The sequence below is a fragment of the Taudactylus pleione genome, unplaced genomic scaffold, assembly GCF_031769625.1.
Source record: "Taudactylus pleione unplaced genomic scaffold, aTauple2 ptg001661l, whole genome shotgun sequence".
Taxonomy (NCBI): Eukaryota; Metazoa; Chordata; class Amphibia; order Anura; family Myobatrachidae; genus Taudactylus; species Taudactylus pleione.
In genome coordinates this window covers 2,414,935-2,487,023 of record NW_028286058.1, presented here as the reverse complement: position 1 = coordinate 2,487,023, position 72,089 = coordinate 2,414,935, and the positions used below count along the sequence as shown (strand labels likewise).

Below are 72,089 nucleotides of genomic sequence, written 5' to 3'. Positions count from 1 at the left end.
CGATAAGAGAAAGTTAAGCGATAAGAAATAGATAAGCGGTAAGAGAAAGATAAGCGATAAGAGATAGATAAGCGATAAGAGATAGATAAGCTATAAGAGAAAGATAAGCGATAAGAGAAAGATAAGTGATAAGCGATAAGAGAAAGATAAGCGAAAAGAGAAAGATAAGTGATAAGCGATAAGAGATAGATAAGCGATAAGAGAAAGATAAGAGATAAGAGATAGTTAAGCGATAAGAGAAAGATAAGCGATAAGAGAAAGATAAGTGATAAGCGATAAGAGAAAGATAAGCGAAAAGAGAAAGATAAGTGATAAGAAATAGATAAGCGATAAGAGAAAGATAAGCGATAAGAGATAGATAAGTGATAAGAGATAGATAAGCGATAAGAGAAAGATAAGCGATAAGCGATAAGAGAAAGATAAGCGATGAGAGAAAGATAAGTGATAAGAAATAGATAAGCGATAAGAGAAAGATAAGCGATAAGAGATAGATAAGTGATAAGAGATAGATAAGCGATAAGAGAAAGATAAGCGATAAGAGATAGATAAGTGATAAGAGATATATAAGTGATAAGAGATAGATAAGCGATAAGAGAAAGATAAGTGATAAGAGATAGATAAGCGATAAGAGAAAGATAAGCGATAAGAGAAAGATAAGCGATAAGAGATAGATAAGCGTTAAGAGAAAGATAAGCGACAAGAGATAGATAAGCGATAAGAGAAAGATAAGCGATAAGCGAAAGATAAGCGTTAAGAGATAGATAAGCGATAAGAGAAAGATAAGCGATAAGAGATAGATAAGCGATAAGAGACAGATAAGCGATAAGAGATAGATAAGCGATAAGAGAAAGATAAGCGATAAGAGACAGATAAGCGATAAGAGAAAGATAAGCGATAAGAGAAAGATAAGCGATAAGAGAAAGATAAGCGATAAGAGATAGATAAGTGATAAGAGTTAGATAAGCGATAAGAGAAAGATAAGCGATAAGAGAAAGATAAGCGATAAGAGATAGATAAGCGATAAGAGAAAGATAAGCGATAAGAGAAATATAAGCAATAAGCTAGATAAGCGATAAGATAGAAAAGCGATGAGAGAAAGATAAGAGATGGAAAAGCGATAAGAGATAGATAAGCGATAAGAAATAGATAAGCGATAAGAGATAGATAAGCAATAAGAGACAGATAAGCAATAAGAAATAGATAAGCGATAAGAGAAAGATAAGCGATAAGAGAAAGATAAGCGATAAGAAATAGATAAGCGATAAGAGAAAGATAAGCGATAGGAAATAGAGAAGCGATAAGAGAAAGATAAGCGATAAGAGAAAGATAAGCGATAAGATAAAGATAAGCGATAAGAAATAGATAAGCGATAAGAGAAAGATAAGCGATAAGAGAAAGATAAGCGACAAGAGATAGATAAGCGATAAGAGAAAGATAAGCGATAAGAGATAGATAAGCGATAAGAGAAAGATAAGCTATAAGAGAAAGATAAGCAATAAGAAATAGATAAGCGGTAAGAGAAAGATAAGCAATAAGAGATGGATTAAAGAAAGATAAGCGATAAAAGATAGATAAGCGATAAGAGAAAGATAAGCGATAAGAGATAGATAAGCGATAAGAGAGAGATAAGCGATAAGAGATAGTTAAGCGATATGAGAAAGATGAACGATAAGAGTTAGATAAGCGATAAGAGAAAGATAAGCGATAAGCGATAAGAGAAAGATAAGCGATAAGCGATAAGAGAAAGATAAGCGATAAGAGAAAGATAAGCAATAAGCGATAAGAGAAAGATAAGCTATAAGAGAAAGATAAGCGATAAGAGGTAGATAAGCGATAAGAGAAAGATGAACGATAAGAGATAGATAAGCGTTAAGAGAAAGATAAGCGATAAGCGATAAGAGAAAGATAAGCGATAAGAGAAAGATAAGCGATAAGAGAAAGATAAGCGATAAGAGAGATAAGCGATAAGTGATAGATAAGCGATAAGAGAAAGATAAGCGATAAGAGAAAGATAAGCGATAAGAGATAGATAAGCGATAAGAGAAAGATAAGCGATAAGAGATAGATAAGCGATAAGAGAAAGATAAGCGATAAGAGAAATATAAGCAATAAGCTAGATAAGCGATAAGATAGAAAAGCGATGAGAGAAAGATAAGAGATGGAAAAGCGATAAGAGATAGATAAGCGATAAGAAATAGATAAGCGATAAGAGATAGATAAGCAATAAGAGACAGATAAGCAATAAGAAATAGATAAGCGATAAGAGAAACATAAGCGATAAGAAATAGATAAGCGATAAGAAATAGAGAAGCGATAAGAGAAAGATAAGTGATAAGAGGAAGATAAGCGATAAGAGAAAGATAAGCGATAAGAAATAGATAAGCGATAAGAGAAAGATACGCGATAAGAGAAAGATAAGCGATAAGAGATAGATAAGCGATAAGAGAAAGATAAGCGATAAGATATAGATAAGCGATAAGAGAAAGATAAGCAATATGAAATAGATAAGCGGTAAGAGAAAGATAAGCGATAAGAGAAAGATAAGCGATAAGAAATACATAAGTGATAAGAGAAAGATAAGCAATAAGAGATGGATTAGAGAAATATAAGCGATAAGAGATAGATAACCGATAAGAGAAAGATAAGCGATAAGAGATAGATAAGCGATAAGAGAAACATAAGCGATAAGAGATAGTTAAGCGATAAGAGAAAGTGAACGATAAGAGATAGATAAGCGATAAGAGAAAGATAAGCGATAAGCGATAAGAGAAAGATAAGCGATAAGCGATAAGAGAAAGATAAGCGATAAGAGAAAGATAAGCGATAAGCGATAAGAGAAAGATAAGCGATAAGAGAAAGATAAGCAATAAGAGATAGATAAGCGATAAGAGAAAGATAAGCGATAAGAGATAGATAAGCGATAAGAGAAAGATAAGCGATAAGAGATAGATAAATGATAAGAGATAGATAAGGGATTAGAGATAGATAAGCGATAAGAGAAAGATAAGCGATAAGAGATAGATCAGCGATAAGAGATAGATAAGCGATAAGAGAAAGATAAGCGATAAGAGATAGATCAGCGATAAGAGATAGATCAGCGATAAGAGAAAGATAAGAGATAAGAGAAAGAGAAGCGATAAGAGAAAGATAAGAGATAAGAGAAAGATAAGCGATAAGAGAAAGATAAGAGATAAGAGAAAGATAAGAGATAAGAAATAGATAAGCGATAAGAGAAAGATATGCGATAAGAGATAGATAAGAGATAAGAGAAAGATAAGCGATAAGAGAAAGATAAGCGATAAGAGAAAGATAAGAGATTAGAGAAAGATAAGAAATAAGAGAAAGATAAGCGATAAGAGATGGATAAGCGATAAGAGAAAGATAAGCGATAAGAGAAAGATAAGAGATAAGAGAAAGATAAGCGATAAGAGAAAGATAAGAGATAAGAGAAAGATAAGCGATAAGAGAAAGATAAGAGATAAGAGAAAGATAAGCGATAAGAGAAAGATAAGAGATAAGAGAAAGATAAGCGATAAGAGAAAGATAAAAGACAAGAGAAAGATAAGCGATAAGAGAAAGATAAGAGATAAGAGAAAGATAAGCGATAAGAGATAGATAAGCGATAAGAGAAAGATAAGCGATAAGAGAAAGATAAGCGATAAGAGAAAGATAAGAGATAGATAAGCGATAAGAGAAAGATAAGCGATAAGCGATAAGAGAAAGATAAGCGATAAGAGAAAGATAAGCGATAAGATAAAGATAAGCGATAAGAGAAAGATAAGAGAGATAAGCGATAAGTGATAGATAAGCGATAAGAGAAAGATAAGCGATAAGAGAAAGATAAGCGATAAGAGATAGATAAGCGATAAGAGAAAGATAAGCGATAAGAGATAGATAAGCGATAAGAGAAAGATAAGCGATAAGATATAGATAAGCGATAAGAGAAAGATAAGCAATAAGAAATAGATAAGCGGTAAGAGAAAGATAAGCGATAAGAGAAAGATAAGCGATAAGAAATACATAAGTGATAAGAGAAAGATAAGCAATAAGAGATGGATTAGAGAAATATAAGCGATAAGAGATAGATAACCGATAAGAGAAAGATAAGCGATAAGAGATAGATAAGCGATAAGAGAAACATAAGCGATAAGAGATAGTTAAGCGATAAGAGAAAGTGAACGATAAGAGATAGATAAGCGATAAGAGAAAGATAAGCGATAAGCGATAAGAGAAAGATAAGCGATAAGCGATAAGAGAAAGATAAGCGATAAGAGAAAGATAAGCGATAAGAGAAAGATAAGCGATAAGAGAAAGATAAGCAATAAGAGATAGATAAGCGATAAGAGAAAGATAAGCGATAAGAGATAGATAAGCGATAAGAGAAAGATAAGCGATAAGAGATAGATAAACGATAAGAGATAGATAAGCGATAAGAGATAGATAAGCGATAAGAGAAAGATAAGCGATAAGAGATAGATCAGCGATAAGAGATAGATAAGCGATAAGAGAAAGATAAGCGATAAGAGATAGATCAGCGATAAGAGATAGATCAGCGATAAGAGAAAGATAAGAGATAAGAGAAAGAGAAGCGATAAGAGAAAGATAAGAGATAAGAGAAAGATAAGCGATAAGAGAAAGATAAGAGATAAGAGAAAGATAAGAGATAAGAAATAGATAAGCGATAAGAGAAAGATATGCGATAAGAGATAGATAAGAGATAAGAGAAAGATAAGCGATAAGAGAAAGATAAGCGATAAGAGAAAGATAAGAGATTAGAGAAAGATAAGAAATAAGAGAAAGATAAGCGATAAGAGATGGATAAGCGATAAGAGAAAGATAAGCGATAAGAGAAAGATAAGAGATAAGAGAAAGATAAGCGATAAGAGAAAGATAAGAGATAAGAGAAAGATAAGCGATAAGAGAAAGATAAGAGATAAGAGAAAGATAAGCGATAAGAGAAAGATAAGAGATAAGAGAAAGATAAGCGATAAGAGAAAGATAAAAGATAAGAGAAAGATAAGCGATAAGAGAAAGATAAGAGATAAGAGAAAGATAAGCGATAAGAGATAGATAAGCGATAAGAGAAAGATAAGCGATAAGAGAAAGATAAGCGATAAGAGAAAGATAAGAGATAGATAAGCGATAAGAGAAAGATAAGCGATAAGCGATAAGAGAAAGATAAGCGATAAGAGAAAGATAAGCGATAAGAGAAAGATAAGCGATAAGAGAAAGATAAGCGATAAGAGAGATAAGCGATAAGTGATAGATAAGCGATAAGAGAAAGATAAGCGATAAGAGAAAGATAAGCGATAAGAGATAGATAAGCGATAAGAGAAAGATAAGCGATAAGAGATAGATAAGCGATAAGAGAAAGATAAGCGATAAGAGAAATATAAGCAATAAGCTAGATAAGCGATAAGATAGAAAAGCGATAAGAGAAAGATAAGCGATAAGAGAAAGATAAGAGATAAGAGAAAGATAAGCGATAAGAGAAAGATAAGCGATAAGAGAAAGATAAGAGATAAGAGAAAGATAAGAGATAAGAAATAGATAAGCGATAAGAGAAAGATAAGCGATAAGAGAAAGATAAGAGATATGAGAAAGATAAGCGATAAGAGAAAGATAAGCGATAAGAGAAAGATAAGAGATAAGAGAAAGATAAGTGATAAGAGATGGATAAGCGATAAGAGAAAGATAAGCGATAAGAGAAAGATAAGCGATAAGAGATAGATAAGCGATAAGAGAAAGATAAGCGATAAGATATAGATAAGCGATAAGAGAAAGATAAGCAATAAGAAATAGATAAGCGGTAAGAGAAAGATAAGCGATAAGAGAAAGATAAGCGATAAGAAATACATAAGTGATAAGAGAAAGATAAGCAATAAGAGATGGATTAGAGAAAGATAAGCGATAAGAGAAAGATAAGAGATAAGAGAAAGATAAGTGATAAGAGATGGATAAGCGATAAGAGAAAGATAAGCGATAAGAGAAAGATAAGAGATAAGAGAAAGATACGCGATAAGAGAAAGATAAGCGATAAGAGATAGATAAGCGATAAGAGAAAGATAAGCGATAAGATATAGATAAGCGATAAGAGAAAGATAAGCAATAAGAAATAGATAAGCGGTAAGAGAAAGATAAGCGATAAGAGAAAGATAAGCGATAAGAAATACATAAGTGATAAGAGAAAGATAAGCAATAAGAGATGGATTAGAGAAAGATAAGCGATAAGAGATAGATTACCGATAAGAGAAAGATAAGCGATAAGAGATAGATAAGCGATAAGAGAAACATAAGCGATAAGAGATAGTTAAGCGATAAGAGAAAGTGAACGATAAGAGATAGATAAGCGATAAGAGACAGATAAGCGATAAGCGATAAGAGAAAGATAAGCGATAAGCGATAAGAGAAAGATAAGCGATAAGAGAAAGATAAGCGATAAGCGATAAGAGAAAGATAAGCGATAAGAGAAAGGTAAGCAATAAGAGATAGATAAGCGATAAGAGAAAGATAAGCGATAAGAGAAAGATAAGCGATAAGAGAAAGATAAGAGATAAATAAGCGATAAGAGAAAGATAAGCGATAAGAGATAGATAAGCGATAAGAGAAAGATAAGCGATAAGAGATAGATAAGCGATAAGAAATAGATAAGCGATAAGAGAAAGATAAGCGATAAGAGAAAGATAAGAGATAAGAGAAAGATAAGCGATAAGAGAAAGATAAGCGATAAGAGAAAGATAAGAGATAAGAGAAAGATAAGAGATAAGAAATAGATAAGCGATAAGAGAAAGATAAGCGATAAGAGAAAGATAAGAGATATGAGAAAGATAAGCGATAAGAGAAAGATAAGCGATAAGAGAAAGATAAGAGATAAGAGAAAGATAAGTGATGGATAAGCGATAAGAGAAAGATAAGCGATAAGAGAAAGATAAGAGATAAGAGAAAGATAAGCGATAAGAGATAGATAAGCGATAAGAGATAGATAAGCGATAAGAGAAAGATAAGCGATAAGAGAAAGATAAGTGATAAGAGATAGATAAGCGATAAGAGAAAGATAAGCGATAAGAGATAGATAAGCGATAAGAGAAAGATAAGCGATAAGAGATAGATAAGCGATAAGAGAAAGATAAGCGATAAGAGATAGATAAGTGATAAGAGATAGATAAGCAATAAGAGAAAGATAAGCGATAAGAGATAGATCAGCGATAAGAGATAGATCAGCGATAAGAGAAAGATAAGAGATAAGAGAAAGATAAGAGATCAGAGAAAGATAAGCGATAAGAGAAAGATAAGCGATAAGAGAAAGATAAGCGATAAGAGAAAGATAAGAGATAAGAGAAAGATAAGCGATAAGAGATAGATAAGAGATAAGAGAAAGATAAGCGATAAGAGAAAGATAAGCGATAAGAGAAAGATAAGAGATTAGAGAAAGATAAGAGATAAGAGAAAGATAAGCGATAAGAGATGGATAAGCGATAAGAGAAAGATAAGCGATAAGAGAAAGATAAGAGATAAGAGAAAGATAAGCGATAAGAGATGGATAAGCGATAAGTGAAAGATAAGCGATAAGAGAAAGATAAGAGATAAGAGAAAGATAAGCGATAAGAGAAAGATAAGAGATAAGAGAAAGATAAGCGATAAGAGAAAGATAAGCGATAAGAGAAAGATAAGCGATAAGAGAAAGATAAGAGATAAGAGAAAGATAAGAGATAAGAGAAAGATAAGCGATAAGAGAAAGATAAGCGATAAGAGAAAGATAAGAGATAGGAAATAGATAAGCGATAAGAGAAAGATAAGCGATAAGAGAAAGATAAGAGATAAGAAATAGATAAGCGATGAGAGAAAGATAAGCGATAAGAGAAAGATAAGAGATAAGAGAAAGATAAGCGATAAGAGAAAGATAAGTGATAAGAATTAGATAAGCGATAAGAGAAAGATAAGAGATAAGAGAAAGATAAGAGATAAGAGAAAGATAAGCGATAAGAGATGGATAAGCGATAAGAGAAAGATAAGCGATAAGAGAAAGATAAGCGATAAGAGAAAGATAAGAGATAAGAGAAAGATAAGCGATAAGAGAAAGATAAGCGATAAGAGAAAGATAAGAGATAGATAAGCGATAAGAGATAGATAAGAGATAAGAGAAAGATAAGCGATAAGAGAAAGATAAGCGATAAGAGAAAGATAAGAGATAGATAAGCGATAAGAGAAAGATAAGCGATAAGAGATAGATAAGCGATAAGAGATAGATAAGAGATAAGAGATAGATAAGCGATAAGAGAAAGATAAGCGATAAGAGAAAGATAAGAGATAAGAGATAGATCAGCGATAAGAGAAAGATAAGAGATAAGAGAAAGATAAGCGATAAGAGAAAGATAAGAGATAGATAAGCAATAAGAGAAAGATAAGCGATAAGAGAAAGATAAGCAATAAGAGAAAGATAAGCGATAAGAGATAGATAAGCGATAAGAAATAGATAAGCGATAAGAGAAAGATAAGCGATAAGAGAAAGATAAGAGATAAGAGATAGATAAGCGATAAGAAATAGATAAGCGATAAGAGAAAGATAAGCGATAAGAGAAAGATAAGCGATAAGAGATAGATAAGCGATAAGAGAAAGATAAGCGATAAGAGATAGATAAGCGATAAGAAATAGATAAGCGATAAGAGAAAGATAAGCGATAAGAGAAAGGTAAGAGATAAGAGATAGATAAGCGATAAGAAATAGATAAGCGATAAGAGAAAGATAAGCAATAAGAGATAGATAAGCGATAAGAGAAAGATAAGAGATAAGAGAAAGATAAGCGATAAGAAATAGATAAGCGATAAGAGAAAGATAAGCGATAAGAGAAAGATAAGCGATAAGAGAAAGAATTATATTTTGCAGCAGATTATTAGCAAGTTTGGCCAATCCAAAAGTAGAGCTAATTTTGACCTTTTTTTGCATGTATAGATGTTTGTATGGTATGCATATGCCTCAATATATGCTGATCTGGTGGGGTATCACATATATATGTGCTAAGTATTACAAGGGTGATCAGAGGGCCTGATTCAGCATTGCACGCAAGTGCACTGCTGATCACAGATTCCCGGCTATCGGGAATCTGCGCGTATGCAGGACCCATTTTGGGAGTGTGCAGATTGGGTCCTGCATAGTCGCACGCAGACTCTTCAATGCCTCTGCCTGATGGACAGGCAGAGGCGTTTAATGGGTGGTGTGGGGTCGGCCGGCGTTCCCAGAAATGGGGGCGTGTCTGCCCCGTTTTTCTGGGAGTGGCCAGCCCAGGATCTGCGTTGAGTGTCCTGGGCTTGCATGCCGGCCAGTCTGAGTCGCCATGGTGATCCCAGCCTGCGACCTCCGTCGCAGTGCTGGGTTCACAAATGCTGCAGGGGGTGTCATACACCTCCTGCTGCTTTTGTATAATAGCAAGGATCGCAATTGCAAAGTTGCTTGCGTACTCCTTTGCAATAGTGATCCTTGCTGAATCAGGCCCAGAGTTAGAAAACTGGTTATTAGCAGAGTTGGGGCAGAGTACTCTGAGCCCTGGGAGTACTGATGGTGCGTGCTAGATGGGTGAAGTGGGCAGCAAAGGTGCCGGTGGCAGTTAGTCCACACATCAAACAGCTTAACCAGTTCTTAGGTTTATTAACAAGGAAGAAATACAGGTGACGTCAGACACAAGGATAAAGCAGGTACAATATAACTTGGTATTAGATGCAGCCTGATGATTGGGTATGCTGGGCGTTGTAGTGCGCCAGTTAGATTCGGACCATACACTCTAGTGGTGTGTGGCGCTGTGCTCCACTATAGAAGCAGTGGTGGTACAGGGTATTTGTTACTGTTACGCCTGTGGGGCCTTGTATGGCTGTAACGCTGGGGAGAGTCTCAGGGCACACCCGCCTAACATTGACGCTATGGAGAAAGACACACAGAGAAGTTGCGCATGTGCAATAGCAAGTGTCGGAGGTCCGGCCTCCTGACAGAGCCTCGGCAGGCCCTAGAGACTGCCGGCTCTTACTAGTATGGATGGAGGCAGCGCAGAGCGTCTCTCATCCATCACAATATTCATGATGAGAATTAAGGGCCTGATTCAGACCCGCTCGCTAAGATGTATACTCTCGCTGCTGCCGATGGTATGCAGTGTGCGCATGCATATGCATCACAGTGCGCATGTGCATACCCTAGCGAAAGTTCACAATGCATTCGCTCGCTGCACATAGACAGCCCAGCAGAGTGAGTGACAGGGGAAGCCGTTTGTACAGTGGCGTAACTACTGCCCCCGCAGCCCCCGCGGTGGCTTGGAGGCGCTGGGTAGTTTGGGGGCGACGGGGATAGTAGTAGTAACTACGGAGGGTGCAGGGGGTGTGGTCGCACCCCCTGCACCCTCCATCTGCCGGGCACCCGCTGAGTGTGTTACCAGTGGGCGCCCAGCTCCTATTCAAACCCCCGGCGGCAGCCGGAGGACGGAGCTCCCTCCGTCTTCCGGGTCCCACAGGGCACTATGGGAGTGACGTAATGACGTTACTCCCATAGTGCCGAGGAGCGGACGCCGGGGACGGAGCTCAGGAGTGAGCTCCGTCTTCCGGGTCCCACAGACCACTATGGGAGTGACGTAATGACGTCACTCCCATAGTGCCGAGGAACGGACGCAGGGTTATGGATGGCAGCAGCACTGGAGCGGGGATAAAGGTAAGTGTTTGTGTTTTTTTCTTTTGTGTGTGTGTGTTTGTTTGTGTGCGCGTGGAGGGGGGGAGCAACTACAGGCGGCTAACTACAGGCGGCTAACTACAGGGGGCTAACTACAGGGGGCTAACTACAGGCGGCTAACTACAGGGGGCTAAATACAGGCAGCTAACTACAGGGGGCTAACTACAGGGGGCTAACTACAGGCGGCTAACTACAGGGGGCTAACTACAGAGGGCTAACTACAGGGGGCTAACTACAGGCGGCTAACTACTAGAAGGGGCACTACAGGGGGCTAACTACTAGAAGGGGCACTACAAGGGGCCCTGCATAATGGGCACTACTACAGGGGGCACTACTTTAATGGACACTACTACAGGGGGCCCTGCATAATGGGCACTACTACAGGGGGCCCTGCATAATGGGCACTACTACAGGGGGCATTGCATAAGGGGCACTACTACAGGGGGCATTGCATAAGGGGCACTACTACCATGGGCATTGCATAATGGGCACTACTACAGGGGACATTGCATAATGGGCACTACTACAGGGGACTTTGCATAATGGGCACTACTACAGGGGACATTGCATAATGGGCACTACTACAGGGGACATTGCATAAGGGGCACTACTACAAGGGGCATTGCATAATGGGCACTACTACAGGGGACATTGCAAAAGGGGCACTACTACAGGGGGCATTGCATAAGGGGCACTAGTATAGGGGGCATTGCATTTTGGGGCACAACTACAGGGGGCACTGTATAAGGGGCACTAATTTGATACAAAGTTTACAGGTTATAAACTATGTTCCTAATAATCTGGTTCTACATGGACATAAAAACTGTGCAACCTGTCTTGAGCTGAGGTGACGGACTGGCAGGAGCAGAAAGGAGGGTTGGTGAAGTAGATCTGTCAGGGTGGGATGTAATGGGCATTACTGTTTGGCATAATGTGTATTTGGCATTACTGTGTGCACAATGTGCTATTAGGGGCATTACTGTGTGGCATCATGTGAAATAGGGGCATTACAGCATGGCATACATTTGTTATAAGCGCTTTACTGTATGTCATTATGTGTTATATGTGGCATTATTGTGTGGGATGTGTAAGGGGCATTACTGTGTGGCATAATGTGTTGTAAGGGGCACTCCGGTGTGGCATAACGTGTTGTAAGCATTCCGGTGTGGCACACTGTGTTATGAGTGGCATTACTTAGTGTGTCATAATGTGTAAGGCACGTTGCTGTATCATGTAACCACACACCTTAAACGTAGTCTTTGGGTGTGTTTGATCTTTGGGTGTGGGGGGGGAGCGCCTGAAACTTTTTTGGCATGGGGGAGCAAAATTTATAGTTACGCCACTGCGTTTGTAGGTGGTAACAGGGGCTTGCCATTAAAAACGGGGGAGTGGAGGTGCAAACGCAGGAGTGCCTGAGCATTTTAGAGGTGTATATAATTATAAGACAGCGTCATAGTACACGTCACCTGGCTGGTTCTTACACTGAAGTGCTCGCAGTGCTTATGGCAGGGTATGGTCAACCTTAAGCGTTGCGATAGCATCCGATGTACCGATGGTTGCATACACTTCCTGGACATGACGTGCACAAGTGGGCGTCTTAAAACAGGCTGGTGGGAGTCTGCATTCACTATGTGATCGCTCTCTAAGAAATACAGGGCGTTCTAATGTACTGGTGTGTGGTAGCGCTGCCTACGCAATTTGCACACACATCGTGCGAGCGATCGCATCTAGCGAGCGACTCTAAAAACAGGCCCTAAGTCTTCAATTCACTAGAAACAATTCCACTAGAAACCTGAGGATTTTCCTTTCCACCCCATAAAATATACACTGCTTCTGAATTTCCCACTTATTTTCCTATTATATTCATCATCTGACAACCAATCATGGCTTAACATCTTTGGCTGGATATTCTCCACTTCATCAGAGTTTGTGGTCTCTCAGATTCTGGGCCTGATTCAGAGCCACTCGTAAGCGGCCGCTCGTTCGCTCCGAGCGATGTTCGCACATCTGCGCATGCGTATGGGTCGTAATGCGCATGCGCCAACCAATCATTGCGGTCGGAAATCGAGCGCTCGCAAAATAGCGAGTGTCTGCTAATTTGAGTGACAGGATGAGGCGTTTGTGGGTGGTAACAGGGGAAGGTGCTTGAAAACGGGGAGTGGTGATCCGAACGCAGGCGTGCCAAACGGTCAAAACGAGCGTTTTAAGGGTGTGCATAATTAACAAAGCAGCGTCATCGACCACGTCACTTGGTTGTTTCTTAACCTGAACTGTTCGCATGATTGCGGTAGGAAAATCCAACCACAAGCACTGCGAGCAGTTCAGATGCCTTTCGATGTACTCAATTAATCAAATAAATAGCGGAGATGACGTAGGATGCGAGCGGCCAGGGGGCGTCTTTACAAAATAGCGAGCGCATGTTTCGTTCGCTCGTTCAGACAGAGAGGCGCAAACAGACCGCAAAGAGCGAGCGCTCAATTTAAAATAGCCGGCCCCTTTTTCTGAACGAGCGAGCGCAAATAGCGTCCGGCTCTGAATCAGGCCCTCTATCTCTGTAAGTTGTGTCCATTCCCTTTAATCAATAAAACGTAGGTTCATAAAAATATACTTATAAGTTATTATATGGGTCACATTATTTTTTTTTTGTGGGCAAAGGGCAACTAACAGACACACACAACACACGACACACACATACACACACACCCTCATTAGCCACAATGTTCTTCTTACTATTAAGATGTAATAATACACAGATGAATGCAGTGGGAGGTATGTACTGTACGAAAACCTTCTACACAGGACAAATGGAGGTGTTACCTATAGCAACTAATGAGCTTCTAGCTATAATTAATCAAGTACATTCTGTAAAATGATAGCTGGAAGCTGATTGGTTGCTATGGGTAACACCTCCATTTGTCCTGTGTAGAAGGTTTTATACCTCTCTCCCTGAATCTATATCATCTACCCACTCGTTATTCCACATCATCAGCTGAGTCTCCTTGCTGGTCCCTGGTGACAATCGGTCTCAACCTTTTCCTTCCCGCCTGAAGATTGTCCAGTCACAAGGCATTGCTATGACATATGTGGGCAGCACTACGGAGATGTATCAAACCTTGGAGAGAGATAAAGTGGAGAAAGATTATGGGGTCTATTCATGAAGCAGTGAAGTGTCCTGTTTAGCTGAAAATTCCCTGCTTCACGCTATTTATAGAGCAGGGTACCACTGAGGAAGCTTATTACTTCTCCAGCGGGGCACCTGCTCCTGTGTGTATCACATCACCATACATTTCTATGGTGAGTGCGATCCTCGGCTTAATACCGCATTCGCCACCTCAGGATGGCGTTATCGGTGCTGTTAGGGGAGAAAAGCAGCGTAGACGGCTGACTTCCTGCCTTCTCCCTGTTGTCTCCGCCCCTTCTCTGCCAGCAACCAATCAGAGGTGCCCAGGGATTATGCATATGCATATCCTGTGTCACCTCCTGCAGTGCTGACTGCTGGCTGGCGGCTCCCCCGCTGACCCAGTGCCCCCCATTCCTTCCCTTGCCGCCGCTACTGTAAAGTGACCCTGCATATGCATTTGCCGGGTCACTTCCACCCAGGATGCCTCGCGCCCCCGTTCCTTCCCCTGTTGTCGGTATTGTAAGGTGACCCAGCATATGCTCCGCGCCCCCCACCGCTGCTGCTGCTGAAGGGACCCTGCGCATGCGCAGGACCACAGAGGAAGAAAAACGGGCCGAAGACACAGAGAAGAATGGAGAAGACCGGACCGCCGACCGTGTATATACTGCTCCGCTTCGGAAGAAAGGTAAGTGTACATGAATTTAACAATTCTTTACCTCATATCTCAATGAATAGTCCTTAAAGTACCAACCAATCAGCTCCTAACTGTCATTTTTCAAATACAGCCTGTAAAACTAAAGTTAGGAGCTGATTGGTTGGCACTATTTATTCCCCTCCACTTTTTCTCTCTCCAAGGTATGATACATTGGTGCTGCTGACAAGGAAGGAGAGGTGGCAGCCTGAGTACTTGGTGACAGCTGATGGAGGTGAGGAAACCAGGAGCTGCAGCCAGGGCTGAGGTACGGCGCCATACACAATAGCGAAGGATTAGGGGTCCTTCCCATAATCCTTTCTTCCTATCTCCATATTGTTAACCTTGAGACAAAACCAGCTAATAGAAAGATAATGTGACCTATTAGGGCTTCCTATATCTGCCTGAGGGGGATATAGTCAGGAAGCTGGCGGTCGAAATGCAGACCGCCGAAATCCCAACAGTGAAAGCCCAGCATGGGTCTAATGATAAGCATCTAAATAGCGACGCCTATTATTAGCCCCACGCCGAAATCCCGATGCCCGGCATACCGAACGTAGGTAAGCCGAGCGTCGGGAGCTCCTAGCCGTGGGGGGGAGGGTTAGGTTTAGGGTGTGGCTAGGGGAAGGGGAAGTTAGGGTTAGGCACCACCGAGGGGGGGGGGGTTAGGACTAGGCACCCCCCCTTGAGGGTTAGGTTTAGGGTGCGTGGAGGGGGGGTTAGGTTTAGGCACTGGGGGGGCAGGTTAGGGTTAGACACCACTGAGGGTAGGGTTAGGGTACTTAGATACCCTAGTCGGGATCTTCATCTGCCGGCCTTCCGGCGTCAGGATTTCATCTGACGGGCTTAGTTCTGGGGGTGTTTCATACCGATTCCACCTGAGGCCTCTGTGTTCAGCGAGCCACACTTTATTAATTCTACTCCTTTTTCCACCAATTTGCTTTGTTGGTCACTGGCCTTTACCACTTATACCCCTTTCAGACATAAATTCCCGGCTTCAACCCGGCTTGGACCCAGGACATCAAGCACGGGTTAAAGGCGTGCTACCCCTTTCACACCTAGGGGGACAACCCGGGTTATTCCTGGGTCGACACCCTTCAAACCAGGCCCAGGTTTTGCAGTGACCCAGGTGTGTCTCTTCGGGCATTTAGTGGGAGCTTGGAAATGATCTCATCTCCAAGCTCCACTGTCCTCGGCCAATCAATTTGATTTAGGCATGACCCCGGGTCATCAAGATCCGGGTCGCACCGTTCACATTTGAGCCGGGCCATCGATCCGAGTTTCAAGTCCCGGAAAAAACTTGAAACTTGAGCAGAGTCGCGGACTCTGGACTGTCAACCCGGGTCGCACCTCTCAGACATACGCCAAACCCAGGTTGATGCGCGTTCAAATGTATAAACCCGGGTTCTGAAAGGGGTAATACATAGTTTGTTTCAGTGAAGATGTTGGTACTGTATAGATGTTTATTTTCTCTGTCGCCCTTGTATGGCTGGATTCCTCCTTATTGTTGAGATTATTTCATTAGAAAGCTGCAGACCTAATGGAGTTTATCTCCTTTTATGTTGAACTGTAGCATTTAGCAGATTTTGTTTAACATTCACACAACTAACATTTTCTTATCGCCTAATTGTCAAAGGTCACTTGTTAAAGATCTGCATTTCAAAGGTATCCTGTAATCCCTGCGGACTTCGCAAAAGCTTCTTAGTGTTGAGTTTTGCCTGCAGCAAAGTGACACTTGACAAAGCATCTCTTATGTAATGTTCTATGTGAGCATTGCTGATACTCACCTCCTGCCCTTGGTATAAGAAATTAGTAAAGGAACATAGGGATTGGAGCAGCCCTGTACAACTGTTTCAGTACTCTGTCTTGCCAACATGCTGAAGGTTAAATGAAGGGGCGAAACAGGCAAAAACTGGGCTCCAAAGCATGATGTAGGAGCGCCAGGCCACACATATCCCTCTTCTATGTATTGGAGGAGAATGCTCTGCGCTGTCCCCTCTTCCGTGCTGCTGGGTCCCAATAGTGCCCGAGTTGCATCGCTGCGCATCGGACGAACTGGCCAGCGTGAATGCGATACTGCGCATGCAATGAGTCGCCCTGTGTCTTCCAGCTCCGTCCTCTATACCGGAAGGATGTGCCCCTTAGAGTCTTTCATGTGATACTGTGAGAAACTGCTAAATAGCTACTGTATATACCACCGCGTGACCACCGCTAGTTACACTCTGCTCTCCACAGCAACTAGTATACAGTATATAATATATATATATATATGTGTATATATATATATATATATGAGAATTGACAGTGCTATCAGCATTCAGATCATTCTATTAAGGGTGTCCAATATGTGACGCCCCTCCCTCCATAGGGATCATTATAGCACCTTATTTATTTATTATCAGTTATTTATATAGCGCACACATATTCCGTAGCGCTTTACAGAGCGAATATTCGGCCATTCACATCAGTCGCTGCCCCAGTGGAGCTTACAATCTACATTCCCTATCACATGCGCACACACATACACACTTGGGTTAATTTTGTTCTGAGCCAATTAACCTACCTGTATATTTTTGGAATGTGGGAGGAAACCGGAGCACCCGGAGGAAACCCACGCAAGCACAGGGAGAATATACAAACTCCACACAGTTAGGGCCATGGTGGAAATTGAACCCATGACCTTATTGCTGTGAGGCAGTAACGCCAACCATTACACCGCATTTGTGCCGCCCTTGATGGCAAGCCTAGGGCTGGCGATTACCATGGCAGGAGGACCCCACACTACTGGTTTCCCTGCTATAGTGCCAACCTACTACTGGTAGCGCCAATTTTCTTGTCTCTCCCCCCCCACCCCGTTTAGTTTTATTTGAGCAATTATTAAGGATCCCCGGGATCTACCAGCAGATATCTCCATTTCCTACTGCAAAGCAGCCCCCATAGGTTTCTATGAGGGCTGCTAGGCTGTTGCATTCTGGAGATTGGACCCGGTAGCTAACGCTATCTGATGTTGATGTTAAACTATTGTAGGTTATGGGCTACTGTATTAGGGTTTTTTTCTGAGAGGGTTCCTCCGGATCCCTCTCCGTTTCCCCTCACTGATGAATGTACCCGTCTCGTGCCAACTGCATGCACAGTGTGCGCCAAGGACCTGAACCAGGAAGGAGTGTGATAGTGTTATGGGAATGGGATTGAAATACCGGAGGCTGTTTAGCCGCTGGTTCAAATCCCGACCGCGGAAGCCCGACAGGAGGAGATCTTAACCCTCCCCTCTCCCCCCCTTGGTGGTGCCTAACCCTAAAACTCCCGGTGTGGTGCCTAACCCTAAGTCCCCCGGGGTGTGCCTAAACCTAACCCTCCCTTCCCGCATCCTAACCCTCCCTGGGGGGTGCCTAACCCTAAGTCCCTCAGGACATGCCTATACCTAACGCCCCTGCCGCGCCTCATACCGTGCTTACCTGCCTCTGGTCTCTTACGATCGGGATTCCGACGCCGGTATCCTGATTCTTGCAGAGATAGCGGCGTCGGTATTTTTCCTGGCGCCAGGATATCGACCGCCGGCTTCTTGTCCGCCATGTTATTAACTACATCCTGTGTTATGCTATCACTTTGCTTCTAGCTCTTATTCCGGACAAACTCTTATCGAGTCCATCTCCTAACAAGAGCAGAATGGTAAATTGGTAAGAAAATATACATTTTCATAATGCGAATTTAAGCAAAAAAACATCACATTTGCATTAAAAATGTGGATTGTGATAAATATTCAGACTAGGGGCAAAATTTACTAAGCGGCGGTTTGACGGCGGTTTCTATTCTATTCTAAACCCCGGGGGTTTGGTGGCGGTTTTGCAGTGGTTTCTAAATGACAACCCTGTTCTATTCTATTCTATAATGTGTTTTCACTGTGGTTTGGTGGCGGTTTTGCTATCTGCAGATTTACTAAGGCCAAAACCGCTGCAAAACTGCCATTAAAACACATTTTAGAATAGAATAGGACAGGGCTGTCATTTAGAAACTGCTGCAATACTGCCACCAAACCCCGGGGTTTAGAACAGAACAGAACTCGCCACCAAACCCCGGGGTTTAGAATAGGATAGAAACCGCTACCAAACCGCCGGGGTTTAGAACAGAACCCGCCACAAAACCGCCGGGGTTTAGAGTAGAATAGAAACCGCCACCAAACCGCCGGGGTTTAGAATAGAAGCGAAACCACCGTCAAACCGCCACTTTGTAAATTTTGCCCTAGAGCTTGTTTTACTTATTTTTCTTTTTCTTTTTTTTGTTTCAGGAGGGGGGTGCTCTTTTATTCACATTTTTTTTTATTTTTTATTATTGAGTAAATGAAGGTCTGAAGTCATGAACATAATGTTAATTTATGCACAGATCTTGAACATAGCGGCAGGCAGCCACAATAGATATCACTACTAAAGTGTTTATATGGCTGCTTCTCTTCTTCCTAAATATAGGGAGCAGGCACACTCCCTTACTGCACTCAGACAACATCAGCCCATTTCTTCTGACGCCATTCCGCCTCTAGAAGTAGTTTACCCCCAACCCTAATCCCTACACCTAACCATAACCCTCACTCTAGCTCCTACCCCTAGTCCCCTCCTGCAGCCTAACCCTAAACCTCACAGTGATGCCTAACCTTAACCCTCACAGTGGTGCCTAACCCTATCCCTCACAGTGATGCCTAACCCTAACCCTCACAGTGGTACCTAACCCTCACAGTGGTGCCTAACCCTAACCCTCACAGTGATGCCTAACCTAACCCTCACAGTGGTGCCTAACCCTAACCCTCACAGTGGTGCCTAACCCTAACGCTCCCAGTGGTGCCTAACCCTCCCAGTGCTGCCTAACCCTAAACCTCACAGTGATGCCTAACCATAACCCTCACAGTGGTGCCTAACCCTAACCCTCACAGTGATCCCTAACCCTCACAGTGGTGCATAACCCTAACCCTCACAGTGGTGCCTAACACTAACCCTCACAGTGGTGCCTAACCCTAACCTTCACAGTGGTGCCTAACCCTCACAGTGATCCCTAACCCTCACAGTGGTGCATAACCCTAACCCTCACAGTGGTGCCTAACCCTAACCCTCCCAGTGGTGCCTAACTCTAAACCTCCCAGTGGTGCCTAACCCTAACCCTCACAGTGGTGCCTAACACTAACCCTCACAGTGGTGCCTAACCCTAGCCCTCCCAGTGGTGCCTTACTCTAAACCTCCCAGTGCTGCCTAACCCTCATAGTGGTGCCTAACCCTCACAGTGGAGCCTAACCCTAACTCTCTCAGTGCTGCCTAACCTTAACTCTCTCAGTGCTGCCTAACCCTAACCCTCACAGTGATACCTAACCCTCACAGTGATGCCTAACTCTAACCCTCACAGTGGTGCCTAACCCTAGACCTCCCAATGGTGCCTAACCCTAACCCTCACAGTGATGCCTAACCCTAACCCTCACAGTGGTACCTAACCCTCACAGTGGTGCCTAACCCTAACCCTCACAGTGATGCCTAACCCTAACCCTCACAATGGTGCCTAACCCTAACCCTCACAGTGGTGCCTAACCCTAACGCTCCCAGTGGTGCCTAACCCTCCCAGTGCTGCCTAACCCTAAACCTCACAGTGATGCCTAACCATAACCCTCACAGTGGTGCCTAACCCTAACCCTCACAGTGATCCCTAACCCTCACAGTGGTGCATAACCCTAACCCTCACAGTGGTGCCTAACACTAACCCTCACAGTGGTGCCTAACCCTAACCTTCACAGTGGTGCCTAACCCTCACAGTGATCCCAAACCCTCACAGTGGTGCATAACCCTAACCCTCACAGTGGTGCCTAACCCTAACCCTCCCAGTGGTGCCTAACTCTAAACCTCCCAGTGGTGCCTAACCCTAACCCTCACAGTGGTGCCTAACACTAACCCTCACAGTGGTGCCTAACCCTAGCCCTCCCAGTGGTGCCTTACTCTAAACCTCTCAGTGCTGCCTAACCCTAACCCTCATAGTGGTGCCTAACCCTCACAGTGGAGCCTAACCCTAACTCTCTCAGTGCTGCCTAACCCTAACTCTCTCAGTGCTGCCTAACCCTAACCCTCACAGTGATACCTAACCCTCACAGTGATGCCTAACTCTAACCCTCACAGTGGTGCCTACCCCTAGACCTACCAATGGTGCCTAACCCTAACCCTCACAGTGGTGCCTAACCCTAACGCTCCCATTCTAATGTTGACTATGTGGTGTCGACATTATTCACGTCTACATAGAAACTGTCGACCATGTGACCGGATCCCATCTAATCACCCTTTCATTTCTGCGCAGAGCAAAAGTGAATGGCACATGCATACCAACTTCCCTATCCTCAAGAGCAAAGCTATCCCAAACGGGGTGGCAGGACAGAGGGGAAAGAGGTAAGCCCAGTTGTACATGATTTTGCTTTTTACAAAGAAATCTAAGTTACTAGGACCATACCATGCTTCTGACCATACCTGTCTGCTCGTGACCTAACATTCTGCTTGGATTCCTATTTGGAAAATGTGCTGTCCATCGATCTATACCCTGTGTCCTGTCCTTTTGTCAGTATGGACAGCTGAAGGCCGCGACCATGTGGGCAACACTGGCAAAGACCATTGCCCATTAGCCTCTGCACCCAGCTGAGCCATATTCAGCACAGAGGAACCATAAACACAGAGACATCACCCGCAGTCCGGGATTCTGGGCCTACAGAAGAAGTCCCTGTGTTCCTGAAGGTTTATGAGAACATACGTATAATATTTTACTGGCTGTGTAAACCAATGAAATTCATAATAGATTAAAATTAGCATAATTGCTTCTCTCATCTCTGTCACAAATAAACTGCTGTGTTAGCAGCAATGTATTCACCTGTTTATGGGGCTGATTCAGCATTGCACGTATGTGCAATGCTGAACACAGATTCCCGATTATCAGGAATCTGCAAATGCGCAGACTGAGTCTTGTGTGATCACACGCAGCACCTTCTATGCTTCTGCCTGACTGACAGGCAGAGGCATTTAAGGGGGAGGTGCGGGGGCGGGGACGGCCCTCGTTCCCTGAAACGGCGCGTTTTCGGGAGTGGCAAAGCCAGGGGCTGTGTCCACGGACGCAGTTTCCTGGCCTCGCAAGCCAGCCAGCCTGGGTAACTTAAGGCCTACTCAGCTGCCCATTGGCCAGCGCCGTCCATCTTCGTGACCGGTGCCCGCAATGGTGATCCCAGCCTGCGACCTCGGTCACATTGTTAGGATCGCAAATGCAGCAGTGGGTGTCATACACAGGATGCGGTCAGAATCCCTACCGCCGGAATCCTGATGGTAAGTACTGGGGTTAGGGGGAGGGCTAGGCACTAGGGGGAGGGTTACGGATAGGCTGCAGGGGGTGGTGTTAGGTTTAGGTTGCGGGGAGGGAGGGTTAGGTTGAGGGAGCAGGGTTAGGTTAGGCTTACTTACCTGTGGGCATTGGCACTCTGACCTGGTCGGGATATCGGCATCGGGATTCAGACCACCGGGATCCCGAGAGCCGGTGTCCCATACCCATCCCGTCATACACCTCCTGCTGCTTTTGCATATTAGCAAGGACAGAATTGTCACAGACAAATAAACATCTTACAAATGTATTACCAGCACAGAGCTTTAAGTGAATAATCATGGATTCTCCCAGTACGCAAAAGCGAAAATCCTAGTAGTGATACAGTTGCTAAGAGTATTATTGTGCTAGACAGTTCATTAGATGCAGTGTCAATATGGTAATGATAATCAATCATCTCTTTAAATTCTGATTTTCAATTGATCCTTTATACTACCAAATTGATCATACATCTATAGAACGGATATTAATCACTGTATAATGCCTGTTTATTACATTCTTAGTAATCTTGTTTTTTCAGTATTTAAAGCAGCAAACGCTCATTGATTTATTTATATCTTTAAATAGCAAGTGAAGTAAATTTTAAGCATGTATCTGACAGACATTGTTCTTAGGTACTATCCTGTAGATCATTATCTCCTTTTCAGTGCCTCTCAGGAGGAAAAACAAGCATGGCTGCAATAGGCTTGCAGCTCTCAGCATATCATGTGATGGCAAAGAGGTGAGAAGGGAGTCGAGGAAGTCACATAGAAGGACAAAACCAATTGTGTGTCTGCCAGACACAATAAGGGGCCTATTTATCAGATAATATTTGCGGGATATGTCCCGAAAACACCTGTTTTAGGGGGCCCTCGCAAATATTACGGATACCAAGGAAGGAGAGACCACAGCAGATAGCTCTGATATTTGCTGTGGTTAATCCATTTCCCCTTTTAAGTCCTATGGGAGCTGCTAAGGCTGTTGGATTTACCAAGCTCCGGAAAGTTTTATTATTATCTCTCTCCTCCCTTTTGCCTCCAAACTCCTTGAGCGTATTGTCTAGAACTGCTTTACCACCTTACTTTCCTCCCACTCCCTGCTTGACCCATTTCAGTCTGGATTCGTTTTTTCCACTCCACTGAAACTGTCACAAAAGTCAGCAATGACCTCTTGCTGCCAAATCCAAGGGCCACTACTCTCTGTTCATTCTCTTCGACCTCTCTGCTGCTTTTGACACTGTGGACCACCCCTTCCTTCTGCAAATCCTTCACTCCCTTGGGCTATGTGATACTGCCTTCTCCTGGCTGTCTTCCTACCTCTCTGACCATTCCTTCTCTGTCTCCCCAAGCTTCTGTTCTTGGACCTCTCTTATACATCTGCTTTAGGTGAACTCAGCAGCTCTTTTGGCCTCCAATATCATCTCTATGCTGATGATACTCAGATCTACCTTTCCTCCCCTGACCTCTCCCCCTCTCTCTTCACTCACATTTCCAACTGTTACTCTGCTATCTCTTCCTGGATGTCCAAGCACTTTCTTAAACTTAGCATGTCTAAGACTGAGCTGATCATCTTCTCACCCTCTGGCATAACCTCATAACCTCACCTCCCACAATTTCATTATCTATTAATGGTACAACAATTTCCTTTAGCCTCCAAGTGCGCTGTCTTGGATTTAACCTTGATTCATTCCTCTCCTTCAAACCACACATTCAGCACCTCTCACAGTCCTGTCATTTCCATCTCAAAAATATTTCCAGGATCAGACCCTTTCTCACCCTGGAGGCAACTAAGACCCTCATCCACTCACTGGTCATCTCCAGATTGGACTATTGTAACCTCCTCTTATATGACCACCCTGATTCCCACCTCAATCTGTTCTCAAAGCTGCTACCCAGCTCATCTTCATCTCCAAATTTTCTACATCTGCCTTCCCTCTACTACAAGCACTACACTTACCTTTACACTACACTTACCCTTACACTACACTTACCCTTACACTAAACCTTACCCTTTAGAATCCAACTCAAGATTCTTACACTCACCCAAACCTCTCCCATTTACATCGTAGATCTCATTTAATTTCACACTGCTGCCCACAAATGCATGCCAACATTACTTCCTCCCACTCCCACCTCCAAGATTTTGCCTGTGCTGCTCCCTACCTCTGGAACTCTCTCCCTATAAGACTCTCCCTCTCTCTACAAATCTTCAAATGGGCTATCAAGACCCACTACTTCATCAAAGCCTTCCAGCTTTCATCCTAACCCGCTGCTCAATGTTCCTTCCTCACTGTCTACCCCATCTGTGTCACCCCGTTTGTCTGCCCCTCTCCTTTAGAATGTAAGCTCTCACGAGCAGGGCCCTCTACCCTCATGAGCTTCTCCTTCCCTTACTCATACGATCATCTACTCCTAACTCCCCACAAGGGCAGCTAACACTTGTTTGTGGCCGCCCTGTTGCTTATTTGAGTGTTATAATCGCTATTGTTTATAAACCATGTCCTTGTTCTGCATTGTCTTGTACTGTAAGTCGCTGTTTTCTTGTTGGCTCATTTGTTTATGTACTTTGTAAGGTGCTGTGGAAACCTTGTGGTACCATATAAATAAAGGATAATAATGTTTTAGTCGCTGTAGCCTGCTGGCTACATATAAATAGCTAACATTTTCCAGCTTATCGCGGTGAGGCGATCGGTCATGCGTAGTATTGCTGCGGGGTCCCGATAAAGCTGTCCTGTCCCTGTGTGTGTATCTTTATACATCCTGGCAAATCTTAACTTCTTATTGCCATGAATTGTGCCTATAAGAAATCATAATTATCGGGTCTAGGATGCAATAATTAATAAATATTCCCATAGGCTCAACCTCTATTAAATTTTTCATAGGGTTGCAGCTTTAACTTATAAAAATATATTTAACCATGTACCAACCACTTGTAGGCTTGAATAAGTGTAGCTGTGGGCTGCAAACTCTTAGCTGCTGCTTCCAAGACTGTTCTGAGAGCTCCATCAGATCCAGGTTACACTGAATCTTTGGGTGCTGGAAAAGTGGAGATCAAACAAACAATGGTTTCCCCAATAATGTAATATTTCTTGGTGCATATGTCAAATTCCAGACACAGGTGTCTCTGCAACATGGACAGGACTGCTGAACAATGATACAAATGTGTTATATATATATATATATATATATATATATATATATATATATTACCTTTCATAAGGAGCGCATGTTAAAGGAAATTTCTTTTAATTGATAATATATCGCAGATATATTTGGTACATGCTAAAAAGTATTGCACTTAAAGTACAGATAGAAACATTCATATCAACAGGAGCAGATTGAAGTATAGCAAGGAGAAAAACCTTTAATTTTTAAACTGTTATGGCAGATTTTCATTATGCGCTGTCCATGTGGTGGTATGAATAAATTATGAAGAAAAAGAAGTATGACCTTTACATCACTTCCCATCAGTGATGTGTTATTATAATATATACAGCATGTTCCTGGGGAATGCTTTCCAGTGCATGAGTAAAAGTTTGGAGTTTGTTTTGTTGCAAAGGAGAAAACTTTGTGGTCTGTGTTTCGTTTCCATTCTACTGCAGAGTTCCAGGAGGAAGTCTCAATTTTCAGTCTTCAGGTCATTCAGTCGCAAAGTATTTATAGTGTAGTATAAATGTAGACAAAAATTATAACAATCAGGTTGAGTATGGTCCCAATAATTCCGAGCATGGCCAGGATGCTTTCTTCTTTGCTTTCCTTTTCTTGGTTTCCCTTCTCGTCTTCATTTCCACCAGTGATTACCATCTTGGACATATATTACAATGTACGTCTCTTCTACCTGTGATGAGAAAAGAAGGCATTGAAATATTAAAGGGATTGTGATTTCCAACCTAGCGGACTGTTTAGGGTAGTCATGAGGAAACTTAGTGATGTGAAATGTACATCAGTCGCCGTCATCAAGTGGCGGACGGACTTCTGACATCAAATCTTCTAAATCCATGGCAACTATCCATCGTATCAGAAATAGAGAGCCGATGTCAGATTGCTTACAGCTGTATTCAGCTGTATTTTACATTGCAATAGCATCTCTTTTGTGCTAATACATGCTGGATAACATTTGAAAGCCGCCATCCGATGGAAAAAAAGCACTACCATCACAAATAAACATTGATGGCTGTAATTCGGTGACTATCGGTGCCCACATTTTCTCCTCCCACAATAGGTTAATTGGATCCTGACAAAAAATTAACCCTAGTGTGTACATTTGGTAGGGAATATATATATATATATATATATATATATATATATATATATTTATTAAGCATCACTGGGGTAGAGACTGATGTGAATGACCATACATTCTCTGTAAAATGCTGCAGAGTTTTCTGAAACCATTTATGGCCACCAAAAAACTACACAAGAGAAAATTACAGGGAATCTGTGAAATCTGAAAACTATGGGGGTCATTCAGACCCACTCGCGAGCGGCAGTCCGCTCACAAGTAGGTCGATGGTCCCCACTGCGCATGCGCACGACGGAGGGAGCTCCGTCGTGCGCATGCGCGAGACCCGGCGAGCGAAGGACTTTCCATCGCTCGGGGTCTTGCACCAAAGGGGGCGTGCTGTCGATGTTGATTGACAGCACGCCCCCTTTGGTGGGCATTCCAGGGGCGTGCCTGCCAGACGGAGGCGTTCCTATGGGAACGCCTCCCGTCTGAAGCCGGCCCCACTGACATCTCTAGTGATGTCAGTGGGAGTGATTTTGGCTCTGATAGAGCCAAAATCACTCCTGGCCTTGCGGTTGAGAAACCCGACCACAGGGTTTCTCTAGCAAGTCCGATGGTCGCGATGGTCAAGACCATCGCGACCATATTGTTGGACGCTCGTATGTGCTGTGGGTGGTGACCCACAGCTATACGAGCGTCCAGGAGGACGCTCCATTTTAATGGAGGTGGGCCCTGATTCAGAGCGAGCGCTCTGGTCAGAGCGTCCGGCTCTGAATCAGGGCCTATGTGTGTGAGTAATTCAGCACTGTATTTCAAAGTGAGTAAAGAAGGAAAAATTCAAGAAATGGATGGCAGCTCAGAGTTTAAACTAGCGATGACTAAATTCAATATCAGCTCTGGAAATTTAAGATCTACATACTATTATCCACAGATGACATGTGAGAGGTTACTAGTATAAACCAAAGATTAATAACCAAGAATGGGATAAGACAGAAAGAAAGGCAGGAACAACCATAATATTATTAGTTGAAGATGACAAATAAAATAAACCAGTGGTACTTGTATATACAACTGTCTAGTGGAATTTACACTAGACCTTGGGAAAAAATCAGGCTTTAAGTAAAGATCAGCATAAATATAAATTAATTCATAACAACATGGGAAAAGACACTGGAATGGCCCTTAAAGTCTCATACATAAACACACAATTAGAAAACAAAACCATATTTTAAATGCATGAAACACACAACGAGATAATCTGTCTTGTAGGTGCAATAAGTATTACCACTAAAGGAATTGGGCAATGTCTACTCAGGAGCTACTCAAGCTTGGAAGGTGGACTCTTGTCTGTAAGGTGCATGGCGGCTAAAAGACTCACCAGCAAATTCCAAGATGACAAGTGTTTTATCTTGAGCAAAAGAAAGATGATAGCCAGTTCATCCTGGAATCTGTCCCTGTGTGTTTGACACTTGAACAAAAAAGCATATTCTGCAACACTTTAAAACAAAACTTAATCTCACCAACACATTTTACCTTCCTACACAAAAAGCTCAAACTCTACCGTACCCGAACCTTAATAGTAATCCATTTCTTTTTCACTAAAGAACTTACCAATTTAGCAATCTCTGATTACTTATATATTCAGTTTATTTTCAAGTCAACAGTATTGCAAACGCTGATAAATTGTTAGATTTATAAAATCTAGTCACAACAGAGCCGGAATGGAAAGTAGTTAATTAAATATTTATATCCCTTTGAAGGCATGTCACAAGAAGTTCTCTAGTAATGACAACTGTGAAACTGGGTGTTGTAAACTTAAAATGCCACATCGCCTACACACTTTGCAGTTTCATGCCTCATGCCTCAATGATATTACTGGTCCTTAAGCCTAAAATATTTTTGCTTTTATTGTTTACATGACAGGTGCTCGTTAAAGTAAAAGTAGAGGTGTGCACGGACCCCCGTGTTTTGGTTTTGCTTTTGGATCTGGATTCATCTTAGTGTTTTGCTTTTGGTTTTGCAAAACCACCCTCTAGTGTTTTGGTTTTGAATTCGGATAAAAAATGATTAAAAGTCGATAAAAATTCATAAAAATAGATAAAATAATCCGAATTCGGTTTTTAAATCCGAGTTCCGAACTGGCAACAGATTCGAATCAGGACTCTGGGCCTGATTCAGACCCGCTCGCGAGCGCATGGCGCTCGCAAGTGGGTCGATGGCCAAGCAGTGGGCACATGAGCCCCGTAGCGAGTGAATTTTCACTCGCTGTTGGACTCACTGCAAGACGGGGCGGCTGTCGATTGTTATTGACAGCTCGCCCCGTTTTGTAGGCGTGCAGGTGGGGTGGGTGGACAAATGGAGGCGTTCCTAAAGGAATGCCTGCCGTTTGTGGGCGGCCCTACTGACATCACCAGTGATGTCATTAGTGAGCTTTCTGCTCTATTAGAGCAGGAAGTTCACCGGGCTTGAGGTGGATGAGACCCTACCACAAGGGTCTCGTCGCAAGTCCGATGGTCGCAATAGTCGCGACCATCGCAAATAGCGAGCGCCTCTGAATCAGGGCCTCTGAACCGGGTCACAAAAGTGAATCCGAATCTTAACCTTGTACTCGGGACTCCTAAATTCAGTTGCGTTCGGATTTCAGAAATCCGGACCCGCACATCTCTAAGTAAAAGTAGTAGTCATAAAAATGTCGACCTTCACCATAACGACATGAAAATGACGACATGGTCATAATGTCATGTAGTCAGTAATGAAATGCCAACATGTTAGAATGTGACTGGGACTTACGAATCAGACATCTGATCCTTCGATGTTCAGGTAGGTATTTCTCCCCTAACCCTAATCTAAAAACACGCCATCTACCGATATATTAACAATGTAACATTTGGAAAATGGGCACATGGAAATGCTTTAGGGACCAAAGGGACTTTGCTAAAAAGTGTCAAATCCAGGATAATGTAGTCAGGCCAGAATTGTCTTTATAATAATCACGAGGGTTTCTCAGTCCCTGGTATTAAGAAATCTGAACGATGATATTACTGTATGTGCAGTTACCAAGATCTAAGGGGAAAAAAAAACAATTCTCAGATCACTTAGTGGAAGCAATTACTGTAACAATAGCAGACATCTCTCACAGCACATTGGGAAATGGTTGGTACACAAAAGGATGCTTCTTCAAGTGCAATAACAAATATCATCTGTGGCTGCACTACACATACTAAATGTAACCAATGAACCAGAAACAGCCAGCATCTATTATAATTATCCTCATCCAAGTCAAAGAATGGTGCCGCAGTTTGCAGGGAGCGCAAATGCTATGAATCATACAGCACAAGATGCAGTCATTTATCACAGTGCTTCATTATTATATGGTTTTACTTTCTATATTAATAACACATTATATGCATATTGTACACAGTAATGTGCCATACATTATACAGGTATGCAGGCATGGAGCAGCACACAAGACGTGACCTAGGGTGCAACGCGCAGGAAAGAGCCGAAGAGAACGGAGCCGACTGGGCCGCTGATCGCACTGCTGCACGGGCAGCCCTCTGTCAGGGAAAGGTAGGAGCCGCCTCTGCCAAATACCTAATATCTCTGAATTATCTAAAATCGGTTGTACAGAGGTCCTTATTTATAAAGCCATCTTAAAATACAGGTCTAAACCTGGTATTATAGTAAGGGTGAGGGTAGTATTATAATATATGGTGGCATTATATGGGTGGTTGAAAGATGAGAGAACACAGGACTTTATCGGCCTGCAGGCTATTTCTCTTTTTCGATAAACACTGATTTAGAGAATGTAGAAGTATACTGTAAATGCACACAGCCGTAAAGATAGCACTACACTACTACACATCTGCAAAGAGAGGGAAAAGGAAGATAAATATAAGATTTTCGTTCATTTGTGCATTCCCTAAGGAAGAATGGGGCAGGTTTCAATGAACTGACTGATCATTACAATAGTGCCTAACCCTAACCCCCCAGTGGTGTCTAATTTCTCCCCCCTAGGGGTGCCTAACCCTTACCTCCCCCCCAAAACCTAACCCTAACCCCGCTACGCTCCCTAAACCTAACCCTCCCCCCGCGGCTAATGCTAATGGCGCCCCGGACTTACCGCGTTCGGGCTGGCATCCTTCGGTGCTCCGGCGTTGGGATTAAGATAGGCGTAGGTATTTCGACGCCTGTCTTAAGTCCCTTGACAGGATTTCCCTATCGGTATTGAAACCGGCGGCATCGCGGCAACCGGTCTCATAACTACATCTTGTTCTAGGGGCGGGCAAGTAGGGCTATTGCCCAAGGCGCTGCAGCCTTGGGCGCAGTTGCAGTCACCACACCGGCGCCATCTAATCTTAACGGTACCCACCTACTCTTGCCCACTGTGGCAGAAGCAAAGAGGAGGGACTCGCCAGCTTTCACAAGGTTAGATTAAGGCAAACGCCGACCCCCCCCCTAGCAAACGTCCCCCACGTGCAGATGCTTGCATTGACACGACCACAAAACTCCCATAACACGCCCATGAGAGTGACTTTTTTTAGCTAATTTCAAGCCACCACCAAGTAACTGCACAGGAAGTGTTCTGCTTCCTTTCTAATACATCTGATCTTCGAGTACCATCTGTTCTTCGAGTACAATCTGTTCTTCTAGTACAATCTGTTCTTCTAGTACCATCTGATCTTCTAGTACCATCTGATCTTCTAGTACCATCTGTTCTTCTAGTACCATCTGATCTTCTAGTACCATCTGTTCTTCTAGTACCATCTGATCTTCTGGGAACGGTATGAAATACTGCCGGATGTTAGCCTGGCAGATGTTATACCACCGTAGGAAAGCAGAACAGCAGGATCCCGACTAAGGTAATTTTCTAACCCTCTTCCCCCCCTAACACTAACCCTCCCTTAGGGTTGCCTATCCCTAACCTCCCCCCCTAGTGCCTAACCCTAACCTCCCCCCTCCCCGCAGCCTAAACCTAACCCTCGGGGGGGATGCCTAACCCTAGCCTTCCCCAGGGGATGCCTAACTGTAATCCTCCGTTCCCCTAGCCTATCCCTAACCCTCCTGGGGGGGTGCCTAACTCTAAGTCACCCCCAGGAGCCCCTAACCTAACCCTCTCCCCTGCGGTTGTCCGCACCCGGCGCACAGCTTACATTGGATCGGTTTGCCGGGCGTCGGGCTTCCGGCGTAGGTATAATGACAGGCGTCAAGATTTCGACGCCTGTCATTAATCCCCTGATAGGATTTGACAATCGGGAAGCTGGCAGTCGGCAATTTTTACTGCCGACTTTTTGATTGCATCCTGTTCTTCTAGTTCCATCTGTTCTAATTGCAATAGCACCTTTGTGCCTACACTCTGTGTAACGCCAGCATCGTAGGGGATATCAGAGCTTTACGCGCATGCGCAGTTGCAAATAATAGCTCAACTATATGAACATCAGCATTGTGCGCGGATTGGTAATTAATAACTATAAGTAGTAAATCAGCATTGTCAGGAGGGGACCAACCATGAGATGTGATATGTTGCCTCCACCACTGTTTGATGGAGGGAATAGTCAATACGGTGCCCAACTTCTCATGTCCAAAAGCCTGAGGGGGTGACGTATCAAGGCTTGGAGAGGGATAAAGTAGAAGTGGCGCAAAGCAACCTATCAGCTTCAGACTGTCATTTATCTAGCACAGTGTTTGAAATAAGTTAATGACATATGTAACAGCATCGTCTGTGCTGCAGGGAAGATGCGATATGTCTGTGAAAGACATCGTTCACAGACATATCTTCTGCACACATCCACAGAGAAAGCGCAAGATGATGATAGATTGCTTTGAACAACTACTTCACTTTATCTCTCTCCAAGGCTTGGTACACCTCCCCCTAAGTAAACACACAGCTGTAAAACCTTTTTCACTTCAAGTGTTCCTAACTGATCAACATTCAGAACATGGTAAATTCTACTTTCCTGTAATTGGTTATTATGTAATGTAATGTAATGTATACCACTTGTGTAAGTTTCCCATCAATGCTACAGGTTGCCAGCTGAGCTCTGAAGGCACAAGCATTAATAAACCCAAGAGCCAGGGGTGTCTCTTACCAGTTACCCTTCAGGCCTTGCCACCCTATAGTCTAGTGGCAATTACCCAGATGCTTAATCAGAAATGAGCTGTGAAGTCTATTGAATCAATAGACGTTGAGATTTTTCCCTGGACTGCCATATTTAAAGCTAAATCATCAAGAAACAAGACCACTCACATTACTTGAGTGGAGGGAGGTATTTTTCATACGGGATGTAGTCAGCATCCCGGCGTGTGGGATGCCGATGGTTAACCCTGTACGGGATGTAGTCAGTATCCTAGCATGCGAGATCCCGACAGCATCAGGTTCCCGGCTCCAGTATCCCAAAGGTAAGTACCGGGAGTTAGGGTAAGGTTAGGGGTTAGGGTTAGGCACTAGGGCAGGAATGGCCAACCTGTGGCTCTCCAGCTGTTGTGAAACTACACATCCCAGCATGCCTTGCCACAGTTTTGCTATTAGGGAATGCTAACATTGCTGCAGGGCATGCTGGGATGTGTAGTTTCACAACAGTTGGTGAGCCACACGTTGGCCAGGCCTGCATTAGGGGGATGGTTAGGTTTAGGGTGTGGGGTAGGGGAGGTTAGGTTTAGGCACTGGGGGGTAGGTTTAGGCAAGTTCTACTATACTTACCGTATGTATGGGTGTCGGGATTCTGACTGTAGGGATGCCGTTGTCGGTATTCTGACCAGCGGCATTCCGACCGCCGGGAATCCATACCCAACCCGTTTCTACTTATGTTGGTAGCTTTTATCAGCTGGAACTCTGAGATGGAACTCAGCAAGAAGAAACAGTGGCAAGTAACTCATAGCCAGAGCAGATACAAGGATATTTAACGTTGCAACTGGTTATACAGATATATTAGCAGGTAAAAGATCTGAATATTTTATAGTATGTCTCCATTATTTTGGTAAAACTACAGTAACACTCTTGCATACAGTTCCCCTACTAGATCACTTCCCAGGGATTCTTGCTATCCTGAGTATCCTCCACTTTGCTGGCCCCCAGCGGTCAAGTGACATTAACTTGGTAAAGGTTCTGCTCACCCAAAACAGTAATAACAAAATTGTCCGTCTATTGTATTGAATGCTTAGAAATTTTTAATAAAGGGGTGTCCTGAATTCTCCCAGACTGAGAATTAATTCAGAGGATAATGTTAAGGAGGAAAACTATTGCAATAGACAGAGGTCTCAGAACTTTGGGCCTTGGCGCGGCAGAATCTCAATGAATCCACAGCGAATGGATATTAGAGACTTTGTAGACCAGAAAGTCCTGACTTGTTACATTTTAATTTATTTGGAAAGAGATAATCATGCAAAATGCTATCAATAGAATGTGAGAATTACAGATTCTGATACTTTCTCAAATGAAACACCCCCTAACACGGGGGCACACAACCGCACATATTAGAATAACCTTCCGCCACCAGATCATGATAAGCAACAATGGATGACAGAATTTAAGAGGTACATTTCTAACTCAAATTTCCCCATACACCTGAGAAGATATCCTTACGACAGATAGTAAAATTGCACTATTAGGGGACTATTCATCATTGAAGGCCGTATGGCCTCCGATGATGAAGTATTGAACTCGCTGCATGGGATACTTATGTCTCCAACTCGCAGCAGGGGATAGATTACACCAGAGCAATTCATCATTGCTCCAGTGAGGGGACAACTGCTCCGAAAAGCAGCTGCACACCGACAATGCCACCTGTCATGTTTCCAAGGCGACGCTGGACTGGTATACAGAGGATTTGATAACCCGGATGGACTGGCCAGCTCAGAGTCCAGATCTTAACCCCATTGAGACCCTCTGGGATAAATTAGAGCAACGGGTGTGTTCTAGTCGACTCAACCTTCTTCAGTGGACAGGTGGTCACTGTACTTAAGGCAGAATGGCAAACATACCGCCTACTGTTGTCCAGGAACTTGTGAACAGTTTGCCAAGAAGGGCGTCTGCAGTAATCACTGCACGTGGTGGACCTACAAGGTACTGATGTTAATAAAATCACATTGATCTATTTGCTGTCAGTATCCAGTCACTTTTGTCTACATAGTGTATATCCTTCCTAACATCTTGAAGCGGTTGGAGCATTGCGAAGTACAGTACAGTATATTCACATGTACAACTCCAAACAGGATGTAACTCTGTTTATCCTCCCATTACCCTCCCTCTGCCTCCACGGTGTCACCCAGTAATGCCCATTACTATGCATGAAACAGCTGAGAGGCGGCCAAATCAGAATCGCTGGAAAAAATGCTGTAAATTGCATATGCAGGGCCACAGCACATGAGCAGTTTGGTAATGGCCAGATCCATCAGCATTTAGAATTGCGCATAACTCAGAATCCTGGGGAATAGCCTGTAGGTACAACTTACTATGACAAGCATTGCATTGCTGCTCTAACATTCTAGTTGCTGTAAAGATGCAAACTTAAAAACAAATAGTTCCATCAGCACTGATTAACAATGTATTCATTGAATAAAATCACTTACTCAGGATACATGTCACATATAAGGAGGTTTAAAGAGGATTTAAGGGTAAGAAACGGTCTTATTAGCCATTGGCTGTATTGACTTCTGCAGTCTTATGACCAGGGGGCCTGATTAGCAGAGCTCAGAACTCAAAACAAAACAGAAGCAACCTTCTAAAAAACAGACCTGTACTGTGTCCTAAAATTTCAGTTGTAAGTGTATGAGCTGTACATATACTAGAGATGTGCGCCGACCCCCGTGTTTTGGTTTTAGTTTTGGCTTTGGATCCGGATTCATCTTCATGTTTTGGTTTTGGTCTTGCAAAACCAACTGCACGTGTTTTGGATTTGGATCTGTATTTTTTTTTTAAATAAAAAACAACTAAAATCTAGGTTATCTAGATTCAATTTCTCAACTGTGGTTGTTCTGGCTTACTGCAGACTGCAATGTATTGTATTCAACATATAACAAATGATGCTCGGCAACTTATAGAGGATGAAAGGGGAAAAGTTTCAATGGTCACAGTAGTCTGTACACTGTTACAAGTCACACTGTTACACGACTTGTCCCCCGCTAGCATTTATTTCACCTCATACTGACGCTGTTGTTCCAGCACTGTTGGTTGCTAGGCGATCCAGATGCAACAGGATGTCGCGTGTTCCCCACAACATGACGTGATTGGTCCCTTTGCTAATTTGTGCACGCTGGCCTTTTGCCGCCTCGCCGACTATAGCGTTCCTATAGGTTCTTTCGGCTCAGCTGCATGGTCAGCATTCTGTATCTCCTCGTGGTAACGTATTCTGGTCTCCAGCTAAAAAGCCTTGTCACCGGCTCCCAAGCCTTTCCATCAGCTCCCTAGCATCAGCAGCATCCGTGCTGCCACCGGCTCACCAGCCACTGCATCGGCTTCCCAGCCGCACCAGCAGCTTCCGTGCTGCCATCGGCTCTCTAAGCCGCATCGCAAGTACATCAACTTTTGTACCTGCTCTCAAGCCACACCATCGGCTATCAAAGCCGCATCTCAAGTACACCCATTTGTATACCGGTTCCCTAGCCGCACGATCGGCTCTCAAAGCCGCATCTCAAGTACACCCACTTGTGTACCGGCTACCTAGCCGCACTATCGTTCTCAAAGCCGCATTGCAGGTACACCAACTTGTGTACCAGCTCCCTAGCCGCACCATCGGCTTTCAAAGCCACATCGCAAGTATACCAACTTGTGTAGCGGCTCTCAAGCTGCACCATCAGCTCTCAAAGCCGCATCTCAAGTACACCAACTTGTGTACCGGCTCCCAAGCTGCACCATCGGCTCTCAAAGCCGCATTGTAAGTACACAAACTTGTGTGCCAGCTCCCAAGCTGCACCATCGGCTCACAAAGTCATATCTCAAATACACCAACTCCTAGTACCAACTCAAAGCCGTACCATCGGCACCTTACCCACACTATCGGCTCTCAAAGCTGCACCATCAACTCACTTATTTCTGCTACTGGCTCTTGCTGCATCATCGGTTTCTAAGCCACATCATCGGCTCTCAAAGCTGCACCACTTGTACACAAACTTTTGCTCCCAGCTCTCAGCCCCACCATTGACTCCCAAGTCGCTTCATCGCCTCATAAGCCGCCTCATTGGCTCCCAAGCCAAAACACTGACTGTACCTATTCCTGCTGTTTCTCTCACCATCATATCCCTTAGTACATTCGTGTGAACCGCTACTACCCCAAGTATTAAGACCAGATGGCCACCTAAGTACCGGTGATTGTTTATAGATCTAAGGGAACAATGGGTGGCTGCTAGTAGCAGAAGACCTCGCTAGCCTGGGTGCTAGCAGGTTCACACGGAGCAATCTTTGGAATTCATAACATTATATTCGGACTAAAAAAGATTGGAGAGCAGTCATGGAACAGCCGCAGAATCCTGCTCAGGTGCTTGCTGCACAAATCCTCACTCAGAAGGTCCAAGAACTCTCCCTGCATGTTGTAGAAGGCCAGTCTCCTGCTGTTTTGGTTCCTCCCAGGGAGTAATTATCTTGCCGGATTGATTTTCTGGGGATCGCCGACAGTTCCTTAACTTCCACGAAAGCTGCAAGCTATACTTCAGGCTATGGCCCGTCTCCTCAGGGACAGAGTCACAACTAGTGGGACTGGTAGTTTCCCTTCTTCAGGGTGATCCACAAACTTGGGCCTTTGAGTTGCCCACGACCCATGCCGAGCTGCAGTCTGTTAATGCCTTTTTTATGGCCATGAGCTTATTGTATGATAACCCTGATAGATCTGCCTTGGCCAAGTCCAAATTGCATTCCCTCAAGCAGGGTCAGAAGGCAGCGGAAGAATACTCCTCCGAATTCTGCAGATGGGCTACTGACTCTGGTTGGAATGATCCAGCCCTACGCAGCCAATATCGGCTTGGACTCTCTGAGGCCATCAAGGACATTCTTGTTCAACATCCCCCTGCTGAGTCCTTGGACAACCTCATGAAGAAGGCCATCAGGGTTGCCCGACGTCTCAGTGAATGTAGACGGCAACAAAATCTTCCCAAAAGATCGCCCCGTCCCACTTGGGCTCCATCCTCTGATCCGGAGGAACCAATGCAAATTGCATCTCGGTTATCACCCGAAGAGAGATGCAAGAGACGTACCCTAGGCCTCTGTATGTATTGTGGGGACAAGGGACATACAGTGAGCAATTGTCCGCTCAGGCCAGTAAAGGGCAAGGCCTAAATGTGCAGGAGGAATTGCATTTAGACCTGGCCCCAATTTCCTCCAAGAATTCGGTATTAGTCCCCATGGCCATCCAAATCGCTAAATCCACTCTGACCACTTCAGCATTCCTGTATAGCGGGGTGGCTGGCAATTTTACGGATTTTCTGTTCTTCCACTCACTGGGTGTTCCCGCCATTCCTTTAGATTATGAAGTCTACTATCTGCGGATTAGACGGAAGATTGATTTCTGGTGGGCACATTACATTCATAACACCTCCTCTCTGTATGACAGTTGGAGTTCAACATTCGGAAGTTATTTATTTTTATCTTCTTCAGTGTCCTTTAGCCCCAGTCGTATTTGTATTTTATTACATTTCGCAGTTGACACAGAATTGTTGGCTAAATGGGCGTAAATTGTTCATAAAGAAAGTGCATAGTATATTTGCGCATATATGCAGGGCCATACACAGGGGCGTCATCCGCAAAATGTAATTAAATACAAATAAAATGAAATAAACAATGCACAATCTGTTTGTTTCCATACTAGATTCTATTGCACATGCGGAGGTCACCAGGGATAAAGGCGTGGCAGTGCAAAACGCCAAGAAAATGGCAACCGCACCATTTTGCCTGTGATTTAGCACTGCTACTGTCAACTTGGAAGAGGTAAGTGGGCCCCCAGAGATGTAGGTGGGAGTCATCAGGAGGGCTGAGTAGGGCTAGATAGGGGGAATGAGCCAGTGATGCAGGCTAGTCGCATCAACGGTACTTAGGTGGCCGCCTGGTCTTAACACTCAGGGTAGTAGCGGTTCACACGAATGTACTAAGGGATACGATGGTGAGAGAAAACAGCAGGAATAGGTATAGTCAGTGTTTTTGCTTGGGAGCCAATGAGGCGGAGTATGGCCTTCAGCAGACGCGATCATCTCCCGGACGCGGGGCTTTAAGGATGATATCTGGATCTGAGTCTATAAAAACACAGGTTACCGATATCCACGAGGAGGCAGCCATTATGCTGGGAGCATGTGACAGAAGGAGAGAGGTCCTGCATTTGGGGGGTGCATAGCCCTAGCCACGAGGGCACAGTATATAAAAGGGGAAAGCTCCTGTGCCAAAAAGGGGTTCCTGGCAATAATCCCCTGTGGCAGAGACAAGAGGTGGAGTTGCTCCCTTAATGCCAAAGAGAGGGGCAGCCCCACTGCTAAAGAGGCCCCCTTGGAATCACCCCTCCTTATTTAAAGAGAGGTGAGCCCCTCTAAAATAAGATGCCTATCTGTATAACTAGGCCGCAGCTGAACCATGTGACTGTGCAGCATGAATGAGAGAGTCTGCCTCTTCAATGAGAGAGAGCCCCTGCAAAGAACTGACAGTCACAACGGGGCACTTAAAAGAGACAGCAACCTTGCAGTGTGAAAGCAGCAGTAACTAGAGCCCTTTAGGTGTACCCCAATAGGAGTGATCTAGGTGTATGACGTGTATTAGGACCAGTTGGGTGAGTGGCTACAAGGTTACGTGGAATAATTAGGACCACCCCCATTAGGCATAAGTCCTCATATTGGTAGAAGCCCCTGAAAAGTGCCCCATAGTGAGGGGGGGGGGGGGTTGCTGCATGGGCAGTGTGGCTATATGGATTCTCAGAAGCAACAGTGTGGAGGCTGTGAGGGTCTCCAGTGAAAAGGGTATAGTGCACCCAGTGAGTGAGTCCCTATTGGTGGGTGCCTGGTGCAGGAACCTCTGTGACAGGGCGCTGTATGCCTTATTGTATGAGAAATTGCAACCTGTGATGCTGTGGCACTACTTGTCCCATAATGTCCAAGTATGTACCGATGCTCGTCATATCTTATGCTTATGCAATTAAGTGCTGTGCTGGAGGAGGTGTTCTACTGTTTAAGGTGTAACCAATAAGGTTAATGTGCAGGAGGAGTTGTGAGATATGTGACCTAACATGTAACCATTATTCTTTGTTCTGAAGGAGAGGAGTAAAAGTCTTTAAAAGTTATCCTGTTTATATGAGGAGGCTTCGACCCACTTTATCAGCACTGCACCTGTAATCTGTATTAAACACCCGAGTAAACGGGAGTCGGACTGGTACCTGTGCCTCACCCATGACCGGCTGGGGCAGAGTAAGTCTGGTGCACCATACACCGTGATACTGCAGACGTTTTACCCAGTACTAGGGGGTTTACGTATGCACCAGGCCTAGGAGAACTCATCAACAGTGTGCTACAGGCAGGTGCAAAAGATCCACCTCCTAACAGGCAATATACAAATGAAGGCTTACATAAAAGTGCCCAAGCAGGCCCATGACCAGAGGCCAGAGGTTTGCCAGCTGTGCCATCACACAGAGTGCAGGGTCCTGAGTGCAGCACCGATGCTGCCCCATGGCTCTTGTTTCTGGCTTGCAGCCGGTATAGCTGCTGCAATGCCGCCTGGCGCATTCTTGTCTCCCAAATGAACTAATACACACATGTAGGGACAAGGGCATCGAAAGGAGCCTGACCCTGCGATATGTAAGAAGTGAAATGACAGCTAATGAGATAATTTCACTTCTCTTTCGGGACCCTGTGGCGCTACTGCGCTTGCATGGTTTCCTGAACAGACATGTGCATCGGCCCTTGCCGGGAACGGATCCTACGGAACTCTCTACCGTTAGTGGGTGTGAAGCGCAGCCCTTAGGTTACAATGGCTATCGCCCTCTGAACATAACGTTAGCTGCCGGGGCGCCAAGCTCCAGAACGCAAAGGTAAATCTGACAGACTAGCTGCCCCTACGGAAACCTATGGGAGCTGCAGCTGCTGCCGGAAATGGAGAGACCGCAGCAGCTATAAGAGATACCTGACGCAGTCCCTCCATGGTACATTACAATAATATTTTATATTATATGTCCCAAAAGCTGGGCGCACACTTAAATGATACCCGTCCAATTTGTCATTTCCAGGGAAATCAGAACAACAAATTTGGGAATACCATTAAGTGTGTATGTCCGATTTACATGCTCCCGCGGATAGATGCGACATCTTCTGGTTGGCCGTGCAGCCTGGCATCCTAAATCGCGCCGTCAGTACCAGCATCGCGCAAGTGTATATGCACTTGCCGAAGCAGGGTCCCGTCGCTCATCAGAACAGCAGCTACATATTGTTCTGATGTGTGGGCCGGCTTTAGCGGGGAAAAAAAAAACTCTCTTCCTTAAGGAGAAAGCTTCCTTTTATTGGAGAGAAAATTCACTTTAATTTGCTTATTCTACTAACCTCAGTCAACTCTGCAACCCCCGCACCCCCCCCCCTACACACACAACACAGGAAAGGCGATGACTCAATTCGCGCTGAACTGTGTCATCATGGTAATCTTGGCATTGTGTAGCAGGGACGGGGCCTCATGGAGAAGAGCACTACTTGTATTAAATGTGCAGGAAATATCAGCGGTGTAGGGGACCATGTATGTACCCTGTGCCAAAGGTATTGGAGGTGTGCTAATAACACCTGGCTGGGAAATCGTGGTTGTGCTCAGGAAAATTACATCAGAAATTGTGTGGCCCAGTAAACATGTAACATACAGAACCCCTTTATCCTCCCCCAATCCGGCCTGTTGGACTCACAGTTCCAATGAGCCCTGGCACCCAGAGAAAGCACATGCTACAGCAAGGTACCTCTTTCCACATGACATATGACACACACACACACACACACACACATACATAGTTACATACATACCAGGGGCGTTTCTAGAGAGGAGGGGGCCCATGTGCAGTCTCCGACACGGGCCCCCTCCTCTCCGCCCGGCAGCTGGCAGCTGGAGTTATAGACACTGGGCACTAGAGTGTGTCCAGAGTCTATAGTGTATGCACAGGGCACCGGGAAAATGGCCGCCACGGGAAAATGGCTGCCACAGCCATTTTCCAGTAGTTTTACAGCGCCGGACCCCCGCGCCGATGTGGGACTCCGGAGAGGTAAGTAATATTATGGATGCAGGGTGTGTGCGGTGCGGGACCCCATATTCCCCACACACCCTGCATCCATTATAGATATGCCCCTGATACATACATACATACATACATGTACCATCTATGAAACACTATGAAACATCTATGAACCCACCAAGAAAAAAGATTTGGACACCAATCCTCTTATGTCACATTCATGCACACTACTTGAGAGCTCCTTCACATTCAGTTACATTATGCTTTATTTTAGATTACACATTACTTAGCAGTCATACCCAGGACTTAAACCCAGCACCTCTCACATATCAGTCAGACACCTTGCACATGGAGCTATCTGCTCCTGCAAATAAGCCTATGAATTCTAACTATATGAAGCTACTTGCAATTATCAGTTTAAAACCATTGGGTCTAAGCAGAGGTATGTAGTCTGCAGCCAAACACTACAGAGATCTGCTCAGCTGCAATGCTGATTATTTTGTACAAAAGTATATTGTGTCTCATATAGTTAGAATTTGCAGGGCTTCCTTACGTGTAGGGTGTCTGACTGACTAATAAGAGGTGATGGGTTTGTGTTCCGGGTATGACAGTACAGTATTTTGTAATGTGTGTGTTAAATAAAGAGGGATGTGACAGAAGGTATTCAGGGGAGGTGGCAAGATGATGGGGTGAGGAGATAGGGGCAGCCAGGAGATGCCGGGGACAAAAGAAGAGGAAGTTACAAGTTAGAATTATTATAAACAGAAAATTGACAGAGTGCACAAAATAGTGCCCCCTGCCCTGCGGCACCCTATGCCGTGGCACATGTCGAACCACCATAGTAACTGCCCTGTTTAGATGAATGCAATTATAGAAAGTCTCGGTCGTGTACTCATTTGTGTTTTGCTCAACTGCTTTTTGGTAAAAGACATTTAGATGTCTCTGCAGAAGATCATTTGGCAATCTACAAATGTTTATGCTAAAAAAAATACATGTAATGCACCAAGTGCCCATTTATAAAACATATGCTAAATTGTTTCTAGGGTTACATTAATGTCCCTCTGATATAGATTGGTATATTCCTTTAGTGAACCTTCTTTATGTTGTTGCAAATTGTAAGATAAAGAAGCTGTTGTGTGGAGAGAATTATCTGCATTTCTGTATATGTATGTATTCTTTTGTGCTTTGTTCGGAAGAGAAATGCTGTATGAGGAAATGTACATACTTATCGGTATCGTGGAATCCTGGGACGTGTAGCACCAGAGAGTTAGGTCATACAGGCATTCCGTAAGATTAAGAACACAAAAATTGGTTAAACCTATTCAGAGCAGGCTTATGTATATATCATCTAGTTTCATTCTCCTTTTGTGATCATTTTCACTACTCTCTGGAAATATTTTCAGGATTACTCTGCTGGAGTAATTTGAGAAGAATCATTCATTAGTTTTTTATGATATATTGCTTATCTTAAGACACGCTTAATGGGAAAAAGATTCTTCACTTAATAAAAATGAAATTGTCTTGCGAAACAAGCTGGATGTTCATTGTGTCTGTGGGGAAGTATTATTGTGGCTTGCCTCTCTGATAAGGTGTGTGAGGAAGAGGAGGTCGGGGGAAACCAGCACTATGCGTTCAGCTGTGACCACACCTTAAACTTGGATTATGCACTTGGATTATGCACACTCTAGTCTCAAGTGAACTGGTGGAAATATTCCTTAGCTATTACTTAGACAGTGAGTTGAATTCAATTCAATGCGATGATGAATAGTCGCGAGAGGGAGCTCCCGAAGCTATTCAATACACCGCGCTGTTTGCCTGGTTGGGAATTGGGTAAGTCAGAGAATGTCGGTTCTCGTGACTTAACCTGGGTGTTTAGGCACAAGAACCAGCATTCTCTGAATAAAGTGCTGGCCGCGTGGCTGTTAGCGCCGCACTAAGCCAGCAAACAGCTGCGCTCCCAGCACTTTGGTCAGATTTCTCCTCGCATTCCCAGCCCGCCAAAACAGCGCGGTGTATTGAATAGCTGCGGGAGCTCCCTCCCACGGCTATTCATCTTCGCATTAAATTGAATTCGGCCAAGTGTGTTATGACTGGTGTCATGAATAACTTAAGCTAATATACTGTTAGTCATAAAACTTTTGGTAAATTATGCCATATGGTACCCTGTTAGTGAAGACTCATCACAAAGATCTGCCAGAGAAGTGGTATCAGCCAGAATCGAGGTAAACAGGGTGTCAGAGACATCACTTATGTACTAACAGTTATTGTTACATGATTACCAGTCATCTGGCATTTCTAGCTGAAATGGGCAATCTAGACACTACTCTCTCAGACATAGAAGCCAGCCCTGTAGGTGCACGAGCACCTTCAATATTTATGCTGCCTGCAGTTATGTCTATGTATATCTTTTTATGAGCCATATGATGAATGTAGTGTGAGCACCCTCAATTATTTAAAAAAAAGTTTTGTTCCATGCTCTCGGATTTGTGAAGATGAAATATACAAGTGTTGGCTTATGTCTTCTCAGCTGTCTCCAATGTCCATGAATCTACGGGCTGGTGCACAGATAGTGCAGGCTCCTGATCCAGCTGTACGAGATGTGAGCTGGGAAGTGGATATGATGATCTGGGCTCCTTATATATTGCATTTGGTGGCATTGTACATGGGATTCTGGAAATCAGTGCTCAATGTCTTCAAATAAACCACACAGCCCCAAATGCCACTTGCCTGTTCTACTCTGCTAGTCCCCCAATGGTGTCTACAAGCACTCCATTATCATTTACTTTTAAAGGCTACTGTCAACCAAAGATGTAGTAAAGGGGTGGTGGTTCTGATGCTCTTTAAACCTTTTTCAAATAATGGTCTCAGTCCTAATGTGAGATATTGTGTTCCAGTGTAAACAGAAAGACAAGAAAGCCAGCGTCTTGAAGGAACTCCCTGAAGAAATTGACAGAGTTGAATGAAACGCGTAGCACTATAGTAAGGGACACCCACCCCCACCTTTTCCTATATTGTTTTATAATATCTTCTTTTTTGGAGTTTATACCTTTTTTAGCAACATTTTTTATATCAATTTATCTTTTATATTATGGGATTTTTATCAGATTATTATTCATGTAATAACCATTTGTTACAATAAAGTGGTTTTGATGTAAAGATAGAATACATTACAAAAATAATGTGTTAACAGAAGTCTGGCTTCCATCATCTACATACATGTTACGTGGATAAATAAAATTATTTTGCAGGAAATAAATGCTGTGCGGCCAACCACCAAACAGGTCTTGCCACACTAAGCGCACTCTCTCCAACTATTTATAGTCAAATTATCTTGTCCACGAAAAAAACTTTTTTTTTAATGTGGCTGCAAAACAAGGCATGTCCCCACTATTCCACTACTAGTCAATGCAAAAACATGATCCCAACGCGGTTCCGCCATTCTGTCCCTGTGCACTTCACTAATTAAACTGGATGCAAGCATATAAAATTAGAAGCATGGTCACATTTACTGCAGGTTTGCCATTTTTTTTTAGATAAGTCTTTGTCCCTCATACAGAGATATTTGATTTTGATTCCTCTGTGTGTCTGAGATTTAATTTATCAATCTCCGCTGCTGCTAACATTTCACTGAAATGTTTCTTGAGTTGCCTAGAAGCATAAAACAGCCAACAGAAGCTCCTGCTACAAATCTTAGCTGTCAGATGCGTTAGAGATCATTTAGAAGAATTAGAGTGTGAATTGTTTTATTCAGAGAGTCCTGGGTTAGTGCAATTGGTAGAGCAAGTTGGATGTCCTGTTTTTCATTGTCTAGTAATCAAGAAACAATGTGCAAATTGAACTCATGGAAAACAAATTTCATTGATCAGATTGAAATATTATTTTTTTTGGAGGGGGGTTATCAATAACGATAACAATAACAGCTAGAACAATTATATTAGCAAGAAATGCATCAAAATCATTTTTGATTCCAAGTATGTCCTGATAGGTAACTTATGAAAAAATAAAAAAACAGTAATAATAATTAGCTTCATTGCAAAATAAAAATACATTATGAAATTGACTTTTTACAATTCTGTTTTTACAAAATGTACTGAAACGCATTTCTGTCTGCTTTAACAAATGAATGTAATTATTCAATTGATACATGTAGTATTAAATAATTTTTGTAAGGTCTGTCCGGCCCCAGTGACTCCCACTGCAAGGGAGATAGGACAAATCTAGAAGAGGAGCAGCTGCTGCCAAAGTAAGTATGGAAGGGGGGGCAGGACAAAGTGACATGAGGGTCGGGACGGAACTATAAAAGAGAGGGAGGTGTGGGGGTTCAGAACGAAACCACAACAGAACCGGGGAAGGGTTGCAGCAGACATGGGACATGGCTGGTCAGCGTGGTTGTGAGGTTGAGCAGAGGGGCGTAGACCGAGGTTACCCGGCATGTGTCGGAAACGTTATACTAGTATTAAATAAAAGTTCCTAGTTGTATGGAAACATGTACAATTTTGCATTACAGAAAAGCCTTCATGTCTAAAGTTTTCTGGGGCCAATGCAGAGTCTGAATCAAGTCAGTTGTAACTGAGCCAACATTGAGCGCGCGGTATTAGGTATTAAATGCATATATTTGTCTGTATACTGAGTTGATCTCATGTCATTGACCGGACCGTCCCTATCCATACCTTTGGTTTCAAAGACAGCACCATATCAGAGGGCACTTACATCTGACAAATGATATGTCTGAAAAATGATGTTTAGCCAAAGTTCTGCATAGCCCACAATTCCATTGGGGTGCCAATTTGGAAATTAGACTATGTGCCAACACCCCCATTACACCCCTTCAGCCACCAGCGGGGATGCAACTCAGTTTAGTACGAATCTGCTATGGCCCGTTATATATATATTTTTTTAAATTATAAAAATAAATTTCAAAAATAAATATACTAACATAAGGCCCACATTTAATGTATGGCGAGAAGCAGGTGCGTGCACGATGCCAGTGAGCTAGCCTCTATTTTTAAAACGTCAATAATTTAAAAAGTCAGACCATCCTGATTTTGCTTTTTAAATGTTGACGCTTTAAAAATACGGACTAACTCGCCGGTAATGTCCCTGTGAGTGCAACTCACAGTCTATTAAATAAGGGCCTTATTCTGTTGTTTCCTAGAGGCTTTTTCTCTTTCATTGCTGTACACTGAACACAAAAGAAAAAAAATTAAACACCACGAATGTTCAATACATTTATATTTAATGATCTGGAAGGAATAAATAAACTGCTGTTAATTTACACCAAATGACCAGACTTATTGTGTGCATGTTTTCTTTCAATTATATTTTACCTTCGTTGTCTGCTGAGGAACGTTATATTAATCCGTTAAATATGACTATGTGCCCGTCAGAGCAATATGTTAAATGTTGTTACATTTATTCAGACATTTGTCAAAAAGTTTCCCTGCAAAGGCTTCAGAATTCGTGCTGTCTGCTCTCCCAGCCATCCCATACAAATTTTATTCCATTAAGTTATCACTGTTCCCTAATGTTACGACTCCAGCTACAAACCTGTCTGATATTTTCACAATGTTACCGGTGACCTTGCTTCTCATGACTTACTGCTGTGGGTTTATGGAGAAGATAAAATGTATCCATATCTCTTCAAGGGTCACTGGCTTTGCACAAATCGGGAAAATATAAGAATCTTGTTGAATTCTCTTTATATACTCTACGGCTCATATCAGCCCAGTTATAATTACTTTAATGGAAAAGTTTTGAGAAATTGAACTTGGCATCTCTTTACTTGCTTTGGCTTCTTCTGTCTGTTTTGTAGGAGAATGAAAGCAGAAAAGGTTTGTGCAAAATCCTAAGGGGGGGGAACAAAAACAAATAATAGTCTCATACTTAAATTTCCATTTTCTGATTGAATTTTTTTTTCTCTTTGTTTCGTATACACAGAGCTGAATTAAGGGCCACATGGGCCTGGGGCTGAAAATGTACAAGGGCCTATACTGAGAAGGGGGAGGAGCTGTGAGCAGTGCTGGGTGGGTGCGGCCAGTAGCATGTAAACATGTACACCCCCTACACTATAGGCCCCACTGTCTGTCTAAGTCAGGGGTCTTCAAACTTGGCCCTCCAGATGCTGTGGAACTACACATCCCAGCATGCACTGCACATAGTTTTAGCATGCTGTTATATCAAAAAGGTGGCAGTGCGTGCTGGGATGTGTAGTTCCACAGCAGCTGGAGGGCCAAGTTTGAAGACCCCTGGTCTAAGTCATACTTACCTAATCTCCCGGTAGGTGTGGGAGCAGGTCCAGCACTACCATTAGGTATCTTTAGGCACCGTGTTGGGGATGGGTAGGGGATTCCAGAACTTGGGATCCCAACGGTCAGAATCCAGATGCCGCAATCCTGACTGGGTCACAGTACCGAAAGATGGAGGCAAGAATATTACCCTTCCACTAACCCTCCCTCCCCGCAGCCTAAACCTAACCCTAACCCTCCTCCCATAGCCTAAACCTAACCCCCCTCAGCCTAACGGCATGAAGTTATGAATACCGACAGTGTAATCCCGGCAAGGGAAATACTGACGCCTATGTTAATCCCGATGCCGGAACTCCGACAGGACGCCGGACCGATCGGCCAATGCCGGGGGTAAGTATCCACATAGCTGGGGAAGGGGGGGTTAGGTTTAAGGACCTAAAATATCCACGTAGCTGGGGAGGGAGGATTAGGCACACCCCCAGGTAGGGTTAGGGATAGGCTAGGGGAAGGGGGGGTTAGGTTTAGGCACTAAGGGAGGAGTTTAGCGTTAGGCATTCCTCGGGAGGGCTAGGTTTAGGGTGCGTTGAGGGAGGGTTAGGTTGAGGCACTAACAGGGGGAGGTTAGGGTTAGGCACTAAAGGGGGAGGTTAGGGTTAGGCACCCCTAAAGGTGGGTTAGGGGGGGGAGAGGGTTAGGAATAGTAAACTTACCTCCGCTGTCAGGATCTCCTCCATCGGGCTGCTGGCATCTGCATTTGAACCGCCGGGCTCACGTCCGGTGGGCAAACATACTCATTCCAGCCTAACCCTCCCCCCCACAGCCTAACCCTAACCCTCCCCCGAGTGCCTAACCCTAACCTCTAACCCTACTCTAACCCCAATACTTACCGTCGAGTTGCTGGTGGTCGGGATGCCAGCATCAGGATTCTGACTGGTGTCAGGAGCACGGTGCCAGCAATCTGAGCGTCAGCATCCCGACAGCCAGGAAAATAAGTTCAACTTCCCCTCCACAGTAAAATTTCCTCCCCGCCCCACCCAGTGAAGTTAGCCAGTGAGTCTGTGGCAGTGTCTTCCCATGGGAAGTGCCACCTGCTAATCCAACGCTAGACAGGAAATCCCAGGGGAGGTGTTCTCTTCCCCCTGGGACTGCCAGTCCAGACTGGGATTATAAGAGAGAGCGTTTCCAAAGGGACGTCACTCTCCTGCCTTCCCATGAATCCTACACAGCTTCTGGGGCCTGCAGCCGATGCCAGTCAAAGCGCCTGCCAGATCCGTTGCGCATGCACAATGCTCTTGCCAGGTGCTTCAACTTTCCAGACATCTGATCAGACAGCCACAGCCCCCCCTCAGGCAATATGGTAAAGGCTGTCACTGTGGGAGAACCTTCTTTGTTTGGAAATCTCCATGTATTTCACTAGATAGATAGATAGATAGATAGATAGATAGATAGAGATGTGTCCTTACTTGTCTAGCTTCAGTACGCTATGCAGTGCAATATGCCTGGTGTGAGGGATGTTATGTAATAGTACATAATTCACAATTACACAGCTGATGTGAGTTCCTGTACAAATTATTTGGATCTTATACCAGGATTGTTGTCAATATTGAGAATGGTCTCACTGTTTAGTCCAAGGTATCAGTTGGCTCAGTGGGCTAATAGCTATGTTTTCCTCCGCTGGTGCATGGTGGAGTCCATCATGATTCAATTCCCCTATGCAGCCACTTTTAGTACCTTGTCTTCAGACTGATTGATGACATTGAGAAAAGTCGTCCCTATTGCTTAGGAGCCAACTGGTTTAGCACACTAATACCCCTGTGCTTTACTCATTGTAAGTGAGAGTCTGGGTTCTACATCCCAAAACAAACTTATGTTTTATTACTGTTGGATTAGACTGAGAGATGACATTGAGAAAACTACCTGAATTGACCAGAAAAACAAAGCTGCCTCAGTGCACTAGTATTGTAGTTCTGTGATAGCCGAGCTGGTGGCTGTCTTGGTTCAAGTCCTCAATCATAATTTTAGTATATTTTATACCTGGCTGATTTATGTCAGTGATAAAAAGGATCCCCTTTGGCTCAGTACACTGCAGGTGTTTGGGTACTTAATTTTCTTATTTTTAGTACCATTTTATGTAGATCCAGACTGAAGACAATGAGAAACATACTGTAGCTAGCCTAAAATGTCACCAGGCTCACTATAGTAGTTCATTCTATGATAATGAAGGTCCTGATACAAACACCCAAACAGCCATAATCCCAGTACAATATCTTGTATTACCCCAGGATTCTTGGTAATCACTGCTTGATGAATGCATGAGCTGACTCAGCTGACCTGTAGCCATGAACTCTCCTGCCAATAAAGGGGTTCTCTTGGTATCTTGGATGGTGCACCATTTGGGATACAGTGATAAAGCTCACACTACTTGCCCAAAGCAGGATCTAGCACAATGCACTAGTAGATAGGTCACCTACTGGTCGCAATGATGGAGTCTCAGAATGGATTTTTTTGGTACCTTGAATGCTGCCTGACGTGGTGTCTTCTCTTGCCATATTTCTAATTACTCCAACTGACCATTTCCCCTCTCTGACCATCACCTTCTCTCCTTTAACTTATCCCTCTTTCCTTCCCCTCCTCTACCTCCTAACGCCACCATCACTAAGCGTAACATTGTGTATATCAACACCGTTTCTTTTTCCTCCCTGATTGACTCACTTCTCTCCCCTATCCTCTCTCTCTCTCTCCTGCTCTGAACAAGCCATTACCCTATTCAATGCCTCCCTTACCTTTGCTCTTGACTCTGTTGCTGTGGCAATCACTACTCACCGTCGCAGATCCACACCTCAACCCTGGCATTACAAATGCGCCAGCAAAAGTGTTCACAAACCACAGAGAGATTACACTGTAAGATAGACTCTCTTTATTTCAAGTTTATGCTCTCATCCTACAGTGCAGCCCTTCATCTCTCTAAATAGTCATATTTCAAGAACCTCATTGTGTCCCAGTCCACAAAACCCGTTGTCTCTTTGCCACATTCAACTCCCTCCTCTGCCCACCCCCTCCTCGTTTCCCCTACTTGCTTTCAGCCCTTGACTTTGCTATCTACTTTACATATAAAATTGATTCCATATACATCTTTACATCATATCCCACCAGTCCCCCAGCTCTACACCTCCTCCTTTTCCGGATCACCCCTCCCCATCCTACTCTGACATCCTTCTGCCCGGTATCTGGAGAGGAATTCATGACCCTCATCTGGTCCTCCCCCCCCTCCCTCCTTCCCCCTTGACTCTATCCCTTCCTGTTTCCTCCGCTACCTCTCTCCTTGTGCCTGTTCCCATCTTGCCCACCTCCTCAGTTTCTCCCTCTCATCTGGCACTGTCCCTTCTGCTTTCAAACATGCCCTTGTCTCCCCCATTCTTACAAAACCTACCCATGATCCTAACACTCTCTCCAACTACTGTCCCATTTCTCTCCTCCATTTTGCCTCCAAACTCCTTGAGCGTATTGTTTACAACCACCTTTCTTTCCTCCCACTCCCTCCTTGACTCATTTCAGTCTGACGTCTGTTCTCTCCACTCCACTGCAATTGCCCTCACGAAAGTCAGCAATGACCTCCTTGCTGCCAAATCTAAGGGCCACTACACTCTGCTCATTATCCTTGACCTCTCTGCTGCTTTTGACACTGTGGACCACCCTCTTCTGCTGCAAATCCTTTACTCCCTTGGTTTATGTAACACTGCCCTCTCCTGGCAGTCCTCCTACCTCTCTGATCAATCCTTCTCTGTCTCCTAACATAACTCCCGCCCCCCCCCACATCCTCTTACAGGTGTTCCCCAAGTTTCTGTGATTAGACCCCTCCTATTCTCCCTCTGTATGTCTTCTTGCTGATGATATTCAGATCTACCTTTACTTCCCTGACATCTCCCCCTCTCCTCACTTGTATCTCCAACTGTCTCTCTGCTATCTCTTCCTGATTGTCCCAGCAATCTCTTAAACTTAATATATCTAAGACTGAGCTGATCATCTTCCCACCCTCCCGCATAACGTCACTTCCTACTATTTCTTTATGAGTTGATGGTACAACTATCTCCTCTAGCCCCAAAAGGCTCTGTCTTGGAGCTATCCTGCACTCCTCCCTCTCATTCAAACCACATATCCAGCACCTCTCACAGACCTATTGTTTCCTTCTCAAACATATTTCCAGGATCAAGCCCTTTCTCAACCAGGATTCTACTAAGACCCTGATACACTCACTGGTCATCTCCAGATTGGACTACTGTAACCTCCTCCTATCTGGCCTCCCCAACTCTCATCTCTCTCTCCTCTCCAGCCTGTCCTCAATGGTGCTGCTTTGCATCTTCCTCTCCAAACATTCTATATCTCCCCCAGGGGTGTATCTAGGGATCCGACCGCCCCTGGAAATGTAATGGACTGGCGCCCCCCTCCGGCCATAATTTCGGAATAATTACACTATACATTAAATAGGTACTTAAATGATTCCCCTGCTACCCCCCTATGCAGTGCCCCCAGTAGTAGCCTCCCTATGCAGTGCCCCCAGTAGCAGCTACCCCCCCATACAGTGCCTCCAGTAGTAGACCCCCTATGCAGTATCCCAGTAGTATTTCCCCCTATGCAGTGCCCCCAGTAGTGGCCACCACCACCCCCATACAGTGCCCCCAGTAGTAGCCCCCCTATGGTGTGTTGCCCCCAGTAGTAGTCCCCCCTATGCAGTTTCCCCAGTAGTAATCCCCCTATGCTGCATTTCCCCCAGTAGTAGTCTCCCTATACAGTGCCCCCAGTAGTAGTCCCCCCTATGCTGCATTGCCCCCAGTAGTAGGCCCCCTATACTGCATTGCCCCAGTAGTAGTCCCCCCTATACAGTGCCCCCAGCAGCAGCCAACCCCCCATAATGTGCCCCCAGTGGTGGCCCCCCTATTTGGTGCCACCAGTAGTGGCCACCAGCTATACAGTGCCCCCTAGTAGCCCCCCTGCCAGGCTTACGCACACCAAAGAAAAAAAAACACAACTTACCTGAATCCCCACTCCTGACGTGACCACCGCTGTCTGCTCCTCCTGGCCCACTCTGCAGTGCACTATGGGTGAGACATCATTACCTCTCTCCCATCACCCACTGCAGGGGGGAGATGGAAAGCGGAGCTCATGAGTGAGCTCCAGCCGGCTCCCTCCGTGGACACAGCAGCCAATGAGAGTCTGTCTGACTCTCATTGGCTGGCTGCTATAACAAACACACAGCCGCCGCTGGCGGCTGTGTGTTTGTTACTGTGTAGGGCAGACCGCTCTCACTGTGGTCTGCACTACAGTTGTGGGGCCCGGAGGACTAGCAGTGGGTGTAGCAGAGGCTATGGGCCCCTGCACCCCAGCACACTGCCACTAGTTCCGTCCCTGGAGTAGTCCACCCCTTGGCTGCTGGTGGCACTGCCGGACGGCGGCCCCCTTTGGCCGGAGTCCCTACTGAGTGCCATGGGTAGATATGCCCCTGATCTCCCCCTCTCCTACAAGTCCTCCACTGGCTCCCCTTCCCCTTCAGAATCCAATTCAAGGTTCTTACACTCGTTTACAAAGACGTCACCCATTCCTCTCCCATTTAGTCCTTATCCTGCATTGTATTGTATTGTATTGTACTGTAAGTTACTAGTCACTTATTTGTTTATGTACTTTGTAAGTCGCTGTGGTACACTTGTGGCACTATATAAATTAAAAATAAAAAATAAAGGCTCAGGTCAGCTCTGTGGTCTAGCAGCAAAGTGCACTAGAGACAGGTAAGTCCATGCTTAAAATGTCCATGCATGGTGGCTTCACTGTTATTGCATTTTATGACAGATAGATGACAGGGACAATAGGGAATCATCTTTCAAAGATAGTAGATTGTGGTTATAATCCTGAAGAAGGTTGTCCTTTAGCACTGATGATGCACTTTAAGAATAAATAACAAACATGGTGCAACATCCAACTTACTTAGAGAACATCCGACTGAGGATACCAACCTTCATCCACTAGCCTAGGGTGTTTTATGTAATGTGAAAGCAATTCTAAAGGTATTCACCTGCTTGCCCACAGATTGAAACCTGGATCTCCATCATCATCACCATCAGGGCACCTGGCAGCCATTTAGCTGAGCCGCCACACAACCAAGCATATTATGAGACTACTACCAGTGTCATCAAGCAGCTCGGAGGCAAAATACAGTTACTACAATAACACTGGTCCAGGAATTCAATCCAGGGACCCCCACCATCAGTGCCATAACTAGGAGTATGCGAGCGGCGCAGTGCCCTGTGGGCGGCACCACCACTCACCCATGGCCTCAGCACCTGGCTAGCAGGGTGCCTGTAATGACATCCTGCAGCCAGACTTGCTGCTTCACTGCCACCGGAGAGTCCTCTGGATGCCCCAGCAAGGCACCCTGCAGCTCTTACAGCCCCTCTGCAGCATCGGCAGAGCTGTAATTACATAGGTTGCCGGCCCCATCCCCTCCACATGATGTAATGACGTCAAGTTCACAGGGGGGGGGGACGTGGCCAGCATAGGGCGCAGAATAGCCCTGTTATGGCACTGCCCACCATAACTACTGTATGTGCCGGGAACCTTTCAGCATGTGCCCCTAACCAGCGGAGAGACTTTTCTCAATGTCTTGAACTACCCAGCTGCAGCATTCAAGGCACTGAGGTATAAAGAAGCCAGGCAGGATATAAGCCAGGATTTGCACTATGCTGCATATAGATTACCTGACTGGTAACTTACCCACCAACTTGCATTGTGTCTGACTTGAGAAATCAGTGGCGGCTCCAGAGGTGAGGCTGCAGCACAGTCCAAAATTATAAATAGTTGAGCCATCCCAACTGCCACTCCAAACATTGCCAAACATTGATGGCTGGGACTCACTGGCAGTTGGTGTGGCTCCCCTATATGAATTTTGGACTGCGCTGTAGCCCCACTTCAGGAGCCTCCACTGCTTGAATACTTTTCTCTATGCTAACAATCTGCCTGCTGTTACATTCAAGGTACTAAAATTAAACATACAGTAGCATTGGCCTCCACTTTATCTGCCATAAACATTATTTGATGGACCACTAAACATTAATGCATACTTACCTACTTTACTTAATTGCTCCCCGGGAGATGCCCAGGAAGCAGACACTGGTGACTGCTTAGGGGGGGCGGGACTGGCTTACTATGTCATTAGGCACCGCGGATTCGCCTCATTTAGCTCCGCCCCCTCCATATGGACCCACGAGTCACGGCACTTATGCCGTGATTCTTAGCATTTATCTCCCCATCCTGCCCACTTCACTAGGAAGTGGGCGAGATGCGGGAGATGTGAATACTCTTCCGGGGTGCGGGGGCTCCCTGACCATTCACCCTGCACCCATATTATGCAAAACTTACCTCTCCGAGGTACCTCGTCGGGTCTCCCAGCGCTGCTCAAACGCCGGAAAATGGCAGCCGCAGCCATTTTTTCCGGTGTTTTGTGCATGTGTTGTGAAGAAGTCGCCAGGGAAATTGCGGCCGTGCCATTTCCCCGGCGATCTGCGCATTCGCAATAGACTCCGGGCACACTCTAGTGCCCAGAGTCTATTGATTCTGCGCTGGCCGGCCAACCGCGTCAGTCGGCTGCCGGCCGCTGGAGTGAGGGGAGGGGGCCCGTGACGGGGGATGCAAAGAAACCCCTGAAGGTATCTATACTTTCTGTTTGGACTCAGCACTCCGTTATTCTCTTCTTCATGTATGGCTATAATAATTAGCTTATTGAGTGTGGACTCACGATGCACCACGTACTGTAGAAACTGCAAGAGCTGTGTAAGTAGTAATATTCTTGCCTATACTATTCTGTATGAGGCTAATGGAGGTGACAGAGACTTCTGTGATTATATAAAAGTATATGATGCTTCTATACTGGTCATAGAAATCCAAGCTGACCTCATTATATATATATATATATATATATATATATATATATATATGAGAGGAATATATATATTCCTTATATAGTATTTTTATCATTGTAAAATATGTCACACATCGAGTAACATACTTTCCAACTATTGACCCATCTCTCTTCTCCCTTTTGCTTCTAAACTCCTTGAGCGTATTGTCTACAACCGCCTTACCACCTTTCTTTCCTCCCACTCCCTCCTTGACTCATTTCAATCTGGCTTCCGATCTCTCCACTCCACTGAAACTGCCCTCACGAAAGTCAGCAACGATCTCCTTGCTGCCAAATCCAAGGGCCACTACTCTCGCTTATTCTTCTTGACCTCTCTGCTGCATTTGACACTGTAGACCACCCTCTCCTCCTGCAAATCCTTTACTCTCTTGGTTTACGTGACACTGCCCTCTCCTGGCTTTCCTCCTACCTCTCTGATCGTTCCTTCGCTGTGTCCTCTCATGACTCCTCTTCCCCTCCACTTCCACTAACAGTAGGAGTTCCCCAAGGTTCTGTTCTTGGACCTCTCCTATTCTCCCTATATACATCCACTTTAGGTGAACTCATTAACTAACTCCTTTGACCTCCAATATCATCTCTATGCTGATGATACTCAAATTTACCTTTCCTCTCCCTTGCTCCTTACCCGTATCTCCAACTGTCTCTCTGCTGTCTCTTTGTGGATGTCCCAGCGCTTTCTTAGACTTAACATGTCTAATACTGAGCTGATCATCTTACCACCCTCTTCCACTACATCACTTCCCACAATTTCATTATATATTGATGTCACAACTATCTCCTCTATCCCCAAAGTGCGCTGTCTTGGAGTTATCCTAGACACCTCCCTCCCCTTTAAACCGCACATTCAGCATCTCTCGCAGTCCTGCCATTTTCACCTAAAAAATATCTCCAGGATTAGACCTTTCCTCACCCAGGATGCTACTAAAACCCTCATCCACTCACTGGTCATATCCAGATTGGACTACTGTAACCTTCTCCTAGCTGGCCTCCTAGTCTCTCACCTCTCTCCACTACAAGCGGTTCTCAATGCTGCTGCTCGGCTAATCTTCCTCTCCAGATGTTCTACATCTGCTTCCCCTCTCCTTCAAACCCTACACTGACTCCCCTTCCCCTTCAGATGCCAATTCAAGGTTCTTACACTCGCCTACAAAGCCCTCACCAAATCCTCTCCCGCATACATTTCTGACCTTCTCTCCCTTCACACTCCTGCCCATCCACTTCGCTCAACTAATGCATGCCGTCTCTCTTGCCAACAGATCATTTACTCACACATCCGCATCCGAGATTTCGCCCGTGCTGCTCCCTACTTTTGGAATGCTCTCCCTCTCCCTATCAGACTCTCCACCTCTCTACAAATCTTCAAACAGGCTCTCAAGACCCACTACTTCATCAAGGCCTTTCAGCACTCATCCTAACCCACCTCATGCTCTTTCCTTCCTATCTTCCCCTTCTGTGTCACGCCTGTCTGTCTGCCCCTCCCCTTAGAATGTAAACTCTCATGAGCAGGGACCTCTTCCCTCATGTGCTTCTCTTTACATTTTCTTCTACTCCTTACTCCCCATTACGGCACCTAACACGTGACTGCCAACTCCCGGCAGCTTATTGTGAGTGCTTTAATCGCTATTGCAGCAATGTATATAATTGTGTCCTTGTCCTGCACTGTAAGTTACTTGTTTCTTGTTCACCTATTAGTTCTATGTACTATGTAAGACGCTGCGGAACACTTGTGGCGCCATATAAATAAAGGATAATAATAATAATAATAATAATAAAGTCCTTGTTACCAAGTCCACTGGTGTCACCTCACAGCCATCCATGTCTTTCCTGGTCGATTGTGGCATCCCTGAAGGCTGTGTTTGCCCATCTGCACTAGTGGTTAGCGTTTCACTCCCAACAGTTGCTGCTATTCTGAAACATCGGCGCTACCATTTTGGTTGCGATCACGTGACCTACTCTTCCAACCAAGTTCCAGCAACTATTGTCATATGCTCTGCCCAACCTATCAGGCTATGAGCGGCCTGTATAAACCTGGACCTGCACTATGGGCCTGATTCAGACCCGCTTGTAAGCGATATGCGCTCGCAAGCAGGTTGATGGTGGGGCCCTGCACACGTGTGGCGTGTGCAATGCACGTTTGCTAACCCCGGAGCGAGTGAGAAATTCACTCGCTCCGGGGATCGCTACAAACAGTTCAGCTGTCGATGTTGATCAACAGCTCGCCCCGTTTTGTAGGCGGGAAGGGGGGGATGGCTGGCCAAACGGAGGCGTTCCCAAAGGAACGCCTGCCGTTTGAGGGCGGCCCTACTGACATCACTAGTGATGTCAGTAGTGAGCTTCCGGCTCTATTAGAGCCGGAAGTTCACTGGGGCTTGCGGCAGACGAGACCCTACCACAAGTTGCGACCATCGTGACCATCACCTGGCCGCTCGCAAAAGCTGTGGGGTGGGTGGTCACCCACAGCTTAGCGAACGGCCAGGTGGCCGTTTTTTTTTTAAAAAAGCGGCCTCCCTGATTCAGAGCGAGCGCTCGCTTTTGCTCTGAATCAGGCCCATGTTACCACTCTCCAATATTGTCACATAATTAGGCCAATACTCAGGTGTTTCTATGGAGTGCAAATACCGTGCATCCTTCCACAAAACAAGGAACGCCTCGCCCCTTTGTCTCTTTTTAATAGTCTTGTCGCACAAAACTGAAACTTACTTTTTCACTACTAGCCCAACGCCTCCCATTGTTTGATGCAAACGCTCCTCCGCCTCTGCAAATTCCACCATCTTGCATCATAATCTAAAAACCTAGATGCACCAGTGCAAGCTGAGGCAAAGATGATGTTGATCTGCTGTTTCGCTTATTATTCTGGGAGAGATGTATCAAGCCTTGGAGAAAGATAGAGTGAAGTTGCCCAAAACAACCAATCAGCTTCTACAGTACCTGTCATTTATTTAGCACAGTCTGCGTAATAATAGAAGCCGATTGGTTGCTTTGCGCTACTCACTACCCACTTTATTTCTCACCAAGGGCGGGATGTAGAAAAGGGAGAAATGCGGTCAAACCCGCATTTCTCATATGCACCAAGCCCTGGATTGCGATTCATAGCGGGGCTTGGATGCGGTGGGTACAGCCATCTCCTGATGGCGTTAACCTATAGAAGCCTATAAGATTCTATTGGGAAAGTGCCGTGAGAGGGAACCAATCGGATCCCTCCCAGCACCACCCACGGCACGCGCCTCCTGCGTATGCACAGGAAGATGCCATAGGGACTTCTGGGTCATAGACCTGAAAGTCCCTCATTCGCAAAGGGGCGCTATTACCGAGAGAGCTGTCCTTTGTGGTGTTCTTCATGCATACTGGCATTACTAACATGCATGTGAAGGGTAGCGAAGGATTGATACATTTATTATTTATTCACAGTTTCTTATATAGCGCAGCATATTCCGTTGCGCTTTACAATTTGAATCAACATTAACAGAACAAGACTGGGTTGTAAAAGACAGACATAAAAGGTAAGAGGGCCCTGCTCGCAAGCTTACAATCTATAGGGAATTAGGGTAGTGGTTATTAGTCCGCTAGGGTGACGCTACATCTATTTTTAAGTACGGGAAGCAGAGGGGCGATCTCCGCGAACTGTGTGGTCGTCTGGGATGCTGAGTCTGCGCAATTTGGGAGAGGTTATGCAATAACTGTGTTAATTGCTAGAAGCAGGAGGCAACAGATTAACTGCGTGGGAATCTTGTTGCCGAGTCTGCGCAATTGTTGGTTAAACAAGGTACCGGTGGCCGGCTTCCATCGGTGGTAGTATATAAGGTGTTTGTATCACGGCACTCTGTCTATAGCAGAGGTGCACCCCCACATCAGGGATACTTGTTGCGGGTCCCCTTTTCTGTACATAACCCCTAACGGTAACCCTAATGCTAACCCGAACCCCAACTGTAAACCTAAAACCTCATTGAAGATGAAAAGATTCCATTAATAGATCACTAGGGTGTTTTCTTGCTTCATCTGACTATTGCTGTCTCTAGCGGTAATCCCTGCCACCAAAAAGATTGACATTGCATAGGGAAGTTTATTTAACAAGTATCATGGTAGTACTTGTACCACTGCACTATCTGGCCTTTTATTGCCATCTCAGGCATTGCACCTATTGTCGCTAGGTCAGCGGGGTTCAAACCCCCGCCTTCTTTGTTTTGGTATCACCCACAGTTGTTTTATTCCACCTATATCAGGTATTTTCCAGAATGTTTTTTACGGGGCCAGTTTGAATGTCTAAGGGGTCTATTCATGAAGCAGTGGAAAGAGTGGCGAAGTGGAGTGTGGATAAGTTACCCATGGCAACCAATCAGCTCCTACCAATTATTTTACAGAATGTACTTGATAAATGAAACCTCAAAGCTGATTGGTTGCCATTGGCAACTTCTCCACTGGCACACTTCTCCACTCTTTTCACTGCTTCATGAATAGACCCCTTAATCTGAATCTGTAGTCATTCTTGCCCATGTCACATACCTAGCAGGCAAAACAGTCAGAGCACCTGGTCTAATCAGCTTTACAGTATATAGGAAGCAGGAAAGCTATTAGGAAAATGTGGGTTCGATTCCAGTCAGTAAAGCTGGGGTGGAGTTCTGTGATACATAAGCTTGCTGTTTCCTGTGAGCGGGGTTACCATTTCAGAACCATTTGGTCGGTGACTAGCGAGGTGTAATACTGTATGTCTAGCCAGCTTTAGAGTTGCAAGAAGCTTGTGTGTTTTTTGTGTTATTTTGGGTTTCAAAAGGCAAGATTTGGAGTATTACCTAAGAGGTGTCCATTTCACTATTGTAACAGGGCCGGAGAAATAACAACGCATGACTGGCACGTTCCCAGTGTACCGGTGTCTTTTAATGGAGTCAGACAGTGTTCTTTAGTAAATACACATAGTAGTCTGGAATAGCAGGCCTAGAAATTAAATAAACAGGTGTACTCAAATAATCCAGCCCCAAAGTCTCTAGAGTTCAGTCTGCTGCCATGGAGTGCAGCCACCTCCTGCCATGCTTCCCAGCACAGTTACAGTATTCAGTCGGTCCCTGGCACTAATCACACTCAGGCCTACTCGCTGGCCGCTATTTGGCATCAGTGCCCAGAGCACTGGGTGAATGAAAGTTGTAAACTCTTCCTGGCTTGTGCAACCTTGAAAACCCAGAGTTCCAAATCTCCATTGCTGCTGCAAACTGCACAGGCTCAGAATACTGCCACCGGAATCCCGACACCAGTCAAAATCCTGGCGCTAGCATCCCAACAGCCAGCATCCCGACGGTAAGTAGTGGGGTTAGGAGGAGGGTTAGGGTTAGGCAGTAGGGGAAGGGTTAGGTTTAGGATGCAGGGACAGTTAGAGGCAGGGGTAGGATTAGGATACTTACAGACAGGTGTCAGTATCCCAACCCTGTTGGGATGCTGGCATCGGGATTCTGACTGCTGGCATCTTGTACCCAACCCTTCAAAACACATGTGAAAAGTAGAGCAAAACTTACAAATCAAACTAAAGAAAACATATTTTCAAATTTTGGTGCTACTGTATGTTCTTCATATACGTATACGAGAAGAGAATCAAAATATCAGTTGAAGTGGTTGATCCATGGTCGTCTAGGGACTCATACTCTAGGGAAGCCGGACATTCACCTATCGGATTACGTATGTACTTGAACTTACCTAAAAATTAGTGTTTACAGAACCTTACGGTCGGAGGAATTGTCATATAACAAGCTGATAAACCTAGCACAGGTACTTAAAAAAAAATAATGATTCTAATATAAAATAATAGCTCATTCCTTTATATATCTAGAACAGAAATTGAACACCAAAGCCAAGGCCACCTTTATAGATTTGCTTACCAGCATTCATTGTGCATTTTCTTTGGGTATATAGTATTATAAGACTGTTTCAGCAGCAAAAGACACAAAAATAGGAAGAAGTAAGGATGTGAAGAGAAAAAAAAAAAGCTTGCTGCCCCAATGGAAAAATCTGCCCTAGGCAAGTTCCACCGAGGATACAATGTTATACATAGACGTGCCGTCAGCCAGTGTCAGGACAAGATGTTTTGTTGCCCACTGTAACAATGCCAAACTGTCCTCTCTAACAATGGATAAGATAATTAGTAACAGTGGTGTAGGCAGATGGCTGGATGTAATAGATGAGAGCACTCTTTATATAATTACAGAAGGAGAAGGCATCATGTACTTTAAACAAATTCCGCACCCCAGCAGGCGTTCCTGTGTACCTTAAGTTCTTGCTTTGGACTTTACCTCTTATGGGGGAGATGCATCAAACCTTGGAGAGAGATAGAGAAGATGCTGATAGCAGCCAACCAGCTTCTAACTGTTATTGTACACACTGTGCTAGATCAGTGATAACTAAAAGCTGATTGGTTGCTATGGGAAACTTCACCACTTTACCTCTCTCCAAGGTTTGATACATGTCCCCATCGTTGTGTTGTCAAACTGCACCTGTCATAGTGCTCTGTTATCCATCAGCCTGGACTACAGCAGGAGACCACAAGATCAATCACTGCTGGTATTTCATTCTGGTATTTAAGATAATTAGGTAATCAACAGTGACACAATATTTACTGACTTTTAGAAACATGTCCCAGAGTTGTGACTTTAAACATCTCTGCAAGTCCCATAGCTTGTTGTGAATCTATCATTGAACAATATATCTCAGGTGTATGTTTCAGTGCAGTATGTAATGTATAGCTCTGTTTTTTTAGTGACATGCATATCCTATGTTTAAGCAGAATAAGAGGAACCTACTTCCCTTCTCTCCACTCCCATTGGCTGCGGGTGGTGCTTGTTATACCATATATCACTAACTGTCTGAGCTTGTCCCCTAAGTGTAAAATGTGCATATCCTTTTTAGTTACAATTACCAGCTAGAGATATGAACAAGCCATTTTAATATATATGGAAAGCTATATATATTCTGTATATAATTTTAACATACATTATTTTATTATTTTAAATATATAACTTATTAATGTATTATTATTAGATAATTATTTTTATTATTATTCATTTATTATTATTATTCTCCAACTCTACTTGGCACCTTGAGAAAGGACATTTTTGCAGGAAAGAATGGAGTGTGAATAAGTCCAATTCTTTCACTATGACATAGCAAGTCCATTGCTACATGGGGTACTAGAGTATTTCAAAATGAAGCATTTACAATCACTAAAATGACACTTGCTTGTCACTCAAAAACACGGTCTTCATGCAGGAAAAGTCACATCAATCAGCAGTGTAGCTATGTAGATATCATCCATTCCTCTAGCCATTCAGTCATTTACAAAAGCCTATAAAAACACGTTAGTATATACATTTAAATCAGCCGTCTCTTTGCAATGCCCAAAACATGTTCTTCCTTGACTAAATTTTCCACTACTTTTCAAAGCAATTTCAAAAAGCTACTGTAGCAATCGACAAAAAAAAAAAAAAAGTTAGCACTACTAACATAACAAAATCCAATTTTATAAAAAGAGTCATTTAAAAAAATCATATTTGCAATGATCGTTGAGTGCATTTTAAATCTTTGTTTCAGCAACATTCATCTCTATAGTTTATCTCACCTCAAACTACCTGTATAACACCCATTTTCCTAATGAGAAAATATTGCAAACAAGTAGAGGTCCCCTGTCTGGGTTATATTGGCAATATCAATCTAGCTGCACATAAAGGGTTAATATCCCAGAGCTTAAAAATTATATTTTCGGTGAGAGATCCCTGATGTGGAAAAGATTTTGAAAGCTCATTTTGCACATATACAAGAGTTCAAAATAATTGAATATATTGAATGAGCGGCTGATACTGTACATATTTTGCCACATTGGCACTTTTACTGGGTCTCACATCTTCTACGCTGTTGCTAAGCGACTGAAAATCTGGGTACCAGCCTGATATGCTCCTATCTCCGTCTTGGGAAATCACTAAATGCTACTTACTAATCAAGGCTGCATCGTACCAACAGCTAATACACAGGATAGATGGGCACATTGCACTTTAAAGGGAATTTGCAATGTATTGTCTCCATGTATCTTATCACAATGCTCCATCCTAACAAGACTGACACAAACTTCCTTTTGTGAAAGTAATAAACAGTGTTTGCTTTTCTGTACATGAATCCCAGGTCCAGAAATGTACTATATACCCAAATGTTTAGCTATAACTAACTAAATGCTTCCTATGAATCAAATGTAAAACTAGGTTCATTTAATAAACTTTTGAATTTTCTTTTAGTGTTGTGTCACAAATATAACATGTGGTTATTCCCTGGTGCCTGCACACAGCTCATAACATACCAGTATGATGGATATTATAATGTTACAGCTGTAGATTTGACAGACATTACCTACTTTAAACATTCTGGGGTCTATGTACTAAGCCTTGGAGAGAAATAAAGTGGATGGAGATAAATTACCAATCAATCAGCTCCTAACTGTCAGTTTACAGGCTGTGTTTTAAAAAATGACAGGAGCTGATTGGTTGGTACTTTATCTCCATTCACTTTATCTCTCTCCAAGGATTAGCACATAGACCCCTCTGTATTATATGAGGCTTTAATTTGTCAAGGATGATAAATCCATCAGGATCATCCCCTCTCTTTCTAATCTATCTCAGTAGCTCCATTCCAATGAGAGTAACTTTCAAACTTTTATTTCTTAGTGGACTTCAAGAAACTTCCAAAGTTATAAATCGCACCCCCAAATACTTAAGCTTTTTAGGGGTAAACTTAGCCATTGAAAGTGTCTTCTAAGAGTTTGCGGCAGCATAGAAAAAGTCCAAGTCTATACCAAGATGTGAGACCTCTGGACTATCTGCAAAGAGCATTTATATTTGACCACCCACTCCCCTCCCTATGGGATTCAGCAAATCATGTGGTCGGTCATACAGTACTATAATATATAATAAGACCTTACCCAGCACAGCATCAAGAAGTGGGGTGCAGCCCAGAGCATCCTGTTGACAGCCTGGTGCCCATGATGGTTCAGGGTTACTTGGTGGCAGCTGACATGGATCTCCCACTCTTTGTACTAAGAGAAGGTTGAAGCCTCTGCGTGTCACCAGAAGACAGTGCCAGCAGGTACATTGTGTTCCATTCCCAAAACAAAGAGGTCAAAACTCTGCCAGGTCATCTCCAAGCAAGAGATCCGGTGATGTCACACAAGTCAGTCTGAGCAGAAGAGAAGAGACTGATGAAGAGAACGTGGAGACCTCACAGACCTGAACCTATCCCCTCCACTCCACTGTAACTCTGTCCTCGGTCTGTGGAATCACACTTCATCCTGCGTGACCCAACTGCTCACACTTAGCTCCTCTGCGATGGGAGAAGCAAAGTATTTTATACCAAGGCTGCCCAGGATACCTGCTGGTACCATGTCTGAGATAAAACCCAGGTGTGGAGCTCCTTATGGGCTCAGGGTCTGTCTGCAGGGGGTCTGTAAATGAGAGGTTCTAGTGGAGCAGCACAGGAGCTGTGTGTTGTACTGAGAATTTAAGGAAGCAATATTCAGTGTTTGTCTCCCTCACTCCCTCCCACCACTTTCTCTGGGTCTGGGATTCCCAGCTCTTCCCCACCCCACATTGCACTAACCCTTTCAGCATCGCTCCCAAGTATCTCATGTTTTGTTTTTATCACTTCCTCTTTTTGCTGCCATTTCAGGGAAAACAATATTGTGTTTTCTTAACCTAGTAATGGCCACAACGTCACAGTAATGTACTGTCCTAGCTTACTACCAGAAACAATATTACTTCTCAGTTGTTTTTTATTTTATTTTTACGTCATAATTTGAGTGTATGACTCAAATATAAACAATCTGTGCCTTTATACCTGCAGAACCGTTTTAGGCAATTCAATAGCATTGCTGAGGGTGTAAATTAATGAATAGGGTGTGTTTATAATGGGGCAATCTGAGGCAGCTGTGTAAAGTAATAGGTTTTTGGGGACAGCAAAACAAAGGCACAAAAAAGCAAATATCTTACATTTTATTGATGTAAGATTCTAAATGAGTGCTGATGACATCATTAGTTGATCTAATGATGCAATGTGTGTAAGAAACCAGAAGGATGGAATTTTGGTTGCTGCCTAAAACCTGGCTATAAGGATGTGAAAAATGCATTCAGCCAAGTATAGCAAGGATTTATACTTATATTATCCTTACCACCTACTACCTACTTCGAATACAGATTAATTTCAAGTGTATAATACATGGGATTTTCAAATGTTTAACTAGAGTGTTACACATTTGCTACATTTGTTGCTTCTAGAGAGATACCTCTTTCCACAGCTGTGTACATTTCATGCTTAATAATAGTGCCCTAGTTAACTTTATGCCCCATATTAGTTCCTTAGTAAAAAAGCTATTCCACACAGCACCTCCAATTCATATAATGCCAGACTATAGTGCCCCCAGTTCACATTATGCCACATTGTAGTGCCCCAGTTCACATTATTCTTTATGTAATGTGTGCATAGTTACTTATGTTATGTACAATATATTGCGTGAATAAGGATGTCACATCAATATTCTGTCTTAAATCTTATTGGTTCAATTGTTACCAGCTGCAGCCAGATCTTAAAGATCTGAGAAAATGACTCCACAACAGTAGAACTAGAGCAGAGGTTCTCAAACTCTGTCCTCAGGGACCCCACACAGGTCACGTTTTCCAGGTCACCCAGCAGGTGCACAGGTGTATTCATTACTCACTGACACATTTTAATAGATGCATAGATGGAGCTAATTATTTCACTTTTTGGGTCCTGAGGACCAAGTTTGAGAACCTGCGAAGCAGAGGGTTAATAGTTATATTTAAATAGTCAAACAAGACCTGATGCCAATACCTGTGCTTCTGAACCAAGCCGATTCACTCTCAGTCGTAAAGTCATACTGCATATTAAGTATTCCAGCATGGGTTATATACTGAGACCCAACAGTCACAACTTTCAAATGAACTATTAGGAAATGGGTACGATCTCACGAGAACTGGGCATTGTGTGGGCAGTTTGGTGGATCAAGGAAGTGCCCTATTTTGTCCCAATTTTCCATTCAAGAATGTTGTTAGGTAAATACTTAAGGTGCGTATCCACTTATAGACATGCAAACAAGATCACGATTACGACATTGCAATCATGCTGTCGTTTGTATGTCTAGTGATGTGCCTACACTGAGCGTTCACTCGTTCAGCCCAGGCACATCCATCATCCCTGCACATGCTAAACCTGATGGGATCATCAGGTTGACCAGCATGTACGGGCGATAATAGATGGCAAAAACTACCAGCGGGCACGCGCATCGCTGGTTTTTTTTGTCATTAACATGCCCGATTTACGGACGATTGCATGATAATAGCGTCGTAATCATGTAATCGCTTGTCAAAATCGCCTAATGGATACCCGCCGTTAATGTTCAGCCTACTCCGCCTAACTAGCTGAATGGTGGTCTGGCCCTTAGGGACATATAGTATGTAATCAAAATAAATCCTTTTGTTGCTCTTATGTAATGATGATGTAATGATGATGTAATGATGATATGAATTATAACAGATTGTAAGCTCATAGGAGGGGAAGCAATCGGGAAGCCGACTGCCTAATACCGGCAGCCAGCTTCCCGACTGTCATATCCTGGCAAGGGTGAAATGCCGGGCGTCTAGATGCAGACGCCCGCATTTCCCCGACGCCGGGAGACCGGCGCCCAGCATCCCGATCGTAGTGATGCCGGGCGCCGTGAGCAGACAGCCGCGGAGGGGGAGGGTTAGGTTTAGGGCTCCCGGGGGGGACTTAGGGTTAGGCACTCAATCGGGAGGGTTAGGGTTAGGCTAGGGGGAGGGAGGGTTAGGGTTAGGCACCCCCGGGGGGACTTAGGGTTAGGCACCCCCCCAGGGGACTTAGGTTTAAGCAGCAGGGAAGGGGGTGGTTAGGGTTAGGCACTTAGAGGGGGGATTAGGGTTAGGCACTTGGGGGGGAAGTTAGGGTTAGGCACCCCTAAGGAGGGTTAGGGGGGTTAGGTTAGTAGATACTTACCTATCCACGATCGGGATTTCCAGCGCTGTCGGGCTTCCGCTACTTCTAACTCTGCTCTTGTCGGGCTGCCGCTGACGGGAATCGAACCATGTGGCCGGCGGGATTTTATACCCATTCCCATAGGAGCAAGACCCTCTACCCTTTATCTTATCTACATAATTATGATAACTGCTCACTGTCATTGTGTATCTATGTGAATTTATATACTGTCTGTATTAGTCTGTGCTCATGTTTTTGCTAATTAGTGGTGCCTTGCAAATAAAAGAAAATAATAAATAACTTCCAAGCTGGTTACATTACACAGTGAATCCAGGTGACGTTAATACAGTATATCTGTCTGTTCTCGGTTCGCCCACCTACTGTATATCTAACATGCAAGGAACCTTTCTCCATAAAGCTGGTCACTCTAGGCATCTGGTAAACTCTTTAATTTAACAGGTACTAAGGCATAGCATCACACCTAGACTTGCCCTAAGCGATAGCAAATATTATCCTTAATTTAATTTTTTTTCAGATTAATGCTTCGTTTGAACCTAATTAGAAAAGAGAGCCTTTCCCACCAGCTTATCCCCCAGCAGGAGTGTCCAAAGCGCCTTTCAAGGTTCACTTCTCTCTTTCAGTAGCTGAAATATTTGAGAGGTCTGGTTAGATTGAGAGAGAAGGTGCTTTCTCTAGGCAGCAGATGTGTTTGCGCCCTCACCCAGGTGTTGTGCTGTTACAATATAACACATCAGGACGCCCAGCCCATTTCCTCCAAAAAAACACATTTAAAGTTGTAGTGCACCCTCAGAATATTGTTTAATTTCTGCATGCCTTCTGGAAACGTGTACAATGCTTTCTCACTTGCTTCTTACAAGCCCTCAGCATGGGATTTAATTGCGTCTGGTGAACAGGTTTGTATTGTAACAAAAGGAACAAAAGTATTAAGCAAATCTCCCCGATACGTGCAGTAAAACATACAGTAAATGGTTTTGGTATGTTATGTCTACAGTCACTTAGGGGAGATGTATCAAACCTTGGAGAGTGAGATAAAGTGGAGAGAGATAATTTACTAACCAATCAGCCTCTAACTGTCATTTTACAGGCTGTGTTGGAAAAATGACAAATAGGAGCTGATCGGCTGGGACTTTATCGCTCTCCACTTTATCTCTCTTCAAAGTTTGATACATCTACCCCACAGTCAACAGTCATTATGTGGATGTCATAATGTTGACCGGTACACCATGACAAAATGTTCGTAATGTCATCAACCACAATTTCGACTTTGAAAAATGTCAACACTGACAAACTTAAAATGTTGAAAATCTGCACGTCGACATGTACATAATGTCGACACCCAATTTTAACCCTAATGCTAACCCCACATATTTCTGTTGTCAACTTTTTGACCGAGTCAACATTTAATGCTGACACTTTAACTCTGTCGACATTTCTTGTGTTGAAATTTTGACTGTGTTGACATTTTGCCGATGTCAACTTGTTGGGTGTCGACATTTGAACCACGTCAACAGTATGACATTACACATTATGATGTCAAGATTTTGACTGTCGACACTGTGATTGTCGAAAAGGCTGACTACATCCTATAAGGGGTTTGTATTGGTAAATAAAGGGTAAAAACAATTACAGAGCCACAAGTACTTTCTCTGATACTTAGCATCAAAACCTGATTAAGACCCCAGTGGGCCCTAGGGAACATACTGGTCTGGGGACACTTTTTCCTCCATATGGCCAAATAAAACTAAAGTATAAATGAGTTTGCAATTAAATTTTCATATGTTCATTTTACTTTTACATACAGATATTCGGTTCGGTTTTCCTGAAATAGAAACACACCTGAACTTAGGGATTTCCAGTGGAACCGAGGCCCTGATTCAGAGCCGGACGCTCTGACAGAACGCTCGCTCTGAATCAGGGCCGTCCTTCTGAATTTTTAGAGCGGCCTCCTGGCCGCTCGTATAGCTGTGGGTAACCACCCACAGCTATAGCGAGCGGGCAGGAAGATGGTCGCGATGGTCTTGACCATCGGGCTTGCGACGAGACCCTTGTGGTAGGGTCTCGTTGCCACAAGCCCTGGAGTGCTTTTGGCTCTATCAGAGCCGAGAGCACTCCCACTGACATCACTTTTGATGTCAGTGGGGCCGGCCCCAGACGGTAGGCATTCCCATGGGAACACCTCCGTCTGGCCAGCCACGCCCCCGGCACGCCCACCAAAGGGGGCGTGCTGTCACTCACCATCGACAGCATGCCCCCTTTGTAGCAAAATCCATAGTGATGGCTTGCCCATCGCTATCCAGGTCTTGCGCATGCGCATGGCGGAGCTGGCTCCGTCGTGCGCATGCGCACTGGGCCAACATTGACCCACTTGCGAGCGCTCGCGAGCGGGTTTGAATCAGGCCCCGAGTCCCAGTTTGAAATCACTTATGGGTTTACTTATTCAAATCAGACATTGCTGCCATTTTACCACGTTTGAAGGTTCACACATGGGCAATGCAGCTGAAGGTCCAAGTTTGAGCTTTCTGTACCACTAATGAAAAGAAAATGAAAATAAACACATATAACAAAATGTGTCACTGGCGTAACTACTATAGGTGCAAGGGGTGTGGCTGCTATGGCGCCCGGGCCATCTCTGGTGCCCGGCTGTTCCCCCTGCACCTACACTGCCAGGCAAGCCGTGGTTGCGTCCTCCTTCAGCAGAGTGTGCGCGCAGGGCAGGCTCATGTGCCATCCAGGTTGGCTCCGCCTCTGTCTCTCCTCACTGACTGATACTGGGAGGGGGTGTGGCCGTGATCTGGAGACATCCCAGCAAGCTTAGCACGGCCATGCAGCAGTCAGTGAGGAGAGACGGAACTGACCGGGAGAGAAGATGTGCCTGCCCTGCTCAGCACACGCTGTAGGAGGACAACCACGTGATAATTTTGCCCCCCGGATCTAGTTACGCCCATGAAATGTGTAAATATATAAATAGAGGTTAATAATATTTTAATCTGATTCCCAATTTACAAAAATGTAAATAACTTCATAAATAAACAAATAAAGCCTTTTTGCGTTTTTTGTTGTTGTTGTTGCTACTGCCATCCTGAGCTGGTGATAGCTGAAGAAGGATTACTGCAATCCTGGTCAAATAGGCTTGCTTTCACCCCCAAGACCGGGCTCATCTTTTCTCTGGTGGGGAAAACCAGTGGCGATATAGGGGTCTATCAGGGGCGTATCTACCCATTGTCCAGGATGGCACTCGCCAGGGGCGCCAGCCAAAGTAGAGGCGCCGCCCAGCGGTGCCACACATGGCCAAGGGGTAGAATCGCATAGTAGTACACCGGGCCGCCATGTTTTTTAATGTAGTCATTGCCCGCCCAGTCAGCAATGCGTTACCTCTGCCTGACTGGGAGAACCTGCATCTTGTCCCCCAGCTCCGCCTCCCCTGCTATTCTACCAATAGGATCAGAGAGCGGCGGTGACGTCGTGACGTCGGGCCGTGCATGAACATACAGTGTGGAGAGGAGCAGTTTCCCTGCCAGTGCGCCATCTAAATAGATGGTGCACGCCGCCCGCCTGCCATCTGAGACCACCGCGGCGGCGGAGTCATGATGGCCACTCACTCTCCCACCCACTGCCTCCCGAGTCCCAGAACGCCGGTGCGGCACTCTCCGCGACGTCGCTGCGCAATGCGCTGGGGGGGGGGGAGAGAAGACCCGGGACACCTGGAGGTACAGCAACAGGTGAATCACTGGAGGGGGCGAGAGGAACGATAAGGGAGTCCCTGGAGGGTGGAGAGGGCATTACAAATTGTGGCTATGTGTAAAGGAATTATGATACTTGGCATTATGTTACAATATGGGGCATTATGTGTAAAGGGCATTACTGCATGATATAATGTGTAAGGGGAATTACTGCATGGCATAATGTGTTATAATGGGTACTACTTGAATGGACTCTGTGTGGCATAACGTACATACTCTGGCAGCGCCATATTCATAAACTGTTGCAGTGTAATGCGAGTAGTGGGCAGTAATGTGTGGTGCAATTTTAATTGGGGGAGTTAATGCGTGACCACGTCCCTTCCCCACAAGGCCACGCCCCTTTTGCAGAGTGAGCTGTCCATAATTACAATATGGGGGGCGCCAGTCCCTTACTTTGCCATGGGTGCTCGGACCCTTAGATACACCCCTGGGGTCTATTTACTAAGCCTTGGCTGGAGATAAGTGGATGAAAATAAAGTACCAGCCAACCAGCTGTTAACTGTCATTTTTTAACCTGCCATGTCACACGCTGTGTTTCTAAGCCTTGGATGGTGATAAAGTCGACAGATGCCTTAACTCTGTCGACTTTATCACCACCCAAGGCTTAGTAAATAGACCCCATAGTCCTGCTATCACCGCCGGTTCTCCTTTGATAGATCGGGAGAAATCCAATATCCAGAAAAAACAAGATAGTGTTTTTCTCCATTTGATAAATATGTCTGGTTATAATTCTAAGGGGTAAATTTACTAAAGTGAGAGTTTTTAGAAGTGAGTTTTAAAAGTGATGTTGCCCATAGCAACCAATCAGATTCTAGCTATTATCTTCTAGGAGGTG

General features: G+C 44.3%; 1 protein-coding gene across 1 annotated transcript; it reads right to left on the bottom strand.

Moving 5' to 3' along the window:
* Positions 1 to 25,156: 25,156 nt before the first annotated feature.
* Positions 25,157 to 64,962, bottom strand: TUNAR (transmembrane neural differentiation associated intracellular calcium regulator). The gene is made up of 2 exons (XM_088464361.1): positions 64,414 to 64,962; positions 25,157 to 25,710 (listed from the first exon to the last, which is right to left on the bottom strand). Exon 2 carries the CDS (start codon positions 25,683 to 25,685, stop codon positions 25,530 to 25,532), a length of 156 nt encoding a protein of 51 aa, XP_088320487.1. The 5' UTR covers positions 25,686 to 25,710; positions 64,414 to 64,962; the 3' UTR covers positions 25,157 to 25,529.
* Between the last annotated feature and the right edge of the window lie 7,127 nt (positions 64,963 to 72,089).

Excerpts from the sequence above, each read along its gene's own strand:
- TUNAR (XM_088464361.1), bottom strand. The coding sequence starts at position 25,685 with ATGTCCAAGATGGTAATCACTGGTGGAAATGAAGACGAGAAGGGAAAC.